At 37.6% G+C, this 72,089-nt stretch overlaps 4 protein-coding genes, 1 long non-coding RNA gene and 1 pseudogene across 5 annotated transcripts; 4 read left to right on the top strand and 2 right to left on the bottom strand.

The window, feature by feature from the left end:
- The first annotated feature begins 17,718 nt into the window (after positions 1–17,718).
- Positions 17,719–23,054, top strand: LOC104245897 (uncharacterized). Its single transcript, XM_009801600.2, has 4 exons — positions 17,719–18,128; positions 18,777–18,923; positions 20,066–20,143; positions 22,636–23,054. The coding sequence occupies exons 1-4, from the start codon at positions 17,748–17,750 to the stop codon at positions 22,849–22,851; spliced, it is 822 nt and encodes a 273-aa protein (XP_009799902.1). The 5' UTR covers positions 17,719–17,747; the 3' UTR covers positions 22,852–23,054.
- A 408-nt stretch (positions 23,055–23,462) lies between these two features.
- Positions 23,463–25,923, bottom strand: LOC104245899 (putative late blight resistance protein homolog R1C-3; annotated as a pseudogene).
- An 874-nt stretch (positions 25,924–26,797) lies between these two features.
- Positions 26,798–34,881, top strand: LOC104245900 (hydroxyproline O-galactosyltransferase GALT2). The gene is made up of 7 exons (XM_009801602.2): positions 26,798–28,278; positions 29,602–29,834; positions 30,302–30,592; positions 33,604–33,732; positions 33,829–34,002; positions 34,113–34,220; positions 34,315–34,881. The coding sequence occupies exons 1-7, from the start codon at positions 27,384–27,386 to the stop codon at positions 34,516–34,518; spliced, it is 2,034 nt and encodes a 677-aa protein (XP_009799904.1). The 5' UTR covers positions 26,798–27,383; the 3' UTR covers positions 34,519–34,881.
- Positions 34,882–38,376: 3,495 nt separating this feature from the next.
- On the top strand, positions 38,377–39,153 carry LOC104232412 (uncharacterized). Its single transcript, XM_009785604.2, has one exon. The coding sequence runs from the start codon at positions 38,377–38,379 to the stop codon at positions 39,151–39,153; it is 777 nt and encodes a 258-aa protein (XP_009783906.2).
- A 2,352-nt stretch (positions 39,154–41,505) lies between these two features.
- LOC138886325 (uncharacterized) lies at positions 41,506–42,279 on the top strand. Its single transcript, XR_011404995.1, has 3 exons — positions 41,506–41,556; positions 41,998–42,127; positions 42,234–42,279. It is a non-coding gene; the product is annotated as an uncharacterized lncRNA (long non-coding RNA).
- A 15,754-nt stretch (positions 42,280–58,033) lies between these two features.
- Positions 58,034–61,822, bottom strand: LOC104214185 (uncharacterized). Its single transcript, XM_070165796.1, has 4 exons — positions 61,767–61,822; positions 60,774–61,518; positions 60,512–60,690; positions 58,034–58,202 (listed from the first exon to the last, which is right to left on the bottom strand). Exons 1-4 carry the CDS (start codon positions 61,820–61,822, stop codon positions 58,034–58,036), a joined length of 1,149 nt encoding a protein of 382 aa, XP_070021897.1.
- Positions 61,823–72,089: the final 10,267 nt, after the last annotated feature.

Below are 72,089 nucleotides of genomic sequence, written 5' to 3' on the forward strand. Positions count from 1 at the left end.
TAATTATAATCTTCGAAAAACTATAAGTTTTTCTAGTATTAGCAGGATAGAAATGCTGAATATCTGCAGATCATGTTGTTGAGAGTATAATCTCATAATGCATTCTGTATTAGTATGCAGGAGTAGCGTATGGCGCTTTATCAAAGTATCGTGCCATAATTTGCCAAGGATTATCCTTCCATTTAAGGTCGGATTGTTCCAAAAGAATTATTAACTCTTTGGATTCTTTTTGACTATAAGTCTCAAAATTGTCATTAGCATCCTCTGATATAACTGAGGAGTATGTAGGTACATTAGATGATAACGTACCTTTATCTTTTTTGGATTTTATAAAATCCATAAATTCCTTGTATAAGGGATGTTCGGTATTACCTTCTGTAATATTAGCGGCTATAAGCCTTTGATTTCCCATTTGGGCAAGAATATTATTCTCTCTGCTATTAGTAGCTGCCCTTCCTCTTCCTCGTTGCCGAGGAGGCTTGTATGTAGGTCTCATAGTCTGTAGACAAAGTAGTAGAACTATTAGTTCAGGTATTCTCTAGTAAGAAAATCAGGAAAGGTATTATCTGACCCTTTTTTGTATATAATTTCAAAATCAAAAGGGGCTAATAAAGCTTGTCACCTTGCAAACATTTGTTTGGAAATATCATACTTGAAATCTTTATTAAAGATAAATTTAGCAGCCTGATGTCATGACCCGGATTTCCCACCATCGGTTGTCGTGATGGCGCCTACTATCGGAGCTAGGCAAGCTAAATATTTAAACCACCTTTCCTGCTTTCTTTCAAAACAATATAATAAACGAGACAAAATTTAAGCGGAAGACTTTAAATCTAAAGCAACTGGAAAAAAACCAAAAGTGCGGAAGTTTAATACACATCACTACCCAAGGTCTGGTGTCACTAGCTCACAGACTACTACAGAATACTACAAACAATGTCTGAAAGAAAATACATCATGTTTGTCTGGTACAAGATGAACAAATAAGAAACATGGAAAGGGACTTCGGCCTGCGAACGCCAGCTAGGCTACCTCGAGAGTCCCTGGACTGAAGATAAATCCCAGAAGTCCTACTGCTGCGGTCCATAAGCTGCTCCCTGATCTGTGCACAAAATGCACAGAGTGTAGCATCAGCACAACCGACCCCATGTGCTGGTAAGTGTCTGGCCTAACCCCGGCGAAGTAGTGATGAGCCTAGACAGGACCTACCATAATTAACCTGTACAAATATATATAACGAGTGCAAGAAAAAAATAACAAGATAATACAAAGTAAGGTTGGGAGGGGACATGCTATCGGGGAGTAACAGATAAAAATAAAATATCGGAAATAAACAGAAGAAACTCCGGTTTCCATGATATATATATATAGTGGACGGCGTGCCACACGATCCCATAATATAGTATGTAAGTGGATGGCGTGCCACACGATCACATAATATAGTATATAAGTGGACGGTGTGCCACACGATCCCATAATATAGTATATAAGTGGACGGCATGCCACACGATCCCATAATATAGTATATAAGTGGACGGCGTGCCACATGATCCCATAATATAGTATATAAGTGGACGGCGTGCCACACGATCCCTTTTAACAATATATAGGTGGACGGCATGCCACACGATCCCTTTTAACAATATATAGGTGGACGGCGTGCCACACGATCCCATAATATAGTTCATACTATCTGACTTCATATAGTAGACCCCTTCAGAGGAGAATAACATCTCAATACCTTTAACCCGGCAAGGGTACAGCTAACAGCCCAAAATATCCCGACAAGGGAGAGTATATATCAGTTTATACATCCCGGCAAGGGAGTACTCACAACACATTCTCTTTTTAAATCACCTCTTCCTCAACTAACACATTCATGTTCGAGCTAACGCTCCAAGAGTACAACAATCACAATTCTACCTCAACCGTTCACATCATATGAAAACTCATCAAATAAACAAAGAGCTTGTGTCACATTATTCGAATTAAAAGCAATCAAGACTCACGGTCATGCTAGACTCCGGTGCATAGATAACTGTCACCATGCCTATACACCGTACTCCACATTAGCATGTAGCAAATATCATCCTAATTCTATTCCCTCTAGCCAAAGTTAGAACAAACACTTACCTCGAATGCTCCAAACTCAACTCACGCTTCTACTATAGCTTTACCTCTTGATTCCACCACCAATCCGCTCGAATCTAGTCATAATTTACTCAATCACATTAATAATTACTAAATGGATCAATCCCAATGCATGAAAATAATTTTTACAAGGTTTTTCCCATAAAGGCCAAAAACACCCCCGGACCCACGTGGTCGAAACTCGAGGTTCGGACCAAAACCCGGTTACACATTCTCCCACGAATCCAAATATATGCTTTGTTTTGAAATCGGACCCCAAATTGAGGTCCAACTCCTCAATTTGTAGAAAACCTAGGTTCTACCCAAAACACCCAATTTCCCCCATGAAAATCTTTGTTTTGAAGTTGAAATCATGTTAAAAGATGTTAAGAAGTGAAGAAAATGAGTTAGAAATCACTTACCAATCGTTTTGAAGAAGAAAAGTTGTTTGGAAAATCGCCTCTTAGGTTTTGGGTTTTTGAAAAGTGGAAAAATGACTGAAAATCCCGAATTTATACATTTTGCTGGGGGCTGGCGCGGACCGCACAGAAAGGCACCGCGGCCGCGCCGAGGGAGGGGAGAAGTGGGCTTGCTCTGAACCCACCCAGCGCGGACCGCACTGATTTGGTGCGTGGTCGCGCTGGTCGACCTGGCTACCCCCTCTGAACCCCACCACGCGGACCACACAGAAAAGTGCCGCGGCCGCGTGGCTGCCAGCGCGGACTGTGCGGAAATGGCCGCGGACGCGCCGGACCTGCAACACCTGAACCTGCATTATTTTTAAGTTTAAGACCTCCCGGGCCCCACTCAAAACTCACCCGAGCCCTCGGGGCTCCAAACCAAACATTCCTATGATCTCGAAAACACCTTACGGACTTACTCGTGAGATCAAATCGCCAAAATAACATCATATACATATAATCAAGCCTCAAAACACATGATTTTCTCTCAACTTTCATAAAACTCAAATTCCCCATTTTAAGTCCGAAACACGTCATATGACGTCCATTTTTAGCCAAACTTTACAGATAGTGCTTAAAACATATTTAAGACTCGTACCGGGCATCGGAACCAAAATTCGAGCCTGATACCCCAGTTTTCTGATCAATTTTCTTCTTCATTTTCCTTAATTAATTTCAGAAAACAATTTCACACAAAAATTCATTTCTCGGGCTTGGGACCTCGGAATTTGATTCTGAATACACGCCCAAGTCCCATACTTTTCTACGGACCCTCCGGGACCGTCGAATCATAGGTTCGGGTCCGTTTACCCAAAATGTTGACCGAAGTCAATATTATGCATATTAATATCAAAATTCATCAAATTTCTTACAAAATTCGCATATTTCAACATAAAAGCTTTTCGGCTTCGTGCCCGGACTGGGCACGCAATATCGAGGCAACTAAAAGCGAGGTTTTCAAGTCCTCGGAAGCACGGGACAAGGAATAATTACGATGATGACCCTTTGGGTCGTCACATTCTCCACCTCTAAAATAACCGTTCGTCCTCGAACGGACAAAAGAAAGAAGTACCTAAGTCGGGAAATAAATGAGGATAACGGCTCCGCATATCGGACTCGGACTCCCAGGTCGATGCCTCAGGAGGCTGACCTCTCCACTGAACACGCACCGAAGGAAAACTCTTCGACCTCAACTGTCGAACCTGCCGGTCTAGAATAGCCACCGGCTCCTCCTCATATGACAGATCCTTGTCCAATTGGACAGTGCTGAAATCTAACACGTGCGATGGATCTCTGCGATACTTCCAGAGCATAGATACATGAAACACGGGATGCACAGCTGACAAGCTAGGTGGCAAGGCAAGTCTATAAGCCACATCTCCCACACGATCAAGAATCTCAAATGGACCGATGAACCTGGGGCTGAGCTTGCCCTTCTTCCCAAATCTCATCACGCCCTTCATAGGCGATACACTGAGCAATACCCGCTCCCCAACCATGAAAGCAACATCTCTGACCTTGCGGTCTGCATAACTCTTTTGTCTAGACTGAGCTGTATGAAGTCTATCCTGAATAATCCTGACCTTGTCCAAGGCCTCCTGAACCAGATCCGTACCCAATAATCGAGCCTCTCCCGGCTCAAACCATCCAACCAGAGACCGACATCGCCTACCATACAACGCCTCATACGGATCCATCTGAATGTTGGACTGGTAGCTGTTGTTGTAGGCGAACTCTGCTAAAGGCAAAAACTAGTCCCACGAGCCTCCAAAATCAATGACACAGGCTAGGAGCATGTCCTCAAGAATCTGAATAGTCCTCTCAGACTGACCGTCCGTCTGGGGATGAAATGTTGTACTGAACTCAACCTGGGTGCCCAACTCTCGCTGAACCGCTCTCTAGAAATGCGAGGTAAACTGCGTACCCCGATCCGAATTGATAGATAGCGGCACCCCATGAAGGCGAACAATCTCCCTGATATAAATCTCGGCTAACCTTTCAGACGAATAGGTGGCTGCAACAGGAACAAAATGCACTGACTTGGTCAGCCTATCAACAATGACCCAAACTGTATCAAACTTCTTCCGAGTCATCGGAAGCCCAGTAACGAAATCCATCGTAATCCTCTCCCACTTCCACTCGGGAAGTGCAATCCTCTGAAATAGACCACCAAGTCTTTGATGCTCATACTTAACCTACTGACAATTCAAACACTGAGCCACATGTGCAACGATGTCTTTCTTCATCTTGCGCCACCAATAGTGATGCCTCAAATCCTGATACATCTTCGCGGCACCTGGGTGAATATAATACTGAGAACTGTGGACCTCCGCTAAGATCAACTCTCGAATCCCATCAACATTGGGCACACAAACTCGCCCCTGCAATCTCAATACGCCATTACCATCTAAGGTTACTTTCTTGGCACCTCCACGCTGCACCGTGTCTCTCAAGACACACAAATGGGGATCATCGAATTGCCGATCACGGATACGCTCCAATAACGAAGAACGAGCGACCGTGCAAGCTAATACTCGACTAGGCTCAGAAATGTCCAACCTTACAAACTGATTGGCCAAAGCCTGAACGTCCAAAGCAAGCGGTCTCTCACCGACCGGAATATAAGCTAGACTACCCATGCTGGCTGACTTCCTACTCAAGGCATCGGCCACCACATTGGCCTTTCCCGGGTGATATAAGATAGTGATGTCATAATCTTTCAACAATTCCAACCACCTCCTCTGCCTCAAATTCAACTCCTTTTGCTTGAACAAATACTGAAGACTCTTATGATCCGTGAACACCTCACACGCCACACCATACAGATAGTGCCTCCAAATCTTTAATGCGTGAACAATGGCTGCCAACTCCAAATCATGCACTGGATAGTTCTTCTCATGAACCTTCAACTGCCTCGAAGCATAGGCAATGACTTTGCCATCCTGCATCAACACTGCACCAAGTCCAATACGAGATGCATCACAATAGACTGTATAGGGTCCTGAACCTGTGGGCAAAACCAACACCGGTGCCGTGGTCAGATCTGCTTTGAGCCTCTGAAAGCTCGCCTCACACTCATCTGACCATCTGAACTAGGCACCTTTCTAGGTCAATCTGGTCATAGGGGCTGCAATGGATGAAAAGCCCTCCACGAACCGACGGTAGTAAGCTGCTAACCCTAGGAAACTCCGAATCTCCGTAGCTGAAGCTGGTCGAGGCCAGTTCTTGACTACCTTTATCTTCTTCGGGTCTACCTGAATACCTACTGCTGATACGACAGGACCCAGGAATACGACCGAACTCAGCCAAAACTCGCACTTCGTGAACTTAACATACAACTGACTATCCTTCAGGGTCTGAAGAACCGCTCTGAGGTGCTGCTCATGCTCCTCCTGATTGCGGGAGTATATAAAAATATCGTTAATGAAGACTATCACGAACAAGTCCAAATAAGGTTTGAACACTCGGTTCATCAACTCCATGAACGCTGCTGGGGCATTAGTCAATCCAAATGACATGACCAAAAACTCATAGTGCCCATACCGAGTGTGAAATGCTGTCTTAGGGACATCAGACGCCCTAATCCTCAGCTGGTGGTAGCCAGATCTCAAATCCATCTTTGAAAACACCCTCGCACCCTAAAGCTGGTCGAATAAATCGTCGATCCTCGGCAGTGGGTACTTGTTCTTAATCGTCACCTTGTTCAATTGCCGGTAATCAATGCACATCCTCATCAAACCATCCTTTTTCTTCACAAATAGCACCGGTGCGCCCCAAGGCGAAACACTGGGTCTAATGAAACCCTTCTCAAGCAAATCCTGAAGCTGACCCTTTAACTCTTTCAATTTTGGCGGCGCCATACGATACGGCAGAATGGAAATGGGCTGAGTGCCCAGAGCCAGATCAATACAAAAATCAATATCACTGTCGGGCAGCATGCCCGGAAGGTCTGAAGGGAAGACCTTGGGAAACTCCCGAACAATAGGAACAGAATCAATAGACGGGACCTCAGCACTGGAGTCGTGAACATAGGCCAGATAAGCTAGGCACCCCTTCTCGACCATGCATCGAGCCTTCACATAAGAAATAACGCTGTGAGTAGAATGACCAGGAGTCCCACTCCACTCTAGTCGGGGCAAATCTGGCAACGCCAAGGTCACGGTATTGTCATGGCAATCCAAGATCGCATGATATGGGGACAACCAATCCATCCCTAATATGACGTTGAAATCCACCATATCCAAGAGCAACAAGTCAACACGGGTCTCAAGACCCCTGAATACCACAACACATGAACGATGAACCCGGTCCACCACGATAGAATCCCCCACTGGCATAGACACATAAACAGGAATACTCAACGAGTCACTAGGCATAACCAAATATGGTGCAAAATAGGACGACACATATGAATATGTAGATCTGGGATCAAATAGCACAGAAGCATCCCTATCATAGACTAGAATAGTACCTGTAATCACAGTATCTGATGACTCAGCCTCTGGCCTGGCTGGCAGGGCATAACAACGGGGCTGGGCACCACCTCCCTGAATCATATCCTTGGGACGATCTGCTATTGGCTGACCCCTACCTCTAGCGGTCTGAGCTCCACCTCTAAGGCCTCTACCTCCACTTATATGTCCTCTACCCCCGCCTCTAGCTGGCTGGGCAGGCTGTGGGGTAACTGGTGCCTGGATCATTGGGCGAGGACCCTGCTACTGCGAGCTGCTGGAAGCTCGAAGGCAATATCTGGCAATGTGACTCACATCGCCGCAAGTATAACAAGCCCTCAACTGCTGAGAATAACGAAGTGGTGGTGCACTGATAGGTGTTGATGGTGAACTGAAGAGTTGCTGGTCAGAATACTGTGGCTGAGAACCACGACCACCTAGTGTACCATGAGAAGCTTGGAGAGCTAACTGAAAGTGCCTCGAAGGATGGCCTCTACCATAGGAATCCCTACCTCCAGACGAGGTACCACTGAATCTACCAGAATGACGGGGCCTCTTATCAGACCCATGACCAACTCTCTAAGCAAGTGCCATCTTTATCCGGTGGGCACCATCTGCCGCCTCCTGAAATGAAATCTCACTACCAGCACTCATGGCCATCTGAACACGGATCGACTGAGCCAACTCATCAATAAACCTCCGCACCCTCTCTCTATCGGTGGAGAGTATCACAATGGCATGATGAGCAAGATAAATGAACCAGGTCTCATATTGGGTGACCGTCATAGGACACTACTGGAGACGCTCAAACTACCTGCGAAGAGCATCTCGCTAAATACTGGAAGAAACTTCCCCAAAAATAACTCTGAAAACTGATTTTAGGTCAATGATGGCGACCCTGCTAGCCTGGCTAAACAGAAATCCCTCCACCAAGTCTTGGCGGATCCTGCCAGGCGAAAAGTGGCGAAGTCGACCCCATTGGTCTCTACAATGCCCATAGTCCGTAGAACCTCATGACAGCTGAATATGAAATCCTGAGCATCCTCTGAGGGGGTGCCACTATATGTGGTTGTGAAGAGCTTAGTAAAACAATCAAGCCTCCACAAAGCATCCGCGGACATAGCCGCACCATCGCTTGGCTGAGCTGCAATACCTGGCTGGGCTGCCACAACTGGCTGAACTGCCACGGCCGGCTGAACTGCTGGAACCTGAGCCTGAGGAGATACCGGCTCTAAAGTACGAGTATCGGGAGTCTGAACTCCTCCCCCAGCCTGAGATATGGCTGGAGCTACGGGAAGCAAACCCGCTCTAGAAATGCTCTCCATAAAGCCTACCAGTCGGACCAAAGCGTCCTGAAGCACTAGAGTGGCTATGAAACCCTATGGGACCTGAGCTGGGCCCACTAGAACAGTTGGGGCCGGAACCTCCTCCTCAAAATTGACCTGAGGCTCTGTCGTTGGGACTGCTGCTCGGGGCTGAGCTCTTCCCCGGTCTCGCCCCCTGCCCCTGATAGGAGCTGCTGTTGGGGGCTCAGGCTGCTGCATGGTAGAAGAGGAAGAATGTGTCCTCGCCATCTGTGAAAGAACAGAGTGGAAAGACAATCAGTACTTGAGAAACAGAATCGCACGACAAGAATGAACAAGGTGAAGTTTTCCTAACTCAGTAGCCTCTGCGGGATAAATACAGACGTCTCCGTACCGATCCCTCAGACTCTACTGAGCTTGTCCGTGAGTTGTGAGACCTAAGTAACCTAGTGCTCTGATACCAACTTGTCACGACTCGGGTTTCCCACCATCGGGTGTCGTGATGGCGCCTACTATTGGAGTTAGGCAAGCCAAATATTTAAACCACCTTTCCTACTTTCTTTCAAAACAATATAATAAACGAGACAAAATTTAAGCGGAAGACTTTAAATCTAAAGCAACTAAAAAAAACCAAAAGTGCGGAAGTTTAATACACATCACTACTCAAGGTCTGGTGTCACTAGCTCACGTACTACTACAGGATACTACAAACAATGTCTGAAAGGAAATACATCATGTTTGTCTGGTACAAGATGAACAAACAAGAAACATGGAAAGGGACTCCGGCCTGCGAACACCAGCTAGGCTACCTCGAGAGTCCCTGGACTGAAAATAGCTCCCAGAAGTCCTACTGCTGCGGTCCATAAGCTGCTCCTTGATCTGTGCACAAAATGCACAGAGTGTAGCATCAGCACAACCGACCCTATGTGCTGGTAAGTGCCTGGCCTAACCCCGGCGAAGTAGTGACGAGGCTAGACAGAACCTACCACAATTAACCTGTACAGATATATAATGAGTGCAAGAAAACAATAACAAGATAATACAAACTAAGGCTGGGAGGGGACATGCTATCGGGGAGTAACAGATAAAAATAAAATATCGGAAATAAATAGAAGAAACTCTGGTTTCGATGATATATATATATATATATATAGTGGACAGCGTGCCACACGATCCCATATTATCATATATAAGTGGACAGCGTGCCACACAATCCCATAATATAGTATGTAAGTGTACGGCGTGCCACACGATCCCATACTATAGTATATAAGTGGACGGCATGCCACACGATCCCATAATATAGTATATAAGTGGACGACGTGCCACACGATCCTAAAATATAGTATATAAGGGGACGGCGTGCCACACGATTCCATAATATAGTATATAAGTGGATGGCGTGTCACATGATCCCATAATATAGTATATAAGTGGACGGCATGCCACACGATCCCTTTTAACAATATATAGGTGGACGGCGTGCCACACAATCCCTTTTAACAATATATAGGTGGACGGCGTGCCACACAATCCCTTTTAACAATATATAGGTGGACGGCGTGCCACACGATCCCATAATATAGTTCATACTATCTGACTTCATATAGTAGACCCCTTCAGGGGAGAATAACATCTCAATACCTTTAACCCATCAAGGGTACAGCTAACAGCCCAAAATATCCCGACAAGGGAGAGTATATATCAGTCTACACATCCCGGCAAGGGAGTACTCACAACACATTCTCTTTTTAAATCACCTCTTCCTCAACTAACACATTCATGTTCAAGCTAACGCTCCAAGAGTACACCAATCACAATTCTACCTCAACCGTTCACATCACATGAAAACTCATTAAAAACAAGGAGCTTGTGTCACATTATTCGAATTAAAAGCAATCAAGACTCACGGCCATGCTAGACTCCGGTGCATAGATAATCGTCACCATGCCTATACGCCGTACTCCACATTAGCAAGTAGCAAATATCATCCTAATCCTATTCCCTCGAGCCAAAGTTAGAACAAACACTTACCTCGAATGCTCCAAACTCAACTCACGCTTCTAGTATAACTTTACCTCTTGATTCCACCACCAATCCGCTCGAATCTAGTCATAATTTACTCAATCACATTAATAATTACTAAATAGATCAATCCCAATGCATGAAAATAATTTTTACAAGGTTTTTCCCATAAAGGCCAAAAACACCCCCGGACCCACGTGGTCGAAACTCGAGGTTCGGACCAAAACCCGGTTACCCATTCTCCCACGAATCCAAATATATGCTTTGTTTTGAAATCGGACCCCAAATTGAGGTCCAACTCCTCAATTTGTAGAAAACCTAGGTTCTACCCAAAACACCCAATTTCCCCCATGAAAATCTTTGTTTTGAAGTTGAAATCATGTTAAAAGATGTTAAGAAGTGAAGAAAATAAGTTAGAAATCACTTACCAATCGTTTTGAAGAAGAAAAGTTGTTTGGAAAATCGCCTCTTAGGTTTTGGGTTTTTGAAAAGTGGAAAAATGACTGAAAATCCCGAATTTATACATTTTGCTGGGGGCTGGCGCGGACCGCACAGAAAGGCACTGCGGCCGCGCCGAGGGAGGGGAGAAGTGGACTTCCTCTGAACCCACCCAGCGCGGACCGAACTGATTTGGTGCGCGGCCGCGCTGGTCGACCTGGCTACCCTCTCTGAACCCACCACGCGGATCGCACAGAAAAGTGTCGCGGCCGCATGGCTGCCAGCGCGGACTGCGCGGAAATGGCCGCGCCGGACCTGCAACTCCTGAACCTGCATTTATTTTAAGTTTAAGACCTCCCGGGCCCCACTCGAAACTCACCCGAGCCCTCGGGGCTCCAAACCAAACATTCATATGATCTCGAAAACACCTTACGGACTTATTCGTGCGATCAAATCGCCAAAATAACATCATATACACAGAATCAAGCCTCAAAACACATGATTTTCTCTCAACTTTCATAAAACTTAAATTCCCCATTTTAAGTCCGAAACACGTCATATGACGTCTGGTTTTAGTCAAACTTTACAGATAGTGCTTAAAACATATTTAAGACTCGTACAGGGCGTCGAAACCAAAATACGAGCCCGATACCCCAGTTTTCTGATCAATTTTCTTCTTCATTTTCCTTAATTAATTTCAGAAAACAATTTCACACAAAAATTCATTTCTCAGGCTTGGGACCTCGGAATTTGATTCCGAGTACACGCCCAAGTCCCATACTTTTCTACGGACCCTCCGGGACCGTCGAATCACAGGTCCGGGTCCGTTTATCCAAAATATTGACCGAAGTCAATATTATGCATATTAATATCAAATTTCTCACAAAATTCGCATATTTCAACATAAAAGCTTTCCGGCTTCGCGCCCGGACTGCGCACGCAATATCGAGGCAACTAAAAGCGAGGTTTTCAAGGCCTCGGAAGCACGGAACAAGGAATAATTACAGTGATGACCCTTTGGGTCGTCACACCTAACAATCAGTTTTAATAATAAATTTTTGATTATATAAGTCAGTCTGAAATTTCATCACACATTTAACAATAGCAAGGATTTCCTTAGCTACAGTCGCATAATTTTTCTGGGAGTTATTCCACTTAGCAGAATAAAATTGAACAAGGTATTCCTGTTTATCTATAGGGGAACATTGTTTCAGTATTCCGCCATAACCAACATCAGAGGCATCAGTTTCCACAACTTTTGCCCAAGTAGGATTGGTGAGAGTCAAAAAGGGGAGGTTATTAACCTTCTATTTAATTCTCTTGACTACTTCAGTATGAGTGTCAGTCCAAGCTTTAGGATTCTTCTTTAATCTTTCATAAAGAAGAGCAGTGTCTTGAGCAAGGTCCTTTATAAAAGGGGAAATATAATTTAAGCTTCCTAAAAATCTTTGGAGCTGAGTTTTATTAGTAATAATATCGGGGAATTTGGATGCAAATTCGATACTTCTATTAATAGGGATAATCCTACCCTTCTCAATGTTATGTCCCAAAAATCTAACAGAAGTTTGGAAAATCATCATTTCCGATTTTGATATAACTAAACCATTTTGTATAATAATCTTTTTAAATAAATCAAGATTTTTTAAATGAGATTCTATATTTTTTGAAAATACTAGAATATCATCAATATAAACAATTATGAAATCCGTATAACGAAGGAAAATATCATTCATAATTTTTTGAAATTCTAAAGGTGCATTTTTCAAACCAAAGGGCATAACATTCCATTCATACTGACCCATTGGTACATTAAAAGCAGGTTTGTATCTATCTGATTCAGATACCTGGATTTGCCAATAACCTGACTTTAAATCAAATTTTGAAAATATAATGGCATCATGAAGTCTATCCATTAAATCCTTTTTATTGGGGATAGGGTATCTGATCCATTTTAACACCTTATTAAGGGGTTTATAATTTATGACTAATCTAGGAACTCCTCGTTCCTGTTCTGCATGCTTATTAACATAAAAAGCAGTACAAGACCATTTGGACTTTGAGGGTCTAATTAAACCCTTCTGCTTTAAGGAATCAATTTCCTTCTTGCATAACTCCAAATAGTCGGAGTTCATTTGACAAGGTCGTGCCTTGGTAGGGATATTATCCTCAGAAAGGTTTTCTTCATAAGGAAGACTTATAATATGTTTCTTTCTACTCCAAAACTGATTCAGATGATCACCACATATAGAAGTAGCAAATTGATTTTTGAGAAAATTAATCTTTTCTACTAGTTTGGGATTTTTTAAATCCTGTTCTATAGTAATGGAACAAATCTCATTTTTCAAAAATTCAATCTGATTTATTTTTGAAGAAATATTATTAGAAATTACTTCGTTCAAAAATCTTTGGACTGGCTCGGTTATAAACTCAAAAGTGATACTCTTACCATTATAAGTACCAGTAAAACTCTTTGTGTCCCAATGTAAAAAAGGCATCAATTTTATAAAAAATGGGACTCCAAGTATCACTTCCTGGTGGATGTCTTTTATTAAAACAAAACTTTCAGGAATGCATGTATCCTGCTGACAAATATAAGCTTTAGGTAATTTATACGAAATACTCATTGTTCCACCGCTAGCATTCTTTAAACGGTGAGTGGTTTTATGAAAATATCTGGAGGGTATAACTCCTTCTTTTACACAATTCAGATCTGCTCCACTATCAAATAGAGCGACAAACTCTTTTTTGAAATTGTAATCAATTAAAAGAGTTATTTTTATTAAAAAAATTTGAGTGATAAAATATTGTAATTTTTCTAAAAATTCATCTTCAGGAAAATCCATTACTACTAATAAAGTACTAGCAGTCTTTTCTTCTGAAGGACTAGGAATATTATTTATCTCAGTAATCTTAACACCGAGATCTGTATTAATCCCCTCAGAATTTTCTAATTTGAAAATTCTTTCATCTAAAGCTATATTTGAAGCTTTTAATTCCGAGATTTCTTTCTTGAGATAACTTATCTCAGTACCTAAATCTTGGACAGTAGCAAGCCTTTCAGGCTGGGACTTATTTTTCACCATCTTTCTGATTTCAGACATGGTGTAAGGTCCTTTCTGAGATGGAATTTCTTCCAACTCTGTTCCTACCTCTGGATTTGTAGGAATTTTATCTATTAGTTGGGACCTTAATTCAGGGTCTTTAATAACCCTTAGCAAATCAATCAAATTATCATTAGACAAAACATTAATCTTTAAATCCCTAAATTGAGAGTATATATTAAAAAGTTCATCGTCGATATTACAACAATGATTTGAGCATTGTCCCTTATTCCAGGACTCTTGCTCTTCTTCAGAAGATGAAGTATAACTTTCTTCATGAAGGACCCTTAGGTCTTCACTTGTTGATGAAGTTCCTTCATCAGTATCAGATATTTCTGGAGAAGAATTCAGAAGAATCTTACATAAAGAACCTTTGATATGATCATCTAAATCCAGTTCTTTGATCTTATCGTTGATCTTGCAATCTTTTGCATAGTGGCCTACTCTACCGCATTTATAACAGGCCTGAGGGTTCTTTGATTTAACAAAACCCTTTCTGGCTTTATGAAAAGCCTTTCTTTTTTGGGTCTTTTCGCGCCGTTTATCCGGCTAACCCCTTTTCCTTTTGAAATACTTTTTATGGGATTTCTTTCTTCTGGATGGTATATCGACGGCAAATTGTTCACAGAATTTACCTGATTGTTGTCTCTCAGTGAGACGATGTTTCTTGATTTGTTGGTTTAGCTTGATCTCATTACATAAAGCTAAACCTTCCTGAGTGCATACACTAAAAAGTTTACCGTATGAGTAATTATTATAATCAATACTCATTCTTGTGCCTCTAAGGACCTTTCGAATCCTTTCAGCAAATAAAGGAGGGAGTCCATCTATGAATTTAGACTTCCAATGAGTACTATTACTCTATGGTAATTCCATCACTCTGGACAAGAAAACATCTTTATACCATCTAAAAGATGTGAGGGTTTTACACCTCAAATTCTGGAGCCTTGTTCTAATGGTCTCACTATTATCAGACCATCTTCCAGAAAAGTGCTCAATGATATTCATGACTAAAGAATAGACTGAGTTTTGAACAATCTTATCATCTTCAGTCTTTGTGGCATGCATTATTTGAAATCACTGGTCTTGGGTGAGATAATTATCCCACCAGCCTTTCAGTTGACCAGTAAATTCGGCAATAATCATTTCTGCAATTGCCCTATCTGTATTCTTATTAACTTTACAGATAGTACTGTACATAAGCATTCTATGTACTGTCGTATAGATTTGTCTTTCAGCATGACCATCTATATTCCATTCATAAATATCAGACCCATTATATTCCACTGATAAAAGTGGTTTGTCCGATTGTAATAATGTAGTTTTTCTTTTGGCCACGTTTTAATTATTTTGTCAGCCATTTTTACCTTTTTATTTTGTTTGTTTGTAGACAGATCCATTATATAAGGATCACTCTCTTTAGTTAGAGGCAGGCTTTAGCCAACATTAGCTCTACCTTCTCTCTAGTTTCTCTCTGTAAAAATCCCCCTTTGTAATATTTTCGTTCTGAAATAAAAAATTTAAAGGTCACTTGGCCACAACTTAGGGTCTCTATGCTGGTATTGTTCTGCTCCCTCCCTCTTCCATTTATACGATATTGTTAGCCTAAATGACAGGCTAAACAGGTAAGTGTTAGACTTGGTTCTCAATGGTTATCTGCTATTCATGTTTATGGTAGTTAAGAGTCTACTGTATCAAACCCAATGGGGTTTTGGGTTAAGGACTATATAGACTAGGCAGTTACTAGTCTCAACAGTAAATCTTGGTTAGTCTCAAGCTAACCGGTGGTGCTCGTTAACCCGTTTAGGCAGGTGGTCGTTGAAGGGTTGTGAAGAGCATCGTGGTTTAAGGTTTCCCTAGAGATTAGTGGCTAGGCTAGGACTGGTGTCCTTGTAATTCAATTCCTGAGCCCTATTTGGAAGCGATCCGGTTCTCCCCTTGGTATCGCTTCCAAATAGGGCTCAGGAATTGAATTACAAGGACACCAGTCCTGGCCTAGCCACTAATCTCTAGGGAAACCTTAAACCATGATGCTCTTCACAACCCTTCAACGACCACCTGCCTAAACGGGTTAACGAGCACCACCGGTTAGCTTGGGACTAACCAAGGTTTACTGTTGAGACTAGTAATTGCCTAGTCTATATAGTCCTTAACCCAAAACCCCATTGGGTTTGATACAATAGACTCTTAACTACCATAAACATGAATAGCAGATAACCATTGAGAACCAAGTCTAACACTTACCTATTTAGCCTGTCATTTAGGCTAACAATATCGTATAAATGGAAGAGGGAGGGAGCAGAACAATACCAGCACAGAGACCCTTAGATAAAAAAAATTTTAAAAAATAGCCTATATATATGTGTGTGTGTGTGTATGTATATATATATATATACACACACACATATATATAAGGCAATATATATATCTCTAATACATATAAACTATATATATATATACACACATACATATATATATAAGGCAATATATATTACATAAGGCAATATATAATTATATATACACATAATACACCCTTATATATACATACTATATATACTATATATATTTATATAGCTATATATAAGCAATTTATACTAGTATATACATATATAGTTTACAAGAAAGTGCCTTAGATAAAATAAAAATAAAAAAATAGCCCAAAACGAAAAAAGCCCGTTAGGCCCGCGGGCCCGGCCCAGTTAGCCCGGGACCATGTGGGCTTAGGACCGCCGTGGGCCGGTTCCACACATTGGGACCGTTTGGCCCGGGACCGCCTCAGCCCGGCCCGCCTCAAGCCCAGGCCCGTTTGGCCCGGGCCCGGACCACAAAGCACACATTCACTTGCTACAAGTATACCCCAAGTTGCCAACCAATCAACGGTAGTAAGTCTTTGGTGAAGTGTCGGCCAAAGAATGAAAGTATGCCTAGGTATTGCATTTGATCCCACCAGTATAGTTTTCCAATGAACCTTTGGGTACTGAGGACTTGTTAATTTTTTGTTGTTACGTTTGGCATCATCACATTTATTTGTTTCTTCTATTTTTTAGAATAGATATTGTCTGAATTTAATGAATAAAATCACTATTAAATTAAAGGGACTGATATAGTCACCGAATAACTTTTTTGTTCTGTATTTTTCTTTATATATTATCCAATTGTTTAGTATAATTACATTGTTAATAGAAATTATTAGCATATTACTTGCTTAATATTTTTGTCTACTAAAAAAAAAAATTAACTAACCTAAAGCAACCCTCACCCATATTTGAGTAGTTAATTTAGGTAGTTAATTTCTTTGTTAATTTCTAATAATTAATTATTAACTAAATAACTAATTATGTCATGTGACTTTTTTCTATTTTGCCACTTGAATTAATGTGGTGCCTTTTTCTTTGACTTTTAATAATATATAGATGTGATTTATTTCTTGTTAGTGTGGCTGGTCCAATTAACCTTAGCAGGAAGATCCCTTACAACAACATATATAGAGAGAATAATGTGTACGCAGATTTTACCCATACCTGGAGAGGTAAAGAGGCGGAAAGATCTCTTACCTTCCATTTAATTTTTACACTTCATGGCATTATTCATAAGGAAAGAGACGGGCCCATCTAAAAGATTGATCTCTTGAGACACAAGACGAACAAACATTCCTAAATGGTAATCACAACACTAAGGCATCCAAAAATTCCTTGGCAATCAAGTGAAGAACAAACATTTTCTCAAGACACCAAAGATGCTAAAGAAAAAGAATAATCCTAATTAATATGAACTCTATATATAAAACCGATCTCACAAATTAAAAGAAGTACTAGATTTCTTCGCTCAATATAAACTATGGAAAATATATTAAACTATTTGCAAATGAGTTTGGAATTCCAAATAGCACATTTCATTGAAGTAGTGAAAGCAAAGGCAATCCAAGTCGGAATTCAACACGATGGACTGCTAACAGTTTTAACGTTATGTTTTGTTTTTTATCTAATAGTGGTTTCTACAGGTCATCTATGGAAGAACAAAAAAAAGAAGAAAAGAGGGAAAATTCAACGAGTATTAACGAGGTCAATGTCCATTGGAGTTTTACATGGAGGTGAATTGGCTCTTGAAAGACTAGTTGACTACCATCAAGCCAAGGCAAACGTTCAGTTGTTGGATGTTACAGAGACGGAGCTGGATTCTCTACTCAAGGAGGGCCTACCTGATTTCAAGAAACTACAAGTAAGTCTAATTTGTTTATCTACTATTCGAAATTAAACAGCTCCTCTGCTTTGTCATTCCTGAGCTGAGGGTCTACCGGAAATAGCCTTTTGTCTTCCTAAAAGCAGGAGTATAGTCTGATACGCTCTACCCTCTCCAGACCCCACTTGTGTAACTATACTATATGTTGTTGTTGTTGTACTATTCGAAATTAAACAGCAAGAGCAATTTTTATATGGGGTCCAATATCGGAAACCGAGAATTGCATGAGTCATGCTCAAATACCATGTGAAAGAAATGAATATTGGGCTTAATTAACCCCTAAAGCTAGCTCTATAAGTAAGGAATACCTGAACTGGTGATGCAGATAATGCAGTATCTCTTAAAATCGGAGCAAATCCAGATGAAATTGACCAAGTCAAAGCAAGAGGTTGACGAAAACGATGTTCACTAAACAAGAATTTCTTCAATAATTGCTTGGTCGAAAGTCGTAAAGATGTGGTGACTCTTCAACATTTATTGGTGACCTTAAATGATCATAGCATGCTAGTACACTCACTTCTTAAATTACTTAAAAGGGATTACGATATATATAATTTTGTCATTTTTTGGATTACAAAAAAGAATTGAAATTGAAACGAGTCTGCAATTGTTTTTACTGTTAACTAGAGGTGTATTGCAAAGCTGGAAATGAGTGGAAAAGAAAGCAAGGCAGTGAAAATATTGGAGTCTGCAATAAAGGAAGCCCGGTTAAAGGGAAAGCCACATGAAGCTTATGAATTTGAGATGCTACTTGTGGAATCACTCATTTACCAGGTTTTTTCTTCTACTAATATTATTTTTTTTTAATATAACTTTTTTGAACACTAATAAAAAAATAGACTCACATAAAATGAAACAGATAGAGTAATATTTAGCAACAACTTAATGTAAAATTGATTACATTAGATCTTAATGTTATAAGATTTATATTAAATCATTAAACTCTTCATTTTTTTTTTCTTTCCTCTATCCTATCCTATGGCGGCCCCGGCCTTTCCCGTCCAAAAAATATTTTAAAAACAAAGGAGCTCTGGTCCGTGTGTTACAACTTCTTTACATAAAGCTAATGCAAATTGATCGAAGGAAAAGATACAAGACACAACATAAACTAGCGGGTAGAAATCGAAAAGGAAAATAGTCAAATCAAACCAATTAAAAGATTAGATTAGGTTTAATTTAATTTGGTATTGAGTAAAAAAACCGAGTTAAACCGATACATAAATATATAATTTTTATATATACTTTTAAGACTTTTTATTGAATTTCTTTAAAAATGTCCACAAATATTTGTGATTCTTTTATGGGATGTAATATTTAGATAAATATGAAGTGCTCCATATTTGTTAACTTTAAATAATGGGTTGTATGATCATTTTCAAGTGTTAGTAAAATGCGTCAATCTCTTTGTTCTTCCATAATCATACGTCGACATCTATTAAATTCTTATATTTTTTTGAATTTGAAATGGTATTTTGATAATTTAAAATTATATAGAACATATTACTATATAGGTTCATATTTATTTTTATGTTTAATTATTAAATTCGGCTAACCTTAAAAGTGTACATCATCATAAAAATTGTATCATGTGTTACTAAGAGAAATTTTCCATACGAATATTTCAATAGATCATATATTTATCAATTTTTAAAATTTTTACTAAATATATATTTACTTATAAAAAATTTAAGAAAGTAATATTGAAATAATATTCATATAACAAAAAAACCCGAAAAATTTCACAAAATCAAACCAATTCAAACCGATATAGTTGGTTTTGTTTGATTTTGATAAAAATCGAACTAACCCGGTCCATGTACATCCCCTTACAGAAACAAAACTGCCACTTGCATTTTTTCCTTTTACAAAATTTAAGTCTATGTTATAGTAACTTGTTTGTCCTATTATTTTTGTAGGGAGAATTCATTAAGGCGCTAAGTTATGAGTGCTTAAATGATGAATTTATTACCGATGCAAGGCGTCCACTTTATAAGGTACGTTAATGTTTACTTTATTGAACATCACAAGTCATTGTTTTCAATCCCATGACTAATTAACGTTTGTGGTCCACAATAAATAATCATTTTATATTTTTATTTTGTTCAAAATAAGTATTCATTTATATAATAAAGAAGAAATTAATTTTATTTTTCCAAAATTTGCTCTTATTTACATATTTTAATATGTCAAGATAACAATTAATTAAGGTTAATTTAGTAAATACGTCTTTTTCTTTAGGAGTTCGTATTTCCTTAATGGGTATGCCAAAGTAAAATGGTCACTTATTGTGGATCGGAGGGAGTAACGTTTATAATTGAAGTCTACCTATAATTACTTTATCATCATTTATATTTATACTATATTAAAAGCACGAAGGCCTATCAAAATATCGTTTGCCCTTTTTATCCTTCGTAAGTTATTAAATGTTTGATATAATCGTAATTGTAATAACTAATTTTTTGGGGAAAAAAAAAACAAATTGTCGTGTACTTGCTTAGAATTTACACTGTTTGGAATTCTTACCTTACCGGAAGTCTACGCTGTTTATTGTCTCTTTTGTATCAGTTTTGGATTCATCCATTGTCTCTTTGGTGTTGGTTTTGGATTCAATTTTATATTGTCCTTTCTTTGGATACAAATATTCCTTTATTTATATTTAGAATTAGACCAATTAGATTCATTATAGGTTTATGATTCTTTTTTGGTGCAACAGGTTTATGATTCAGCTGGCAATTAGGTTTTATTGATGTGTCCATTCTTTATTTAGATTTAGGTTATTTTCTATGTTTAAATATAGGTTGACCAATTTTTTTACGGGAAAACCATGAAACTGTCTTTTTAAGGTCTATGAACTCTGTGTTTCTCATTGCTTACGTTTAGGATTCTTTAGCTTTACCAAAACTATCGTAGCCTACGGAGGAAAATTAGGTCTAGGATTGAACAGTTAAAATCACTTTAGGTTTAGGATTCTTTTACTTGTCAATTTTACTTATGTTGATGTTTTAGACTTTTAAAACCAAAGCCATTTAGAATGACGAGGAGCTCAACAATTCTATAAAAGATTTTTTTATAGTGTCACTGTGAAGGTAAAATTACTTGTGATTAGAGGTAAATTTTCTAACATTTACTATGTTTTTGAAGTTATGTAATAATAGATGTTCCTGTATTTTTGAACTGTAATGTCTCGTAATTATCATTACAAAATTGACTTATTTACAAATTTTGTTGTATAGATTGTTTGGATTATTGCAATCTATGACAAAAAATTAATTAGACATTTTAATTCATATCAATTCAAAATTATTTTTACCTATATTTTATAATAATAATTACGCCAGCTTAAGTTACTCATATTTCATAATTCAAGTAAAAATGGTACAAGAAAGGTGACCAATATAAGCAAAAATGCTTCTTACTTTTGTTATTACTATTTTAGATAAATCAACTGCTTTCATGAACTTTAGTTGTGCTTCCTCTTTCTTAATTAAGCACAAGCACAACAATAGTACAATTAAGCTTCATCTTTCTATTTTTTATTTTACCAACCACTTTTTTTTGTTGTTGCATACGTGACAATCAAACCTCTCTATAACAACCTCGTTTGTTCCAAATATTTTTAGATGTTATAGTAAAGTACTGTTATAGAGAACATATATTATAACATAACTTAAAAATTAGTTCCGAAAAAGTTTGACTTTTATAATGAGATGTTGTTATATAGGGATGTTGTTATAGAAAGGTCTGATTGTATATGATATTTCCTTCATTAATCGTGTCTTCACATGACATATTCAATTCTATTTTGGTTTATTATTTTATTTAGTATTTTATTTCAATTTTAAATAGTATAACATTATAATTATCGTGCTTATTTCGTTAATTGTTTCGTCCATCATATATCTAGTAAAAGCTTTTTTGAAGGCGAAACACAATATTTAGAATTATGCAAAAAAACTATATTGAAGCTACTATTTAAAAAGCAAAGTTTAAACACATCAAATTGTTTCCTCAGAGAAGAGTAAAATTCATAAAAGGACTGAAATATTATTTTGAGCAATGTGCCTCTCTCTATAGGTTTCTTTAGCAAATCCATAGCCCTTGTAGCAAAATTAGGCATTTTGTGGTAGGCAAAATTTCAGTTTTTATTTGAGCTACGACAATGCATTTGGTGACTACAGTAGGGTATAATTCTTCTTTATTGAGCTAGCTAAATAGAATGGATTTATATTATTTTCAAGAGCCAATACTATTTCTTTTAGTTTATACTTATTAACTCATTTGCAATGTTTTAATAAAATTTGAATAATTTTAAAAGAAAATTATACTCAACGCGCAGTTAGCATATAAGTCGGTACATAAAACTTTTTTTTTTTTTAAACTTTTCTGTAAGTTTTGTTATCTCTCTTGGATTGCTTCCTACTCAGACCATGGTTTTCTTTCTTTGTTTTGATGGTTATTTTAAACATCTTAAGATAACTTTTTGCAGGCTATAATATACCTCTCACTTGGGTACACTGAAGAAGAAGCTAAAAAATTCTGGTGGGAGTTCAAAAGAATTAGAGGACATATGAAAAGATCACGCAATACACAAGATGTACAACTTTTTGAGATCACAACAGATTTCGACAAATTTATGTGCATTGTTAAGTCTCTCGAGGAAGATATCAAGCAGGTTAAAGCGAAAGCCAACAAAAATAAATAAATGATATTCCGAACCAGTTACACTTTGCTGATAAAGTATTTGTGTTCTCTTTTACCTTTCAGTTTGATTGTATAATAATGTTTATGTTCAATAACACTTAGCACTGCAGGTCATATTGTATTCTAAATTCTGTATTACATGTTTATCGTATTGTTAGATTGAGATGAATATATCAAACTAAAACCATCATTAAAATGTTAAAAGCTTCTTATCCAATCCAATTTCGTACCATTTTTGCCCTCCCTTTATTATATTTAGTGGTAGCATGCTTCTACCTAGTAGCACATGGTTAATCTTTGACCAAGAGACTATTTGGACGTGCTTATTTTAAGTGACTTTTAAGCATAAGCATACGTTAGGAATTCTAGTTTTTTACTTTTGACATATTTTTGCCAGTTTAGCTTAAAACAAGTGTTTAGAATCACTTTTATACTTTATCCAAATACTGCAAGATTACTTAAAAGCACTACGCGCTTTAAGTTGTATATATAGACTTGTGAAAGTAAAAGCACAAATCATTAGCATCTAAAATCATATCAAGCAAAAAGTAATCCAAGAATTCAAACACACATGACACCATTAAATCTGTAAGCAAAATAGCAAGTGAAAGGATAACACATAAAAAGATGAAAATAGAGAAGAAAATCACATCACCCTAATAATTTAAGTAGGTAATGAGTTTGAAGTCTGAATTTTTCATATCATCCCTCTGCATGTTCCTAATTTTCACGGCAGATTTTGTGGCGGAGGGGCAACAACAGTGCGCCTCAATCCTCTGCAGTGAAGGCATGCACCCAAAACTCGAAGGTATCTCCTCAAGTTTATCGCACCAACGCAACACCAATTGCTCGAGACAGGGAAATGAATCCACTGACATGTTCCAATGTTTGATCGAACTATGTTCGATCTTCAAGAACCTTAGATTAACGAAACCTCCAACACCAACTGTCCATTTTCTACCAGTGAAGGCAGAAAGAAGTAGGTTTAGCACCTCAAGGTTTGGTAATGAACCAATTCTTGAAATTTCATCCCAAGAGAAGCCACAACAAGATAAAGCTAACTCTTTTAGGCTTTGAGGGAAGATCAAGCTAATTCCACTCATTGGAAAATAACCACGGTGATAAATAGCTAGTGTTTCAAGATATATTAGACAGTTGAGAGAACTGAACAAAGAGCCCCAATGCTCCATAGTCATAAGTTGAAGTTGGACCAAGTTTGGTGCTCTGTTGCACATTTCACTTATATCATCCTCATTTACTAAAACTACTTTTGAAAAGCTCTCTAATTTCTCTAACTCGAAAACATCTTCTTTTTCTGCCCCAACAACGTCGAAATGAACTTCCCCTTCACTTATATCGACATGCTTTAAGTTTATCATGTCCCACATAGACCCTGGAAGAGTTAAGGTACCACTTTTTGGTCTCGCGGCTAAAGTTTCCAGGTTTGTAAGGTTCGATATGGCTGGTGGAATTTCGCTAAAATTTCCAGAAATTGATAAGTACCTTAAATGAATCAAGGATGTTATGTCCTCGAGAGCTGAAGCCTCGATCACAACGTTCTCCAAGTCCAGTACTGTAAGTGATGATTTGAACAAGTCTGAACTAAATGCTCCACTTGGTATGAATTTGTTCGTTTCATTAGTGTGGGGATATAACCTCAAACTATGGATGCGCTGAGTTGGACGAAGCCACTTGATGAAGTGATGCAGTTTAGAGCAAACTAGGAACCGTTGTATATCACTAGATGAATTAGTAGTAGAAGCAGCAGGATCAAAAGCATGAGATCTGAACAAATAATAAGATCTAACAATGAGAAAACAAACCTAATATAAAATCAAGTCCAAAAAAGTTAAGGGTACTCCTTACCTATCAATTTTTAACGAAAAGTTCTCTTCTTTAGCTTTACTCAAACAAAAATCTAGAACCAAATCATGAAGACGAACAGATTTTATGCCTCCAAGGGGAAATCTTTGAGCAACCATAACAATATTGCTTGCAATTAGATCAATCAAATAGCCCATCGCAATATGCTCTGCGATCTTCACCTCATTACTTTGTCCAAAACCTTCAGCAACCCACAACCGTATCAACTTCTTAACTGACACTTCCTTATCCTCAAGAAACAAACCAAAGTAAAGAAAGCATGGTTTTAAATAATGTGGTAAATGCTTGTAATTTAACTCTATTATGTCCATGTACCACTCTGCCTCACCAGCCACTTTTGCATTTGCACTTAACCTTTTAGCAACTTTAGTCCAATAGCCTCTTTTCTTGTCCAATCTTGCAAGAAGACTACCTATCAAAATAACTGCAAGAGGCAGTCCTGCACAACTTTTTGCTATCTTCTTCCCTATTTCCTCGAGTTCTTGAGGGCAGCTAATTTCTTCCTTAAATACTGTCTTCTGTAATAACAACCAACTTTTATCTTCCACGAGAAACGAAAGATGATGAGTATAGCAAAACATTTTTACAGAAGAAGGCAATTCATGATCAAGCCTAGTAGTTACAATAATTCTACTCTTTTTGTTGTTATCTGGGAAAAAACTGACTAAGTCATCCCATATAGCAGTGCTCCATACATCATCTATAACTATTAAATATCTCTTTTTCTCTAGACACCTTTGTACTTGTAGGATTAATTCATCTTCACTCCTCTCGATTTCAACATGGCGTTCAAATTCATAGCCCAACAATTCAAGCAATAATCTTTTTTTGACATGGATTTGAGAGACAACGCCATGAACGAACATCAAAGCGATTGACTACATTTTCATGGGTATATAACTTTTTGGCAAGAGTTGTCGTACCAAGTCCTGGTACGCCAAAAATGGCGACAACGCTCAGCTGATCTGTTCCGCCAAGAATTTTGTCCATCAGCACTTGTTCCTCTTCCTCAACGCCCGCCATTGACTGTGACGACAACTCAATTGTGGTAGGTAACATTTTGGAATCTAATTAATGGACAGGTTGAATGTTAATGGAGATGAAGCTCAATAGCTAGGAATGAGGGAAATCATACAAACACAAAAGAAATTTTCAGGTAGAAAATACGCAAATGTAATTAAAGGGGGAATTAAGATCAAAACACGGGGGTAGTTGGGGACAGAGAGGTAGCAAGTCAACTGTAGCTTAATTTCAAGATTTTAAATTAGAGCAAATGTAAAATATTCCAAGAAGTGTGAACACCAATACTGAATCGCCAGCTCATATTGTTTGGATTGTGCACATGGTTATTGCACTACACGATCGTCCAACTATATAAGTTCTAAGGAAACAGATTGAGTTTGTTTCAAGCTTCAAGACTTTGCTAAATTGTCAGATATTATGTGTTAGTAATTGAGTATGATGTTTGCATCTTGTTTGTGGATGTTGATTTGGGTGCTGGAAGTTAATTGCAGAAGAGTTGGGGTTGATTCACTGCAAAAAAAGAAAAAAATTTAAAAGTTGAACAGGTCACATATAAACTGTGGCGTATCATATCAATCGCGTGAAGATCATAAGTGGGTCATGTCATGGTATGTCCATATTTTAGGTGAGAAATTTGGAAGCTAACCAGGTCAACACAATTAGGCCTAATCGAGTGCCCAATGAGGTTTGGCTAGCTGTCTAAGCAAGCAAGCCACAGGCGTGATGCGGCACACCACAACGTGACTGATTTAGAGGTCTCACCAAAAAATTTCACGTCACTAATTTCAACTTCAACTGGTTTGAAAAATATTTTCTTTATTAAAGCTGAAAAAGACTATTTAAAAGTTATAAGTATATGGTTGGACATTATTTTAATTAAATTTTGAAATATGAGTATTTAAATTAAAATTAAAAATTTAACAATTATGTTTTGAGTCATGAAAGTTCTTTATAATGAGAAGAAAATTAATAGTTTCCTTGGACTCATGCTCTATCACGAACTACCCATAAATAGTACTAGTACTATTAATTTAAGGTCCAACAATCGATAATATAAGGTCCGTCGACCGTCGTGGATCGTCACTATGGAATTATTTGGGTAACTAGCCAAGGTTTTAAGGGACAAAGGTACCATCTCATTTTCCGCAAATATTTGGGGAAGTTTCCTTTTCTGATTCTTTTATTTTAAATTTCCTTTCCTGATTTATTCTTCACAATGACTTTCCGTTCTTCCTTCTGTCAACAACCAAATCAACTGCTGTTTCTCCTTGACCCAAAAGCTACGGTTTCTATTTTTGTTTCTTTGCTAAACTAGGGTTTCTCTCCCTATCCCTCTCCAAGATTGATCTCTTCCAGTTTCTTCACATTTTGCCCTCACATTTATAGGGCATTCTGCACCTTTGGCTTTGTGAACATAATTGTTGGGCCAACTTTTTCCAAAATTGCCCTGGATATGGTGTAATGCTGGGTAATTGAGGTCAAATAACGTGTTTTATTCTGTATTGCTGTAGTGAATTATTTGCAGATTGCGGCTCAGTATCGCATTTATGATTTGTTGCGTTTACCAATTGAGAGCTTGGTGTTTCTGACAGATTTTTAATAATGAAGTGGTGGAGTTTTTAGGGGATGTTGTGTGTGCTTATTAGGTTTATAATTAGAATGATGAAGAGGTTGAAAAATGAGGCTTCTAGTGTGAGGAGGTTCAAATTGTCATATATTTTGCTAGGTTTAGCTGCGTTTTACTTGATCCTCATCTGCGTGAAGTTCCCAGAGTTTCTCGAGAGCGCTACAGCTTTGAGTGGTGATGATGCTGCTGCGGATGTGGCTCTAGATGTCGAGGATGATGGTGGAGAATCATCGACTTCTGGATTTCATAATAATTTAAGCCAATATGCACTAGTGACACCGCGAGAAGAGGAAAATGAAAATGGAGCGTTGCCCCATAAAAAGCCTCGTAAGCTTCACTATGGTCGAATTACTGCAGCTATTATGAAACGAAATAATATGGAGCGAAATCTTTCTGTTTTGGATAGAATGGCTGATGAAGCTTGGACTTTAGGCTCGAAAGCCTGGGAAGAATTAGATAAATATGAGGAGAAGGGGATTGAGATGAATTCAATACTCGAGGGGAAGCCCGAGTCATGTCCTTCATGGGTTTCTACTAGTGGAGCACAACTTGCTAAAACAGATCAACTTATGTTCCTACCTTGTGGGCTTGCAGCAGGTTCTTCTATAACACTTATTGGTACTCCTCATTATGCGCATCATGAGTATGTACCACAGCTTGCCAAAACAAGGGCTGGCGATGCATTAGTCTTGGTTTCCCAATTTATGATTGAATTACAGGGTTTAAAGTCAGTTGTTGGTGAGGATCCACCAAAGATTTTGCATCTGAATCCTAGAATTAGAGGAGATTGGAGCCATAGACCAGTGATCGAGCACAATACTTGCTATAGAATGCAATGGGGAACGGCTCAAAGGTGTGATGGTTTACCTTCCAAGTATGATGATGACATGCTCGGTATGACACTTTCTAACTGTATGCTTGTTAGATTTTTATCTCTCTGTATCCTCAGCTATTCCTTTGTGGGGGGGGGGGGGAGGGAAATGGTATTTTTGAATAAAACCATTTCTAAAGGTTGTAGACTCAAACTTGAAAGTTCTTTGACAACAAAGTTCTTGTTTGAAATATGATGTAGACTGGAATTCAGGCTCAAATAATCCCAAACAACCAATTAGAACAAGATATAGCAGTTGTAGGCAAACCAGCCTCAAAACTGCACATTTGAAACTTAGTAACCCATGCAAGGGTGTGTGCATTCGTCACACGCAAGAGTAAATGTGGCAGGGAATTTCCAAAGGTGTTTGCAGTTGCGGTTGCGCACTAGGCTAAATCTTGACCCATTGAGCTCCCGAATTCAGACTCAGGTGCATGCAGCTGGTGACACATTGTGCGGTCCCACAACCTTGATAAATCTGCAGTCCAGAATTTTGGCCTGCGGTCACAGCCATGTCGTGCAATCACATATCCTCTTGAAATTGTGTCACCCTTCAATTCTTACTGCAGGGTGCAGGACACATCGTGCAATCGCATTTCCTCTTGAAATTGTGTCACCCTTCAATTCTTTCCAAAAACGGCCTTGATCTTCACTTGGGGTCTCCCGTAGCTTCCAATGCTCCTTAGGCACTATGTCTGGTGTGAACCCCCTAGACATGCTGCTATCACGCTCCTCTTCTTTTGAAAACTAGGTCATGAACTCTTCTTTATCAAGTGCTGCTTGCATATTGAAAGTGTGCTTCCCGTGGACTTTACAAATGTGACTGTTAAGGCAAAATTAAGCTTATTGTCAAGCACATTATATTGCAACATCCAATATTAAATCACACAAGATTGTGCAGATAATTGAAAATCTACCTTAAATTATAGAAATGTCGAGCTAGTTTGATTAGCAAGCTGATAATAGGGGTTAGGTTGCCGAGAACCACTTTCACATGCTGACCACTAACAACTGCACATAACATTTTGGTCCAGGAAACTACAATTGTATATCATTTTACCCGAACCCCTTCAGTATAGTTTAGTTGAATTAATTTAGGTTACTAAATGCTTAATTTTTGGTTTTAATTTAGTTTCCTGGACATCACTTCTGTTCCTTTTATTCATTTATATATTGGCCGTATTGTTTTCACCCTATGATATATATATTTCACTTGAGAATGCTGATAAACCTCTTTTGCTTCCTATTCCTACTTATGTCGAACAAGTTTTAGTTGTGTGACTCTTGATTTTATAGCTTTACATCAATCAAATACCATAAATTTTTGAATTTTATTTTCATGACAGTTGATGGATATTTGAGATGTGAGAAGTGGATGCGGAATGACATTGTTGATACTCGAGAGTCGAAAATATTCTCATGGTTTGATCGATTTATTGGACGTGCAAAGAAACCAGAGGTGACATGGCCTTTCCCATTTGTGGAGGGTAGGATGTTTATTCTTACTATTCGTGCTGGTATTGATGGCTACCATATCAATGTAGGCGGCCGGCACGTGACGTCATTTCCGTATCGAACTGTAAGCTACTAGCGCTCTTCCAAACAATTTTGCAGGTTTTCTTGGTAGACATGTAAGTGTTCTGCTTACTGAGCAAGTCTCTAGTGAAGGAGAGCATTTTTAAGACGTTGCACTTGAAATTGACTTGAGAGTTAGCACATTTTAGAGTCTTGGACTGCTGGGCCAGTCATGATCACCATTGAATATCCACTGCATACATTTTCCTTATACAAAAGGGCACATTGGATATCAAACTACTATTCAAATCTTTTACCCATACAAATATTACCGTACAAAAATGAACGGTAGACACAAATATGTCCTAGTATTTGATCCTTTTCCGAAACTCTAAATCAGTGTACCGAATTTGTAATCCTTGCAATTAATTTGATCACCAGATTTTCTGGAATTAATGTTTTAGTTTCCTCAGTCATGTTATTACCCTACTATACTTGTGAGCCTTAATTAAATGTTCCCTATTCTTTCAGGGCTTTACACTGGAAGATGCTACAGGGTTGGCAATCAGAGGTGATGTAGATATACATTCGGTTTATGCTACATCTCTACCAACCTCTCATCCAAGTTTTTCTCCCCAAAGGGTGTTGGACTTCTCAGAGAAGTGGAAATCTCTTCCTTTACCCCAGAATCGCATTCAAATTTTTATTGGGGTGCTTTCTGCCACCAATCACTTTGCTGAGCGTATGGCAATCAGGAAAACGTGGATGCAGGCTTCAGCAATTAAGTCCTCAGATATAGCAGTCCGCTTCTTTGTTGCATTGGTAAGTCGCTCACCTCCCCAAATAAAAGAAAGATGTGCATAACTGTTGATCCACCCAAATAAGTGTGGACCTCAAATGCAGTCAAGTATTCTTCGTAATTACAACATTTTAAACTCCAATAAACTTTAATTTCGATGAGGTAATTAATGGAGATTGTTAAATAATAGGTTAAGGAATAAGATGTTTCATTGAACTGATTTCTTGATAAGTTGATTATTGGAATTAGCAAAACCAGACAAGTATCTATGAGCTGAAAATCGTTAATTTTTGGATCATCTTTTTTCAGGCCAAATTTGTTAAACACATGTCTGGAATTCCGTTATTTTTCTCAACTCTTTTTACGTATTTGGCCCGAAAAAGAAGAAATGCACAGTTGGAACAAATAGCCATTGCACCTAAAGAAGAAATAGAAAAACAAAGTTGAAGTAAAGCATGCATGGTATATTAATATAAGAAGTACGAAGAAATACACAATTGGAACAAATAAATCACTATATATGACTATTTGCCAATTAACAGTTGAAAAATACCCCACTTGGAAGCTGCTTTTTCAAAATTTCTTCACTCCCGCGTGCTTAAAAGAGAGTGCACTTTGCCACGTCAGCGTCCTGGGGATGAAGGCCATCAAACTGCCAAGTTAAGGGGGGTAATTAGGACAAAAATTAGTGCAGGTGTGCACTAAATAAACAGTGCCAAGTTTAGGGAGTCCCGAGGCGATGATCTATGCTGACCTTTCTAGATGCTGAATCTTAGGTGAAAATCCTAAATGTGACTAAATATGCACAAAGCCCCAAACATTATTATATTAATGGTTAACAAGATGTGGCAGACTACCAGCAACAAATGCCGAAGTTATAGAGAGGGAAAATGTATAGAAAAGAAGAGAACAATGGGGAATCGTGGAGCCCAATTGGTTAACTACCTAAACTTCCACCTTGTTGGTCGGGTTCGATTTCCCATCTTGTAAACATCTCCCCTCAATGTAAAAAAAAGGGAAAATGCATAAGTCCCCCCCACCCCCCGACCTATATCCGGATTCCCTAACTACGCACTTTTTCTTTGCGGGAATCCTATTACCCCCTTAAACTTATTTTAAATGGAATTATTTGCACCCTTAACGCTGATGTGGCAGAGTGTGTGTATTTCACTCTCCCAGAGAAGCAAGAAAAAATGATTTTCTGATTATTTTTTATTCTTTTTTACCATTTTTTCTTACTTTTTTTTCCTTTTACTTTTCCTTTTTCTTTGTCTTTTTTCTTTTACTTTTTTTTTTCGTTTCTTCTCTAATTCCGGTATATTCATTCACCGGCGATTTTGTCTAACCGTTTTTCTTCCATTTTTTCTTTTCACACACAATTTAAACTCTCAAAAAGATCTATTCATAAGAAAAGCAAAATACACTCAGATTTGGGGGGAAAAATTCATCGTCGGAAAACCTTCCCACGCCAAAAAAAAAAATGATGTATTGAAATTTTAACTGAAAAAAAAATTCTCAGCTTATATTCATTTTTATTTCATTTGCTCTTCCTCCCACACATAAATTACACTTTCAAAAAAAATGTATATATAAAACAAAACACACTTAGATCGGGATAAAAATCTGTCACCGGAAAAAAAAAATCGCCGGAAAAATTGGTATTTATGAAATTCCAACGACCACTATTTTATGCCGCCGATGACCGAAACAAAAAGAAAGAGAATGAAATAGCCAAAAAAAAATGAGAATAATAAGAATAAGAAAAAAGGATAAGAAAAAGAAGAAAGAATAAAAAAAGTACTAAAAATACATGTGGGGGCGCGTGTAGCTCACCACTTGCCAAGAGTTTGGTTGTCTAGTTTTAGGGTGGTATTTATTCCATTTAAAATAAGTTTAGGGGGTATAGGATTCCCGCAAAGAAAAAGTGTGTAGTTGGGAATCTGGGTATAGGTCGGGGGTACTTATGCATTTTCCCTAAAAAAAAAAAAAGAAAAGAACATCTCAAAAATATACACTTTTGGTTAAACTTTACAAGTATTTCATATTTTACTAACATGTGTGACTGTAGTGGATTGATTACCCATTCTAGAACCAACTTTTTGAATGAAGAAAATAGAATCTGATGAGGGCAATTTCGCTCACCTGATCGGGAGGCACACCTCGTGGATGCATTTAGAACATTTGATTATATGAATGATTGGTCTGAGCGGCATGATTGTGTTTGTTTACATACAAAGCATGTTGAGTATTTTACCTGCGTAATTAATGGCTTTGTGTGTGACTAACATTGTGTAATGAGAAGAGCCTATAGGAAACTCAAGTGGAAGAAACTTACGCTGATGCTTAAGCATAAGGGAGGAGAGAGAATTTAGCATTAATTTCCAACAAACTCTGGGATATTACCCTTGTATAAGGACAAAGCACCAAACATATTCCAATAAAAATGATTACAAAATTTAATGAGTTCCTAGTTGCATTTAGGTGGATACGGTGGATTATTAGTATATGGCAATCAACTTCTCCCTTTTTCAGGTGGATCGTAGGACTGTTATCTCAAGTTGACTACTACTGTATTCTTAAGTAGCTGAATAATAGATATCATCTAAGATCAGCCCAACCTGCTAGAAAGATCCTCATGGCTATCCCTGGAGCATACTGCATGCTTGTTACATAGTTTTTCTCATCTTTTGGGAGGAATTGACTTGCCCTACATGGTGTTCTCTAGGAAGTAGTAATGCCATTTCTATTCTTGGACTTCTGAGGTGCTTTCATTGGGATATTCTTTATAGATAGGGATTATACTGGGTTTGCTGTTGTTGTTGTTGGTCAATTGAAAGTAGTGTTGCTTTTGAGTAAAGGAGAAAACATGAACAGGAAAAAGGTTGTGCTATTGTCTTCAGTACTACTTTTTGTTTAGGTTCCCTTTTACCAAGTTATTATTTATAGAACTTCTGCTATCATCGTTGCGAATAGCCAGTTTGGAGTTGAATCCCAGTGCATCTGCTTACTTATGTATTAATAATTAACTTTGTAGAATCCACGAAAGGAGTTGAATGCTATATTGAAGAAGGAAGCAGATTACTTTGGGGACATTGTGATTGTCCCCTTTATCGACAGATATGAGCTAGTGGTCCTAAAAACTATTGCCATCTGCGAGTATGGGGTGAGTTCTGCACTTCCGCTTCATCTTCCTCTTCTTTCCTGAACTGCTTAGTCACATCTTAATTTCTATTGACATGGCACACAATATCTCTTGCAGGTTCAGAATGTGACAGCTGCATATATCATGAAATGTGACGACGATAATTTCGTGAGGATAGATGCAGTCCTTAGAGAAATTCAGCGTGTTCCTCCTAGACGATCTCTTTACATGGGTAATCTTAATCTCTTGCATCGACCACTTCGAACAGGAAAATGGGCTGTATCATTTGAGGTACGGAGATTTAGACGATAATAGGAGTATAAATTCAAAATTCATGGCTATCGTTTGTTGATTTCTTAATAGACACTGATTTAATTTCAAAATATTGACTTGTGCAATAGGAGTGGCCAGAAGATGTATATCCCCCTTATGCTAATGGGCCAGGATATATAATATCAAGTGATATTGCTAAACATATCATTTCTCAATATCGGAACCGAAGCTTACGGGTTTGTCACAGCTGAATTCTTTCTTTTTTTCTTAAACCATAAACATGATAAAAGTGTCAATACTGAAATACGCATTTCCCCATCAAATTGACAGCTTTTCAAAATGGAGGATGTGAGCATGGGTATGTGGGTTGAGAAGTACAACAGTTCCGCTCCTGTACAGTACTCTCACAACTGGAAGTTTTGTCAATATGGATGTATGGAAGATTATTTCACGGCTCATTATCAGTCTCCACGACAGATGTTCTGTCTGTGGAACAATTTGCTCAAGGGTAAGGCTCATTGCTGCAATTTTTAGATTGATGAGAGCAATTGATGGGCGCCCTCCCCCAATTTGAATTGAAGCTTCTGACTCCTAACTGGAGATCTTCCGCCAAGAAGTGAAGTTGTGCAGTTTTATCTGTTCAGATTACTGTTTTAGTTCAACAACTGATTTAACACCAAGCTTTGGTCATGGCCATGGATTTGTACATCTTTTATTTACTGTGTACTACTAGTCTTTGTATAGGATTCGTGCCTCCTTGTACCATGAACAAAACATACAGAGATCTGATATTCCAAAATTTTCGGTTGGGGCCTTCAAACTAAATGTTTGCCCCTTAAGCTTGGTATGAAGCTTTTACTCTGGGAATTCTAAAAAGTAGTTTTTGCTCCTTGAAAATTTGTTTACTCTTCGTACCTTTGCAGCCTTTGGTTTTGATTTCTTTAACAACTATTTGCATTTTGCACCCATACACAGATTAAAGGTTATAAATGTTCACCGAAAAACTTAATATTTCTTTTGTGTAGACTGGGTTACAGAATGAGAGTTGAAAAGAAGAGATGGCCGTGTTGGTTTGGTTTGTATCTTCGTGTTCTAATTAGTGTTTATAATTAAGGTAAACCATGTCGCTTGCGATATTAGAGCGATCAATGCACGTGTAATAGTGCTCGCGTCAACTATAACACAATTTGTATTAAAAATAATTAAGTTTTTTAAAACTTAATTTTATATATATATAGAACGAAAGCCCTTAGCGAAATGTCGTTCGCCTTTTTTACCCTCAAAAATAGCTTTTATGTAGGACAAAATTGTAATTTAAATTTTCCCCTTATTTTTAGGAGTTCTAAATCAACTAAAATTTTAGTTTAAAATATATTCCTTATTTGAATATGTAGAAAGTTCTACATTTTGAAATTGATTAAAACTTTACATTATATAAACACTTCCCTAGGAAGGTAACAAAACCTTCCATGTTTATTTTTTCTAATATTAATTTTCAAAATAAGGAAATAAAGAAAAGCAAATGAAAGGGAAAGAAGTAAAGGATTTGCGTTTCTTTGCGTATACAAGCTATAGGAATAGAATTTTTAGTGGATAAAATTATATTACAGTTAAATATTTAAAATTGGAGATGAACAATATTTATAATTTAAATCAACAAGAAAACAAAATTATTTCCTTTAATGCTGACAATAAATTATTAAATCTTTGAATTAATTAGTTAGTTTTTAAATTATGAATGGTCTTAACAAAATGTTATTCGCCTTTTTTACTCTTTAAACATAGAGTTCACGCAAGACAAAGTAATCATTATTATATTTTTTAATATTTAGGACATTGAAAACAACTAAAAATATAATTACTAAATCTTTCCTTAATAGATAGAAAGTCTAAAATTTGTGGCTTTGAAATTAATTAATATTTTACGTTATAAAAATTCTTTTCTTATTATAGACAATAAATTGCGTCGATAAAAAAAATCAAGACCGAAAAATAGCGCAACAATCGTAGTATTTTATTTCGAATATTTGAGTGTACAATCTCTATAAATCCTCTGATTCTTCTTTTCAATAGTAAATAAATTCAAGGGCCTTTGAGCTTGAGCTTGATCTTGAATCTATGTTTGTTGCCACGAACGATGATCTTGAATTCAACTGGCGCGAACTTTGATTTGAACTTGCACTCCTTAAACCTTGATTTGTTCTTCGTTCTTAAGCTTGAACTTGATTTGTTCTTCGTTCTTGAGCTTGAACTTGATTTGTTCTTCGTTCTTGAGCTTGGACTTGATTTGTTGAACTTGAACTTGATTGCTTGAAGATTGAAACTTGTGGAGAAATTTGCGGTGTTTAATCTACGAGCTCTCTCTTGCTTCTTGTTATAACTTCTGGTGTCTTTTTTGAGTTATGAAGACCCCTATTTATAGTTGTGGAAGGGAGGAGTTGTGATAAAAACAAACTCTTTCCGACCAATCAAATTGAAGTGTGACATGGCCGCATTTGATTGGCCAGAACATGTCACTTGCACACGTGGCGCGATTTCATTGGCCTTTTAATGTGACTTGGCATGCCTTGTCATTTTGACATGTGGCATGATCCTATTGGCCCTTCCGTTTGATTGGCGTGCCATGTCATTTGACACTTGGCACCAAACTGGGCCTCTAGGAAGATGTCACCTTGAGCTTAATAAAATGGGCTCATCACTTTAGCCCAATTAAATGGGCTAGCCCAATGGTTTAAGACTTATTTATTTAATCCATATATATATTGGACTTATATAATTAATTCAATTATATTAGCCCATAATATTTATTTGGACCAATATACTTGAATTTAAAATATAGTCCAAATTATTTTATAGATTTAAATCTAATAATTTTTTGTATGTCTACAAATGCCCCTACTTCAAGGCTTGCTGAGGCGCAGGTTTGTCGGATTTCAAGGATAAGACTTGAAGTACTCATACTTAAATACTCGTACAAGAGCTTATACATTTGCAAAGTTGATTAAACCTCACAACACTGTTATACTTCAAGGGATAATATGCTTACGTGAAGTACCAAAGCACTTGTCATATAAAATATTTCTAAAGTTAAAGTGATTTGGATTTTTCCAATTCTTTCTACGTGAGTCCAGCAGTTTAAGCATCTTAAAATATGGTAAAAATGGCGTGTAGTAGCCACTAAATAAGGGTGTATTTAATTTTTATCCACTATTTAAAATGCTTATCAAAAATAGCCACTACTAAGGGGGAAAAGGACACAATTACCCTTTCTCTATTTCTTGTATAATCCCAAAATCGACGAAAACCCTTATTTTCATTCGTTCAGAGTTCAGACGAGAGCGGTTAACCCTTATTTTCTATTTCCGTGTTCTGCGCTTCTTCATCTTCCTCGCATGGAAACTGCAATCTCAGTTAAACTTCTGCTCCTTCATCTTCTCCGTCATCTTCTGTCAATCGCGACTGGTAATATGTTTTTTTTACGCATTTTCGTTTTTCTTTATGTGTAAATTGGTTCAATGCCGTGTGAAGTATGTGTGAAATTTCAAAAATTAGCATTATATGTTGATTCAGTGTAGTATATTTTGTGTGATTCTGTTTTTGATAAATTTTTAGTGTGTGAAATTTGAAATGTGTTTGTGGTTGATTCAATATATTTGATTATGTAGGTATATTTCATAAAAATAGTCGTAGAAATTCATAAGCTTACTGTGATTATGAATTTTCAGTTAACTGTGTTCATTAAATGTAAGGAAGAAACGACATTAAATTTTGTAGTTGGAATTCAAAGTTAAGGACTGATTGTCCTTAACTTTTGCACATGAAACTTGAAGTTAAGGACTAAGTGTCCTTAACTTTGGATGTTGAAAGTATAAGTTAAGGACTGTATTTCCTTAACCTTTGCACCTACAATTTAAAGTTAAGGACTGATTGTCCTTAACTTTTGCACATGAAACTTGAAGTTAAGGACTAAGTGTCCTTAACTTTGGATGTTGAAAGTATAAGTTAAGGACTGTATTTCCTTAACCTTTGCACCTACAATTTAAAGTTAAGGACTGATTGTCCTTAACTTTTGCACATGAAACTTGAAGTTAAGGACTAAGTGTCCTTAACTTTTGATGTTGAAAGTATAAGTTAAGGATTGTATTTCCTTAACCTTTGCACTTACAATTTAAAGTTAAGGACTTATTGTCCTTAACTTTTGCACATGAAACTTGAAGTTAAGGACTAAGTGTCCTTAACTTTGGAAGTTGAAAGTATAAGTTAAGGACTGTATTTCTTTAACGTTTGCACTTAAAATTTAAAGTTAAGGATTGTATTTGCTTAACTTTTAAACTTGAAATTTTAAGTTAAGTCCTAATCTTTGTTTGTTTTTCCTTCTTTTCTAGTGTTATAATGGAAGGCGATCATTTGTTTGATTTTGACGATTGGCGTAATTTTCTGGTATATTGGAAAGGAGATTTTCAATATAAGAAAACAATTAAAAGTTTTCTGTCGAATAGCCAATGGAAGAAATTGAGGGAAAGTATTTTTGGCAACTTCTTCAGATTACAAAGTGTGAAGTTCTCGGGTAAACTTATGCACTGTGTATTGCTTTCTGAAATTGTTAGTAATGAACCTGATTCGATGACCTTCAAGGTATTTGACCGCGATATTAAGTTTACTCGTGATGCATTCCATATTATTACTGGTTTGAAGTCTTATTCGTCGCTTGACATGAAAGGTTTAAATGAGAAAGAGAATAGGCTTTTAAGAGTCTATTTCCCTGGAAAGGACAAAATTGAGTTGGCTGATTTGTATAGTTTTATTTCTAGTCGCCCACATGGTACAACTTCATCATTTGCTGGCAGTGATGATGATGCTTTGAAGTTGGCAACACTCTATTTTGTTGAGTCGATTTTGATGGGCAAGAGGAAAAATAGGAATGTGTCGGAGCAAATAATGAAAATTGTTGACGATGATGCACTTTGCGCTTCCTTCAACTGGGGCTCTCTTGCTTATAAGACGCTATTAAAATCATTGAAGAGTTGCTTGAAATCAAATGAGAATGATGTTGAGAAGGAGAAAGAGAAAGAAAAAGATATTGATAGCTACACTTTAGTTGGCTTTCCTTTTGCGTTTTGTGTCTGGATTATGGAAGTACTTCCTATTTCCAAGAGAAACAATTTGTGAACTTCAAAGAAGCTGGTTATCCTCGAATGTTATGTTATTCTGAAATGAAGTCTCCACAATTTGATGCTCTTTGTAGAAAATATTTCCATAATGAAAAAGTAAGTTAATGTAATTACTATCTCTTTTTTTGTTTATTTGTTTTAGTTATGTATACTTATGTTTAGTTTTTTTTATATAATAGGTATTTAAGTTGATTGAGATGTCACCCTTTATTCCCGTGGAAGAAGAAGATACAGAGCCTCTTTGTGTGGAGGAGCCAGTTTCACAAGATCGAGGCTCAAGGTCTTCTTCCACACAATTTGACGAAGGAGTACTTAAGGAAATTGTTAGAGTATGTGTTTCTGCCTTTGAATAGTATTAGTTTTTTATTTGATTATTTCTTGCTTACGAACACCTTTTTTTTATATTATGTTTTTTGATTCAGAGATTATCAGAGAGTTTTAAGAAGGATTTGCAAGCAGAAGTTACCAGAGTTAATCAGAAAATTGATGTATCAGAAAAAATGATTGAGAATGAAATCAAGGTAATTTCAGTTAGTCCAACTTTAGGATTTTGTGTCCTTAAATTTTGAACTTGGAATTGAAAGATAAGGACTTCTTGTCCTTAACTTTTGAACTTTGAAATGAAACTTAAGGACATCATGTCCTTAAGTTTTGAACTTGGAATTCAAAGTTAAGGACTTCTTGTCCTTAACTTTTGAACTTGGAGTTCAAACTTAAGGATTGCATTTCCTTAAGTTTTGAACTTTAAGTTCAAACTTAAGGACTGCCTGTCCTTAAGTTTTAAACATGTCCTTCTCTTTGTAACTTAGTTGCTTTCTCAGGATTTAAAGAAAACTCTAGGATCAAAGCTTGATACTTTGATGAACATGTTTGGGAAAGCTGATCAGATGAACACAGATAGAGAATCTAGTGTTCCAATTAGAAAATATGGAGTTGATGATCATTGTCGTGCTACTGAGCGTACTGGCATATTCAACCAAGATGCAGGTGGTGTTGAACGTGATGATATGGATGTGCATGCAGAGGGTCAGTATGAAAGAGAATTTAGAGATGCACATTTAGATGATGAAACTGAAAATGTTACTGATATTGGGAAAGGTTAGATATAGATTTTGATTTTTTTTTCGTTGAAATGTATATTCAATAGATTAATACATATAAACTATGCATGTGCATGCAAAAGTTGAAGATTTAGGAGATTGTCAAGAGTAGGAGAATCAACAAGAGAAAGGAGTGCCAGAGAAAATTTGTAGAGTTCGTGGATTGCAATCACAGGAGGATTTAACAAGTCCATTGGGGACAAGTGTCAGCGAGATTGTATGCAAATGCTTAGAAGGAACGTATGATCTCTCTACACCGCTGTCATACAAAGAAAAATTTGGAGTTCAAACTTGTGTCAGTCAATGTTAGATAAAATTTTCATTATATATTGTATCTTTATTTTAGTGAATTATTAGAATGGGTATTAATTGCAAATGTTACAGTATCTTTTGAAGCAGCAAGTGAAGAAGCTGGAGTGCAGTATCAAGAGAAAACTGGACTACAATCTCAATACATAGGCAGAAGTGAGATTGGTTCCAAATCTATAGATGCAACATGTGATGATGATGATGTAACTGGAATGATCTTGGATATTGCAAATGGTTAGGCAGTGCTTTTTTAATTTTATATATGTTTGTTTTAATTAAAGATTATTAACATGTTAGCTCTTGTAAATATTTTTGCAGAATCATGTCAACAAGCATCTAAAGATCATGGTGAACAACTGCAAGATAAAGAAAATGTGGAATTGCAAGAAAAAGAAAATGTTGCATGCAATATCTTAGCTGAGTTGTCTCTTGAAAAAATACAAGAAGGTACTGCGGAGAAGACAGGTACTGATTATGCCCTAATTATTATATGTACAATTGAAATTTTGTCTCTTCATTTGACCTGTTGCAGAAAACTAATATGAATATGTATATATATATATAGTGTCGCCAGCAGAGGAAAACAAAGAGGACACCAATGATGACGATCTTAACCAATATACAAGGAAAAGAAAGAGAGACAGTATTGGTTATGATGGCCCGTCATTTTCTCTTTTTACTCCTACTCCTCCAAGTACACAAATGGACATTGATGCGACTTTGACTATGGAGGGTGAAGGAAATGTTGAAGAAGAACTTGGTCGAGGTAAAAGGAACAAGAAGTTAAGCTGGCAGTTGAAATCTCCTTTTGATAAGGAAGGAAAATCAGTAAGTTCCAAGGCAGACAATCAAAATACTCTGAAGAATTCAGGTTGGATAAAATCAACCTATACCCGTAGGTGTATTTTTCATTATGCCACAGAATATGAAAACTTAGTGAAGAAATTCATTGTGTGGTTGGGCAAGGAGAAAAGGAGAGGTCGCAAAAAAGAGTAAGTCTCTTAATGTGTTTCACCACATCCTTAACTTTTGTGATTGTAAGACTAATTTTAGGACTAACTGTCCTTAACTTATAGATTCAAGTTTAAAACTTAAAGACTTCTTGTCCTTAAGATTCGAACCTCGAATTCAAAGTTAAGGACAGAAAGTCCTTAAGTTCTAAACTTTAATCTATAAGTTAAGGACCAAGTGTCCTTAGCTTTTGAATTTTATACTCAAACTTAAGGACTGCATGTCCTTAGCTTATGAATTTTGAATTCAAACTTAAGGACAGACAGTCCTTAAGTTTTAAACTTGAATCTATAAGTTAAGGACCAATTTTCCTTAGCTTTTGAACTTCTAATTCAAATTTAAGGACTGCCTGTCATTAATTTTTCAGCATGAAAAGCTAAGTTCAGGATTAAATTCTAACTTGACATTTTCAAAATTTTCAGGGGACAAATTGATTTATATGCTGATGATAATAGTGTGAGGAAAAAACCATACAAATTGTATCATCAAAAAATCAGTAGCAAAATGTTTTTCCTTGAGCTTTCAGATAGCAAATTTGTTCTTGATGATAAGGTTAGATAATTCACAAGGCATTTATTTTTTCTATTATTAATTTATCATTTTTCATTATTTTATGACTGATTTTATTGTTTTGTTTTATTTTTTTCCTTTTATGAAGCATATTGACATTGCTCTCTATTATCTGAGAAAGAAGGAATGCTACCATCCTCGCGATCATCCTTTTCGATGCACAACTACTGATGTTCTTTTTGATAATTATATGGCACTTGTGTATAAAGATTTCAGTGAAGATGGTAGTGATGAGTTTTGGTGTGCTGGTGATAATCAGTTGTTTCTGACACCATATGTGTGGGGGGACAGTCGTAGATGTGGAATTGCATGGACTGAGGTTGACAAAATCTTTTTTCCATGTCGGCTTCCTTCAGAAGATGATAAAGCTGTGACACACTTTCTGTTGGGAGTATTGGACTTGAATCAGAAAAAGATTGATGTATACGATTCCATATACAGTGAGCCATATGAAAGCAGGAATGAACTACATGCAAATGTATGCACGCATGATCCCCCATTTGCTAAAGTTCTCACAGTTTGACAAAAATCACAAGTCTTTTGGGAATGTCTTCAACAAATTTGATATACAGTGGTAAAGATCACCACACCAAACTGGATCGTACGTGTTGTTATTTGTTATATTATTTATATGTACTTAAGATTTATTGTTTAATTCACTGCATATCTTATATTTCTCTTAGGACTGATTGTGGTGCATTACTGGTCAAATTTGCCGAGTTGCTGATGATGGGAAAGGACGTGCAGCAATTCCAACCCGAAGACATAAAAGACTTTCGAAAAGAACTTGCTGCAAATCTTTGGGCACGTGGTGAATGGAAAAGAAATTCTGGTTATGATACTCCACCAGAAAATGTTGGTGATGATTATGAGAGTGAAAATGAAACATTCTGTCCAAAGGAGTTGTAAAGAAATTGTGGTGTTATTTTGTATAAAATTGTTGTAAAGGTGACATCTGAATTCTGCCAGTTTAGAATAGTTCCGAAAACTCTTCGTGTTTCCGAACAAAGAGGGGCAGCTGTGAGCACGTGATTTTTGCTTTTACGCGACAATCACTCCAAAAGAAACAAAATAATAGCAATTGGTCTTGCTGTACATTTGCTGGATTTTTACGTGGCATTTTTTGCTGGTTATTTGTGATTTTGCCCATGTTTGTTTTATTCAAAAATATATAAATATATATGTGTATATGTCGTGTGAACCGTAGTCTGTTTATTAAAATAAAAATAAAATATGTGCGTCCTTCATTGTATTTTGTCATTAAGTGTTTAGTATAATTAATTGTGTGATAATTGTTGTCCAATGTTTACATGGTATTATTCGGCAAATTATTTTAAGGAATTAAAAAAAGAAAAAAAAAAGAAAAAAAAAAGAAAGAAAGAAGGAGTTCGGACTTGGGCCAGTCCGATTTCAAAACAAACAAGCCCAAACAAACTCAGCCCAAACCCCATGTTAAACCCGGTCCAGACCAGTTGGCCTCAGGGGGCATTCCAAACGACACCGTTTTACTGCAGTCCGATCTGGGCCGTTGATCTCAGAGTGATCAACGGCCAAGATCAATTCCCCACAACCCACGAACAAAACCCGACCCATTCCACCCGGACCAACCCAAACCCCCATTAGTTGAAACGACACCGTTTCCCCTAAGCCCTTAGATCCAAGCCATTGATCTCAGTTGATCCAACGGCTGAGATCAACTCACCTATTCCATATATAAACCCTTTGATCCTACCCTGCCCCCCCTATCCAAACCCCAGCCTTCGTCGTCCTCACCACAACCCCCAAACCCTAGAGCCGCCCTAGTATCCCCCACCATGAAAACCGGCGGCATGAACGCCGGTGATCTTCCCTTTAACACCATAGAACCCCCCTTGACGTCCTGAACCCAAATCTACCAACCACACGCCTCGAATCCGATCCCACCTTCTCGAATCTTCATTTGAAGATTCGAGTCGGAACCTAATCTACACCGATCTGCCTTGAAATCATACCAGACACTCCCCAGACCCCCCTCGTGACCAAACCATACTTGGTTTGGTCCGAATCTGACCAGGGAAGCGTGAATCCCGGATCTGGTTTTTGAACTTTAAAGGTTTTCGTCGATGGTCCGTGTTTTGTTCAAACCAAAGGATTAAGGTCTAATAGACTTTAATCGAAGTGTTTCTCATCTGAGAAACACTTCGATTAAAGTCCGTTCAGCCTTAAGAAAGGCCTGACCGAGTCCGAGTTAAGGTTTTGATTTTTCGGGATTTGAGGTGAGTTCTGTTCTCTTTTCTTTGTTCTTTAGTCCATGTTTGTTTGAAAGGCTGTTATTGTTGTTGTGTAATGGTTGTCCCCGAATTTTATCAACTATGCCCTGTCCACTTTGCCTGAACCTTTGTTGTTTTGATTGAGTATCTTCTTCTACTTGTTCTGATAAGCGTGTATGTATGTATTTGTTGTGCAATAATTGAGCTTCAAATGTTGACTGAGCAATTGGTTCCTCGAGTACCACTTTGCTCAGTCAGTATAATTAGAACCGTGTGTCGATACTGTTAAATGTCTGATTTTTGGTTACGACTATATGAGTTATAACTAATATAGTCGAGTCGACATGTGTCGTCAATTAGTTTCAACCGTCTGAGCAAAGTTAAATCGATTTGCTTCTATTAAACATTTGCCTGAATCAATTAAGAGCCAGTTTAGTTCACTTATAGCTGTTGGATTGTTTGTGTTTAGATTCTGAATTGGAAGGCATGTGCACTCGTGCACAGCATGTGCACTCGTGCACAGCATGTGCGCTGGTGCATCTCATGTGCTTTGTGCACAGCCTGTAGCCTGCATAAAGGTCCTTTGTTTGATTTTAAAATGGTTTGACAGCATATGCTGTCAACATATTCCGCTGCCCATATCTGCTTTTAGTTAATAAAATGGGAAAGTTAAGCCTGCCAAGGGAATGATGAGGTTTAATAATTAAATAGCTAAAAGTAGAACTGAAAAGAAGATGGGCACATGGGAGGGGTTTCTTTTGATCTATCAGACTGTAAAAGGAGTAAGATTGAGGCTTATAAAGGGGGGAGCTGAAATACAAAGAAAAAAAAAAGAGGAGGAGGAGAGGGAGAGAACACCATCTGATAATAGACATACAGAAAGAGGGAGGATAGAGAGAGCTGTAAAAGAAAATACACAGACTGTGAGGAATTTCTGAAAGAGAGAGCTGAAATACACACTGAGAAGTATACACACACAGACATACATAGAGAGACACAGGGGGAGCCTAAACTGAAATTTTGAGAATTGAAGTTCTGGGGGAAAACAGTAAGAAACTGGAGAAGGTCTCTTTCTGATAACTTAAGTATAAGTTCAAAACTGCAGACTGATATTGGATTCTTGAAAAGAAAGAAGATAGGGAAAGGGATAAACAGAAAATCAGCAATTACTTCTGTCTTGTTTGTCTGATTCCCAGTCTTGTTCAACCTGTTCAATCAACTCTGTTTTCTTCCAAGTATCAGCTGAGTTCATTAGTTGATTCATATTGTTCGTTTCCCCTGGATTGGTCTGTCTTGGAGTATTATTCCTACTGCATTGTTTGCTGCTACCTGTCTACCATTTCTTGTCGGTTCTAACTGTATCTTGCACTGGGAGTTGTCCTATTTGTTCCTGCTGTTACTGCTGTTGTTTGGTGTTGCTTCTGTTGTCCTGCTGACCCCTCGCTTTCTTCTGTTGTATCCGACATCCAGGTACATACTAAGATTTTGCATCTGATGTAACAATGAAAGCATGAAATCAAAGATGTGCAGGAGTTTAATCATTCGTTTGCTGCAGTTACAGTTTTACAAACGTTATTAAGATATGTGCAATTTGTTTAGCTTGTAATTCGATAAAGAAACACTTTAGATAGCTTTGTACTTAACCATAGTTTAGTTCGTCCTAAACTGTGATTTCATTTGTTTAAGGGGTTGTCTAATGAGGAATGCATGAGTTTTCTTTAACACATAGATAATTAGGTAACTTTTAGCTGACATTCCGCATGTATAGAAAAGATTGCTTTAAGTTTTGCCAAATATGATGTTTAGTTTTATTGAACCTTTGTAGATAGCTCACAGGTTCACATTCAAATTCTATTAGTAATAGGTTCCGAAAGGTTAATTCCGCTGATTTGTTTTAAATAGGCAAGTTTCAAACTTAGATCTGAAGAACGTTTATCATAAGCTTCCTTTTTAACAGTTATATTAATCTTGTATGGTGATTTCCTCTGACAATTTAACAACGTGCTCATCTATGAAATAAGGCACTGAATAATTCACGCCTCATAAAAATCGGATAATCAAGTAAGGATCCAAAGCGGGTCAAGCATGTAATCAACACGTAATCCTTTCTTTTATTTTTAGAAACAAGCGTAGTAGAAATGTAGTCACTGTAGGATACCCTTCTAAAAATGAGATGAGCCTCGACAAACAAAAATGCACAAGCTTCGGGGCCCTCTAAATGTATATATTAAAATATTTAGAATTCGGGACATGCCGTTTAGCGAATTCTACGGCCTTCCCAAAATAACAATACATTAGTTGCTTTAGGCGCACCTTTAATAATTTAACCTTCTTAAACACGGGTGCACATTGATGTGAACCAAATCCACCTCAACGGAGTCAAAATATGTCGACGACCACGGGTGCATTGATTGTGACGTGGTTCGAGATGCATTTTTTTACGACGTGGCGATTCTATAAAAATAAATGATAATAATAAAAGCGGTTTAAACTTAATAAAAGCACGTAAATCATAACATGTATTTAAATCAGATATTTAGCCATTATAACAATTTAAGCGACCGTGCTAAAACCACGGGATTCGAGGGTGCCTAACACCTTCCCTCGGGTCAACAGAATTCCTTACTTAGAATTTCTGGTTTGCAGACTTCATTTGGAAAAGTCGAAAATTTCCTCGATTTGGGATTCAAGATAAACCGGTGACTTGGGACACCAAAAACCAAACCTTTCTCAAGTGGCGACTCTGAATTAAATAATCCCATTTCGAATATTGTCACTTAAATTGGAAAAACTCCACCCGCGCATCTAACCCCTCGGGGCCGGGCACGCAAAAAGGAGGTGTGACAGCTCTGGCGACTCCGCTGGGGAATAACCCAGAACTACTGGTTCAGGGTTCAAGAATTCGAGCTTAGAATAATTGTTATATTTGGCTTTATTATCTGATCTTTATTACATGTTTTTGCATAACGTGCTAAATGTTGTCTTTTACCGCTTTGATATTATCTGAACTGTATATAAACTGTGCCGAAACCTTTCTCTTCTTACTTCCGGGGAGAAGCTCGCTGGTCGGGACTCCCTATTCTGTTAATGTCAATACCTAAAATAAGAAAGAGGACGGACAAGTTACAAAGCCGGACGATCTCGCGGGTCCCCGGTACGTAGCTCCCTCCTCGACTCGAGTTGTCCGCTCGGGTACATAGTCTAGAACAAATACCCAGGTTACGAACCTAGAATAACTTGACTTCATGCCGGATCCCTAGTAGGAACGCTTATTTGCATCATGTTGCATTTGACTTAGGGGGCTCAACACAGGGGTTGGGTCCGTCTAGGACTAGCAACCTGAAATGAAAAGACCATCTTGTTGCATCCTATTTGTTTCCGCGCATTTATTCGTCTCGGACATGCATGCTGCCTGACTTTGGAGTATTCGAAAAATAAAAAAAAATATAATAAAAAATAACAGTGTATAGGACTAATTTTCTACTTTGAAAAATAGCAATGCCCAATTACTGTCAAAACTCTGCCGAAATTTTGCGATAATAAAAAAAAAAGGGAAAATGTTTTTTCTTCAATAATTTGCTTTACTAAGAAAAAGAAAAAAAAAACAAAAGATGAAAAAAAAGAATAGTCTTGTATTTTTTTTTTTGGAGAATTGTTTGTTGAAAAGGAAAGAATTTTGTTCCAAAATAATTCGGTTAATTTGACCGAACTACGCGGGTCTGATTCTCACCGGATGTGAGATACGTAGGCAAACCTCATCGGTTCCGACCCCAATTTTCAAAAATCAAAAAAAATATATATTTCCCTTTAGTTCTTTCTTTATAAATTTTTCCTTAGAAAATAATAAAAAAGAAACAAAAAAAATAATATAGAAGTTTTCTTAAACTCCAAATAAAAATAGTCTCTTTCTTTCTAAAGTCTTTCATGTGAAATAATAAGAATTAAAAACCAGCAATGAAAATCCAAAAAAAAAAAGATACCCTTTGCTTTTAGTCTCTCTTTTGTAAAATGTTTTTTTTTAAAATAATAAAAAAAAAATATATTTGAAAATTTGAATTTCGAAATATTAGGATTTTTCTTTAGAAGAGATTTTGTAAATAAATAAAACTCAGAATTTCACATCATTTTCTTAAAAGTCCCTTTTTCAAAATTTAAGGGGCAACATCATATACATTCTTTCTTCCGTGGAAAAGGTAAAAAAAAAAAAAAAAAAAAACAACCAAACATATTTTCTTTTCTTAATTTCCAGAATTCAAGCCAAAAGCAAATAAATTGTAGAAGTCTTTCTTTAAAAAAAAATCAAAATAAACAAAATTTTCTTTATTCTTTTAAAGTATTTCTTTCAAAATTTCCAAGAAAAAAAAAAAAAAAGAATTTTGGATAAGTAAATAAACAAAGAATAATCAAACCTTTTTAGCCCTAGGCTAAATGAGCATTTGCTTCTTTATTTTTGTTAGTTTCGAACTACGTAATGATCTGATTCACGTAGGCATCGTGATACGTAGGCAATCCTCATCGGATCCGGTCGCGGTCGCATTTCTTTTACTGCAAAATAAAAAAAAATATAAAAAAAAAAATAATAATAATAATAATAAAAAGGGGGAAGAACTAATAAGAGGAAAAATGCCGGAATGACGCATGCTCTCGTAGCAAACATATAGTAGTCCATTTAACTGTATAGGTGCGTCATGCCCAACGTGAGATTAACTATCTGTTGTTTGCTGCGAATTAACCGTGCGCTTGTCGATGAGTATATCCAGGGTTTTTGGAAAGACGGTTGGTTTGGTGAAAGTCTGGCCTCGCACTCATACTTCACGAGGTCAAGGAGAGGTGTTCAACTACCTGTTGCTAGGACCAGAAGCAGTACTCACACTTACTTCACCAGGTCAAAAGGAAGTGTGGAAATGTCTTCGGAAATTCCATTGCAAACAATCCCCGTCTCTGAGGAGAGCTCAATCTCAGCCGTCCTCACACCTGAATCCGCAACTGCGGAAGAAAATAGAATCCTACGGCTCCGCATGTTGGAAATGCTGGACGACTGGAACAATGGGAAAGAGCCGCCAAGTGTCGTCCCCGGATTCCCTGAATTATTCTCCAGGTCAGGTGGGACTTCTAATGTCCCCATAAATTACCCTGCTACCCCATTCGGGTACCCAGCCAACTCCGCCTTCTCCGCAGGATCACCTTCTGAGCCTCATCCCCGAATGTCGGCCACTGATGCAAGCATGAACATCTTTACTGCATCGCCTTGCCCAGCTACGGCACAGCCTGCCACGTACAAGCCAAGCTTTGACTCATCCTCTTTTACATTCCAAGCACCATCATTCTCAATGGAACCAACTAGATTCGCTACCAGCACTAATCCTCTACCGCCTCAGTGCGAGCTTGCACCCAGGCAGGATCAGAGCCCCAGAATTGCAGAACAAAATGAGATTGCCAAGAGAATGAGAAGCCTCGAACAAAGTTTGAAAAATATGCAAGGATTGAGCGGACAGAAGAGCGTCTCTTACGCCGACCTATGCATGTTCCCTCACGTGCACCTGCCAGCAGGTTTCAAGACCCCAAAGTTCGAGAAATACGATGGGCACGGTGACCCCATTGCACACCTTAAAAAATACTGCAATCAATTGCGGGGAGCTGGCGGAAAAGAAGAACTGCTAATGGCATATTTTGGAGAAAGTTTGGTTGGAGTCGCTTCAGAATGGTATATGGACCAGGACATATCTCGCTGGCATATATGGGATGATCTTGCCAGAGACTTCGTAGGGCAGTTTCAATATAATATTGACATCGCACCAGACAGAAATGCTTTGTCAAACTTAAAGAAGAAACCCTCGGAAAGTTTCAGAGAATACGCCATCAAATGGCGTGAGCAAGCGTCAAGGGTAAAACCTTCCATGGACGAGATAGAGATGGTCACTACTTTTCTCCAGGCTCAAGAGTCCGACTATTTCCAAAACATGATGTCAGCAATGGGAAAGCCTTTCGCAGAAGCGATTAAGATTGGAGAGATGGTGGAGAACGGTCTGAAAACGGGAAGAATTTTGAGTCAGGCAGCCATAAGGGCAACCTCCCAAGCCGTCCAAAGCGGGTCTGGAGGAATGGCAAGAGGGAAGAAAAAAGAGGAAACATCCATGGCAGTGTCAGAGGTGGGAGAATATCATAATCTCGGGCTTTGTCCTTCGGAACGAACCTCGCCACATTATTTCCCCCAACAAAATGCGACCTACGCTCCTCAGCCCTACATGGTCATGAGCACCCAGCCTTATATCCAGCGGACACAACCAGTCAATCGGGGGCAGGCCCCACATCCTAGGAATCAGCCTCCTCACCGAAACCACTACAATCCTCGACCTCCTCAAAATAATTTCCGTCCTCGGGAACCACCCAGGAGACCCAACTACACACCAATCGGTGAACCCTATTCCACCCTATTCCCTAAGCTTGTCCAAATGAATTTGTTGCAGCCCATACCACCGAACGGGCAGAACCCGGGATCACCATCATATCGGCGGGGTGTCAGATGTGCATACCATTCAGGGGTAGAAGGGCACGACACCAACGACTGTTGGACATTGAAACAAGCTGTGGAGAATTTGTTAGACCAAGGGAAGATTGTGTTGAGAGATGAGGATATCCCAAATGTGACCAATAATCCGTTGCCCGCCCACCACAACGGGCCGATAGTTGGGATGATTGGTGAAGACGAGGAAGTTGATCCGGCACTTAAAGCCATAATCGCTATTGCTGATACAGGAAAAGGACCCAGGGTAACTCCGGAGCCAGAAAAAGGAATAAGTGATGTATTCAAGCAGGCCTCCATGGTATGGGGGACGATCAAACAACCTCGGCCGAACGAGCCAGTGTTTGTCGGACGCATACCACAGGAACCAAAATGCAACAAAGAAGGAGATGATAAGGTGTCCCCGCTTGGCGAGAGCGAGGAAATATGTGAGGCGACAAGGGAAGAGCTATGCGAAATACACATGGTCCAGCCAGGAGAGGGCACTAGCATGGTTGAAGTATCGTACATGGGACTAAGCACCTAGTTTCAAAACTAGAAGGCTACGCCATTCTTGATCAAACGGAAGTCCTAATGAACTTGTCTTGCCACTTTCTCTGCATCACGAGTAACCCCAGAGGGTGACTCAGATGTTTTCTTCATTTTTCGTGTTTTTAATTTCCTGAATGTCAACCTTTTCTTTATCTTCCCCAAAATGCCAAGAAATGAAATCATGCTTGATTACTCACTTTCTTCTTCTATGTTTTCTTTTGTGTTCTCTTCAATTCTGATGAATGCAGCTTTAAATAACATGACATGTTTGCGGACTTCATGGCCGGATCACGAGAACTCCGATCAGATTTCAAATAATGAGTCAAAATTTGAGATATAAAGAATTTGAAAAGTAGGAACAACTAAAGAAAAGTGGTTCATGGTTTGGAAAATGTCCGTCACTAAAGCAGAGTTTGAGAGCAGTAAATGGGTTTAGACCCGCACAGAATGATAACCTTAATAACTGTGGTTTGTCACGAGCAATTGCACCAAGAAATAAGGGTCCATACGTCATCGAAAAACGTTACCAAATGGAACATTTGTATCTGGGCGACGTCGGAAGAAACGACGTCAGCCTTGCTTGGAAAGCAAGTGCAGTGATATGTCTAAATCACTCTGGCGATATCTTTGCACAGTTTGAGATGACGAAGGCTTTCATTCTCGCTATCCAAACACTATCAACCCTTTGCAAAACCCATTTGAGCTGATTACTCTTCTTTGATTACCCTCTTTGGAACCTGAAAAATAATTGGAAAAAAAAAATTGAAAAAAAAAAAAACAAAAACAGAAACAAAAACAAAAAAAAAAAAAAAAAAAAAAAAAAAAAACAAAAACAAAAATCCAAAAAAAAAAAAAAAAAAGTAGGCCTGAACTACGTTTGACTTGATTCCGAAAGGATACGTAGGCAACCTCTCCTTGGGGTTCAGTCGCACCAACAATAAAATCCAGGAATTCCCCCGAAAGTAAAACTGGGGCAGAAGTTATACGATTCAGCAAATAATCCCACCCAAAAGGCTCCAAAGTTGTAGTTCAATCCAAATTCTTTTCACCCCAAACCTTTTTCAAGTCCTTCTGATCAATCAACGAAGCATTCCAAAATAGGAAGATGGAATTATTTGGGTCCGATACAACAAATGAGGGGAATAAAGATAAGAGAGTCTTGTCGGTGAAAACCTTTGGGCACCGTGAGGCGATGCGGAGAAGAGAAATTGAAATGAGAGAGCTTGTTTAGTAAAAACTCGCAAAGAGTACTAGCAGGCGACAGTAAGAAGAGAAATGAGAGAGGTCGACTAGCGAAAACCCGCAAAGGGCGTTGTCGGCCGAAAAGATGATTCCACCTCAGAAAGTCCTGGCAAGGTTCTCAGGTTTTGAAAAATATAGATCTGTTTTGATTCATGAGGAAATGCAAGTTCTCGGAGGTCGGGCATCCAGTCCAAAAGGCATGTCATGTCAGTTTGAAACTGGCATACACTCCAGATAAGTCCTTCTTTTCTCCCCGAAAGGGGCGTTTCTCTTTAAACTCATATGTTCTCCTTTACATAGTTTTCTTTGAGTTCTTTTGATCTAACTCTTAATTCCGTAATAATCGCAAAGAAAGGTGGCGGGACCGGTTTTACAGGGCTCCGTTTGGCAAGAGTCAAATAAAATGTACGACCTCAGTGGCGCGTCAGTCCCATCCCGACTGGCCATGGTAGTTGATTTGTTTCCAAAACCGACAAATCCCCACAGGGTATCCCTTATTACAAATCCCCCATGGAATCTCCCCTTGTACAATTCCCCAAGGAAGTCCCCCCAGCACATCCCCAACAAGTTTGCTAAAAAAAAAAAAAAAAAAAAAAAAAAAATCTCACAGAGTTTGCATTGGACAAATCCATACGGAGTTTCCCTTGTACAAATCCCCACAGAGTCTCCCTGATAAAATCCCCACCAAAATCCCCAAGCAGAACGGGACGGGAAAAAACCAAAGCCTTATAAGACAAATCATCACAAATCTGGGAACGTAAGTCTGAGTAGTCCAAAGGGTTTCACATCAATGGCAGAGTTGGTCAACAGGAATCAGGTTAAGACAAAACAATTGGAACGATCAAGGCCCCCAAAACCAACCGTCATTTCCAAACTGACAATGTTTTCTTTGTATAGGAAATTGAGACAGGTACGACCCAAAGCATCCATGCATGAAGCTGGTGTAGCCCAAAAGAAATGGAGCACACAAGCATGGAAACAGCCTTGCAGCGAAAAACGACCAATGGTAAGTTTCCCCTTAATTCTGTCGTGCATTTCTGATAAATAAAAATAGAGAAAGGGGAGAACCAAAGGAAAGAAAGAAGACAAGGAATAAACATCTCAAAAGAAAAACAAATCATGGTAGCATAGGACCTCGTTCCTCAACTATCCCGGCATAACCCGATGAATCCTCCCGGCATAACCCGATGAATCCTCCCGGCATAACCCGATGAATCCTCCCGGCATAACCCGATGAATCCTCCCGGCATAACCCGATGAATCCTTCCGGCATAACCCGATGAATCTTTTCGGCATAATCCGATAAATCTTCCCGGCATAACCCGATGAATTTTCCGGCATAACCCGATGAATCTTCCCGGCATAACCCGATGAATCTTTTCGGCATCACCCGATGAATCTTTTCGGCATAATCCGATAAATCTTCCCGGCATAACCCGATGAATTTTCCGGCATAACCCGATGAATCCTCCCAGCATGACTCGATGAATCTTTTCAGCATAACCCGAGAACTCTTTTCCACGTAATCAGCATTAGGGTTTTAAACCCTAAACTGGACTCTTTCCCTTCAGCCAGCATTAGAGTTTTAAACTCTAAACTGAGCTCTTCCATGCAATCAGCATTAGGGTTTTAAACCCTAAACTGAATTTTCCTTTTAGTCAGCATTAGGGTTTTAAACCCTAAACTGGACTTTTTCCCTTCAGCCAGCATTAGAGTTTTAAACTCTAAACTGAGCTCTTCCATGCAATCAGCATTAGGGTTTTAAACCCTAAACTGAATTTTCCTTTTAGTCAGCATTAGGGTTTTAAACCTTAAACTGAACTTTTTCCTTTCAGCCAGCATTAGAGTTTTAAACTCTAAACTGAGCTTTTCCATGCAATCAGCATTAGGGTTTTAAACCCTAAACTGAATTCTTCCTTTGTTCGGCGTTAGGGTTTTAAACCCCAAACCGAACCTCTCCCCAGCTAGCCGGTGTTAGGGCTCCAACCCTGAACTGAGCATGCATATCCTCTTTCATCAATTTTATGAACTTCCTGGTGAATAATTAACGAAATTTTCCTAGTGAAACTGGGGCAGAAAATTTCGTTCGTTTGTTTGTTTTTTCCCGCAGGTCTGACCTCGAGCCACACGGATCGAAATGACCCACGAGATGAGTCTCAACTCAGAATCAAAGAAGAAAAAGACAAAAGAAGACATCCCGAGATATCAGAGTGAATGGAGAGCAGATCGACTCCAACATTTGACTAAGTCCCTGAACCCTACCAATCGCGTCTCACTCAGTATCTCGGAGATTAAACAAGTCGCCGCAACTCGCAAGCATCAAGATTCAGATCGAAGTCTACAAGCAAAATCAGCTAAGACCCAAGATCAAGTTGTAAAAGAATTATAGATAGGAATCTTGTAACTAGCAGTTGACATGCATATAAGTAGTTAGTTCAGTTTCCAATTATCGTTTGGTTGTAATAAGGCGGTCAGTGACGCAGCAGTGACAACAACAGCAGCAGTAGCAGCAAGCATTGCAATCCCATGGTAGTCCCAGCTACCAAAATTTTCTCGAACTACATTGACCTGATTCCTGTTTAGCCCAGGATATGTAGGAAATCTTTGAAGCAAGATTCGGTCAGATCTTTCAAAAACATGTTTCATACGGAGTGGTCCATAGGTAAAAATCGCTCATGCACGCTCACTTTGTCTTTGCACGAAAACTCTTCGTGTTTCCGAACAAAGAGGGGCAGCTGTGAGCACGTGATTTTTGCTTTTACGCGACAATCACTCCAAAAGAAACAAAATAATAGCAATTGGTCTTGCTGTACATTTGCTGGATTTTTACGTGGCATTTTTTGCTGGTTATTTGTGATTTTGCCCATGTTTGTTTTATTCAAAAATATATAAATATATATGTGTATATGTCGTGTGAACCGTAGTCTGTTTATTAAAATAAAAATAAAATATGTGCGTCCTTCATTGTATTTTGTCATTAAGTGTTTAGTATAATTAATTGTGCGATAATTGTTGTCCAATGTTTACATGGTATTATTTGGCAAATTATTTTAAGGAATTAAAAAAAAGAAAAAAAAAGAAAAAAAAAGAAAGAAAGAAGGAGTTCGGACTTGGGCCAGTCCGATTTCAAAACAAACAAGCCCAAACAAACTCAGCCCAAACCCCATGTTAAACTCGGTCCAGACCAGTTGGCCTCAGGGGGCATTCCAAACGACACCGTTTTACTGCAGTCCGATCTGGGCCGTTGATCTCAGAGTGATCAACGGCCAAGATCAATTCCTCACAACCCACGAACAAAACCCGACCCATTCCACCCGGACCAACCCAAACCCCCATTAGTTGAAACGACACCGTTTCCCCTAAGCCCTTAGATCCAAGCCATTGATCTCAGTTGATCCAACGGCTGAGATCAACTCACCTATTCCATATATAAACCCTTTGATCCTACCCTGCCCCCCTATCCAAACCCCAGCCTTCGTCGTCCTCACCACAACCCCCAAACCCTAGAGCCGCCCTAGTATCCCCCACCATGAAAACCGGCGGCATGAACGCCGGTGATCTTCCCTTTAACACCATAGAACCCCCTTGACGTCCTGAACCCAAATCTACCAACCACACGCCTCGAATCCTATCCCACCTTCTCGAATCTTCATTTGAAGATTCGAGTCGGAACCTAATCTACACCGATCTGCCTTGAAATCATACCAGACACTCCCCAGACCCCCCTCGTGACCAAACCATACTTGGTTTGGTCCGAATCTGACCAGGGAAGCGTGAATCCCGGATCTGGTTTTTGAACTTTAAAGGTTTTCGTCGATGGTCCGTGTTTTGTTCAAACCAAAGGATTAAGGTCTAATAGACTTTAATCGAAGTGTTTCTCATCTGAGAAACACTTCGATTAAAGTCCGTTCAGCCTTAAGAAAGGCCTGACCGAGTCCGAGTTAAGGTTTTGATTTTTCGGGATTTGAGGTGAGTTCTGTTCTCTTTTCTTTGTTCTTTAGTCCATGTTTGTTTGAAAGGCTGTTATTGTTGTTGTGTAATGGTTGTCCCCGAATTTTATCAACTATGCCCTGTCCACTTTGCCTGAACCTTTGTTGTTTTGATTGAGTATCTTCTTCTACTTGTTCTGATAAGCGTGTATGTATGTATTTGTTGTGCAATAATTGAGCTTCAAATGTTGACTGAGCAATTGGTTCCTCGAGTACCACTTTGCTCAGTCAGTATAATTAGAACCGTGTGTCGATACTGTTAAATGTCTGATTTTTGGTTACGACTATATGAGTTATAACTAATATAGTCGAGTCGACATGTGTCGTCAATTAGTTTCAACCGTCTGAGCAAAGTTAAATCGATTTGCTTCTATTAAACATTTGCCTGAATCAATTAAGAGCCAGTTTAGTTCACTTATAGCTGTTGGATTGTTTGTGTTTAGATTCTGAATTGGAAGGCATGTGCACTCGTGCACAGCATGTGCACTCGTGCACAGCATGTGCACTGGTGCATCTCATGTGCTTTGTGCACAGCCTGTAGCCTGCATAAAGGTCCTTTGTTTGATTTTAAAATGGTTTGACAGCATATGCTGTCAACATATTCCGCTGCCCATATCTGCTTTTAGTTAATAAAATGGGAAAGTTAAGCCTGCCAAGGGAATGATGAGGTTTAATAATTAAATAGCTAAAAGTAGAACTGAAAAGAAGATGGGCACATGGGAGGGGTTTCTTTTGATCTATCAGACTGTAAAAGGAGTAAGATTGAGGCTTATAAAGGGGGGAGCTGAAATACAAAGAAAAAAAAAAGAGGAGGAGGAGAGGGAGAGAACACCATCTGATAATAGACATACAGAAAGAGGGAGGATAGAGAGAGCTGTAAAAGAAAATACACAGACTGTGAGGAATTTCTGAAAGAGAGAGCTGAAATACACACTGAGAAGTATACACACACAGACATACATAGAGAGACACAGGGGGAGCCTAAACTGAAATTTTGAGAATTGAAGTTCTGGGGGAAAACAGTAAGAAACTGGAGAAGGTCTCTTTCTGATAACTTAAGTATAAGTTCAAAACTGCAGACTGATATTGGATTCTTGAAAAGAAAGAAGATAGGGAAAGGGATAAACAGAAAATCAGCAATTACTTCTGTCTTGTTTGTCTGATTCCCAGTCTTGTTCAACCTGTTCAATCAACTCTGTTTTCTTCCAAGTATCAGCTGAGTTCATTAGTTGATTCATATTGTTCGTTTCCCCTGGATTGGTCTGTCTTGGAGTATTATTCCTACTGCATTGTTTGCTGCTACCTGTCTACCATTTCTTGTCGGTTCTAACTGTATCTTGCACTGGGAGTTGTCCTATTTGTTCCTGCTGTTACTGCTGTTGTTTGGTGTTGCTTCTGTTGTCCTGCTGACCCCTCGCTTTCTTCTGTTGTATCCGACATCCAGGTACATACTAAGATTTTGCATCTGATGTAACAATGAAAGCATGAAATCAAAGATGTGCAGGAGTTTAATCATTCGTTTGCTGCAGTTACAGTTTTACAAACGTTATTAAGATATGTGCAATTTGTTTAGCTTGTAATTCGATAAAGAAACACTTTAGATAGCTTTGTACTTAACCATAGTTTAGTTCGTCCTAAACTGTGATTTCATTTGTTTAAGGGGTTGTCTAATGAGGAATGCATGAGTTTTCTTTAACACATAGATAATTAGGTAACTTTTAGCTGACATTCCGCATGTATAGAAAAGATTGCTTTAAGTTTTGCCAAATATGATGTTTAGTTTTATTGAACCTTTGTAGATAGCTCACAGGTTCACATTCAAATTCTATTAGTAATAGGTTCCGAAAGGTTAATTCCGCTGATTTGTTTTAAATAGGCAAGTTTCAAACTTAGATCTGAAGAACGTTTATCATAAGCTTCCTTTTTAACAGTTATATTAATCTTGTATGGTGATTTCCTCTGACAATTTAACAACGTGCTCATCTATGAAATAAGGCACTGAATAATTCACGCCTCATAAAAATCGGATAATCAAGTAAGGATCCAAAGCGGGTCAAGCATGTAATCAACACGTAATCCTTTCTTTTATTTTTAGAAACAAGCGTAGTAGAAATGTAGTCACTGTAGGATACCCTTCTAAAAATGAGATGAGCCTCGACAAACAAAAATGCACAAGCTTCGGGGCCCTCTAAATGTATATATTAAAATATTTAGAATTCGGGACATGCCGTTTAGCGAATTCTACGGCCTTCCCAAAATAACAATACATTAGTTGCTTTAGGCGCACCTTTAATAATTTAACCTTCTTAAACACGGGTGCACATTGATGTGAACCAAATCCACCTCAACGGAGTCAAAATATGTCGACGACCACGGGTGCATTGATTGTGACGTGGTTCGAGATGCATTTTTTTACGACGTGGCGATTCTATAAAAATAAATGATAATAATAAAAGCGGTTTAAACTTAATAAAAGCACGTAAATCATAACATGTATTTAAATCAGATATTTAGCCATTATAACAATTTAAGCGACCGTGCTAAAACCACGGGATTCGAGGGTGCCTAACACCTTCCCTCGGGTCAACAGAATTCCTTACTTAGAATTTCTGGTTTGCAGACTTCATTTGGAAAAGTCGAAAATTTCCTCGATTTGGGATTCAAGATAAACCGGTGACTTGGGACACCAAAAACCAAACCTTTCTCAAGTGGCGACTCTGAATTAAATAATCCCATTTCGAATATTGTCACTTAAATTGGAAAAACTCCACCCGCGCATCTAAATTTGTGAAAAGGCACTTATATTTTGTTTTGTTGGCATAGCGTAATTTTTTGTAACAGCTATGCAAAATTACAATTTCAAAAGTTATGTCAAGGCATTTTGTTATTTATTTCGTTGTTTCTCTCAACTGTTGATTTGTCCATTGAGTTTGTTAGTATTTGTTCATGACTAAGTGTAAGTGAACTTCAAATTCAAAGTTAAGGACCGACAGTCCTTAAGTTTTGAACATGGGACTATAACTTAAGGACCTCATGTCCTTAACTTTTGAACTTGTATTTCAAACTTAAGGACTCATGTAGTTAAGGACAAACAGTCCTCAAGTTTTTAACATGGGACTATAACTTAAGGACCTCATGTCCTTAACTTTTGAACTTGAAATTCAAAGTTAAGGATAGACAGTCCTTAAGTTTTTAACATGGGACTATAACTTAAGGACCTCATGTCCTTAACTTTTGAACATGAAATTCAAAGTTAAGGACAGACAGTCCTTACGTTTTTAACATGGGACTATAACTTAAGGACCTCATGTCCTTAACATTTGAACTTAAAATTCAAAGTTAAGGACAGACAATCCTTAAGTTTTCAAAATTGCAAGTTGAACTTACTGACTCCTGTTAATAACTTTTAATTATTGAACTCAAAAGAAATTAAAAGAACGTAACAAGATATAAATATTGAAAATCTAGGCATCCGCTCAAATTAGAATAATAATGAATACAATCTATAGCAAAAACTTAAAAGAGTCGATAAACATAAGTGTATATTTCTACTCTTCTCTATGCTTTCTTGAAAATGGATGGAGTGCCGGAGAATATATACAAGTTGTTCTATTATGACCAATTCTTCTGCAACGACCACATTTGAATGTTATTTTTGATGGCTCGGTAACAGGAATATGCCTTTTCTTTTGCCTTCTACCTGGTGGCACTTTGAAATCTGGAGGTTTAACAATTTGTGACTTAACACTCTCTGGTACAAATCCAAGAATCAATATGTCCTACAAGATGTATTTGTCTTTCGTATGTTTTCAGCCAAGATTCCTTTAAGTACCAGTGCGAACAAAAGTCGGACTTCTTGATGTTTCTCTTCTTGATAGCTGCAATTGCATGTATGCATGGTAATTCATCAAGTTGAAATTGAAAACAATCACATGTTCTTTTGTTTAAGTCCACCAAGAAAATTATTCCTTCTTCTTCAACTCTAGAACGCCATGAATCAACAGGGAAGACCTTCAATGTTAAAAAATTATAAGTGAGTACATTATGTTAAAAAATGTTAAAATCATAATATAAACAGAAAACATAATACTTACGTTCAAAGTAAATGCTAAATCTATTCTTTTCTTCAATTCCTCCTCTACCCAACAAGAAACATCATAAAATATTCCTTCTGCTTTATTTCTTCTTTCATAAAACCAATCTTGTAGCTTCACTTGAATGAAATCCATCATTCTTAGTATAGGCAGCTCCCTTGCTTCTAATAGCACTGAATTCATCGACTCAACTATGTTTGTTGTGAGCATGTCATATCTTCGTCGTGGACTACAAGAACGTGCCCATCTTTCTGATGGTTCTTCCATCAAGTAGTCATAAGTTTTCTTATCTACATTTGCAATATCTGACATGTATATGTCAAATTCTTTACGCCTGTATACTCTTGCAGCACTTTGGAAAAGTTTTATGACCTCACTTTTCACCTTTCTTCGCTTTAGGTTCTGCTCCAAATGATAGATGCAAATCCCATGATGGCTTTCAGGATATACCTTTACAATGCCATTTGCAATAGCTTGATGCCTGTCTGATAAAAAAATCAAATTCTCACGGCTCCCAATTGCATTACGAAGCTGACTAAAGTACCACTCATAGGAATTGTTGTTTTCAGATTCTGCTATTCCAAAGGCTAATGGGAAAATTTGATTATTTGCATCTTTTGAAACTGAAATCATTAAAACACCACGATATTTTGACTTCAAAAAGGTTGCATCAACAGCAATCACTGGTCTACAATGATTCCAACCAGCTATCGATGATCCATATGCATAAAACATATAAAGAAACCTGAAAATACAATATAAAACAAGGTTAAAATACCTGAAGTTTAGGACAGTCAGTCCTTAAGTAACATTTACAAGTTATAAAGTTAAGGACATGTTGTCCTTAACTTTTATTTCAAAGTTCAAAACTCAAGGACTGGAAGTCCTTAACTTTTAATTACAAGTTCAAAACTTAAGGATAGGCAGTCCTCAACTTCTGGTTACAACTAAAAAGTTAACAAGGCTAAAGACAGCATGTCCTAAATTGTTTACCTGTTGTTATCGTCTATCTTTATGTTAGTATAAGTTCCCGGGTTCTTACTTGTCATCATATACAAGTATGAACACAATAATTCATAATTTTCTTCGGGACTTCCTCTTATTAAAGCCTTTGATCTGCTTTCCTAGTGTTAACAGAGCAGTAATGCTTTTTCTCAAGCTTTACTATCTTGAATAATGTTGAGTCTTTAATTCTGAAAGCACGCATACACCAACGACATCTATCATCATTGCATGTCAACAAATATCTTGTTGAGCTTGATCTAACAACTTTGAATTCAAAATGTTCTTTGATTGCTATATTGGAAAAACAGTTAATTATGCTCTTCTTCTTGTTAAATACTGATCCGACTTTTATTTTATCCAAAGAAGCATTTTCTCTTAATATCGTAGTTGGGGATTCTTTTTGTTTCAAATTTGATCTTCGTCTAGTTATTTGAGTGCAGGTTTTGTCAGCAACTACTTCGATTACCGGTGCACTCTCTAAGACTTGAATATCCAAAGCTTGTTCGTTGTCAATCTCTATAATGCTTTGTCCTTCTACTTGAATATAATCAAATGTTTGATGCACCTCTTCATTTAATGGTTGAGCTTCAACCATATCTACTTCACCTATCTGTTGGCATAGCTCTTGATTGTCATGTTGAGTTTTTGTGTTGGCATGTTCATTGCTTGTTGATGCAAAAACTCTTTCCGAAATATCAACTATGAAACGACAGCTCTTGAAGAGTGAATGAGTTTTTAGCAACTCTATACATGTGTGAAGATCTAAATCTTTGGATACAAGCATTCCTTTGCTTGTTCCAAGGTTGATATCAAACCATATCACTATTTCAAACTTTTCTCTATCCAATTCAATAAGCTCAAAAATCTGTTTAACGAAATCTTCAAACTGAATTGACTCAGGTGCTAGGAAAAGCTTTGTTTGATGATCAAGATATTTATAGTCTTCAGTCCATCTACCATTAAAAGCAACTATTATGCATATTGTTTCCATCCTACAAGTCAAGAGAATGGGAAACAAAGGACATACGTTATAAATCAATCCTTGTAGAATTAAGAACAAGTGTACTGTAAGTGCAAGACCAAGATAAGGATTGTCTGTCCTTAATATTTAAACATGGAATTAAAAGTTAAGGACTTCCAGTCCTTAACTTTTGAACAAGAAATTAAAACTTAAGGACTGTTTGTCCTTAACTTTTGAACCAGAAATTAAAACTTAAGGACTGCATGTCCTTAACTTTTGAACCAGAAATTTAAAGCTAAGGACTGCATGTCCTTTAACATTTAAACATATAATTAAAGTTAAGGACTGTCAGTCCTTAAGTTTTAAACATGGAATTAAAAGTTAAGGACTGTCAGTCCTTAACTTTTGAACCAGAAATTAAAAGCTAAGGACTGACTGTCCTTTAACATTTAAACATGTAATTAAAGTTAAGGACTGTCAGTCCTTAACATTTAAACATGGAATTAAAAATTAAGGACTGCCAGTCCTTAACATTTAAACATGGAATTAAAAGTTAAGGACTGTCAGTCCTTAACTTTTGAACCAGAAATTAAAAGCTAAGGAATGCATGTCCTTTAACATTTAAACATGGAATTAAAAGTTAAGGACTGCTAGTCCTTAATATTTAAACATGTATTTAAAAGTTAAGGACTGTCAGTCCTTAACATTTGAACCAGAAATTAAAACATACAATTTGAAACTCAAGCTACAGGACTTTGTATACAGAAGAACAGCAACAAAGTGAAGGACATTTTGTCCTTAAGTTTTTTTATTCAATTTGCAAAATGAGGCCAATAGAATCAAAGTTAAGGACATAGTGTTCTTATTTTTTTGAATTCAGTTTCCAAAATGAAGACACTATGTCCGGAATACAGAATTATCATAGGAGGCAATGTCTATAAATTTATCAATCCAGAAATTCAAAAAAAATCAAATTCTTATCTAATATATAATCAAATCAATACAGATCTAAAAAGGTATAACTATAGCGAAATAAAAATCGATAGAAATACATGAAATTACAACTTACTGTTTATCTATGTCGTTTTTTTGGATTAGAATGCTGAATTTTTGAAATCGGGAAGAGAAATGGTGGTTCGTCCTCAGTTGATCGCCGCTGTGGTAATTGCTGATGTTGCTGGCTTCTTCTCTTTGTGTAACTGCTGCTTGTGTTGATAGCGTAGGTATAAATTATACCAGAAGGGTATTTTCGTCCAGTCAGGTATAAACTTTTTAAAGGAGTGGCTAAAATCTAAATATATTGAAAACAGTGACTTTAAAATAAATATCACTGCTTTTAGTGGCTATTTTTGTCGTTCGCCCTAAAATATGCACAGCATAAAATTGTGAAGATAAAAAGCAATTTATTGCATATCTCATATGCCGATAGTGGGTACACCTAAGTCCATTGGGACTTTGGACAAAAAGACCAAATAAAAGTCCCGCGAAACATGACAGCGTTCCCAATTGTAGTTGGATACGAAATTTGACAAACGACCGCCTTTGCTAGTCCAATTTTACCGGGAATGGCAATGTACTTTGACTCAATTTAGGAGATAATTGTACATACCCACATCGAGGAACACCTCTTTTGTATACTCTTTGGCATCTCTATAAATAGAGACATGCTATTCAACTTGTAAGCACAAACAAATTTGGTGTGCCCTGTCACGCCTCCTTTTTCCGCCTCCGCGTGGGGACAATGGAGTTTTTCCAATTAAAGGACAATCGAAACGGGATTTGTTTATTTATTTCAGAGTCGCCACTTGGGAGATTTAGGGTGTCCCAAGTCACCAATTTAATTCCGAATCGAGGAAAAGAATGACTCTGTATTTCAGTCCGCGAACCAGAAATCCGGATAAGGAATTCTGTTAACCCGGGAGAAAGTGTTAGGCATTCCCGAGTTCCGTGGTTCTAGCACGGTCGCTCAACTGTCATATTCGGCTTGTTTATCTGATTTTATACAATTATGAGCTAATGTGCAAGTTTTAACTTTTAACCGCTTTCGTCATTATTATTATATATTTTTTCAAGAATTGCAACATCATGGAAATACATCTCCAACCACGTCACATCAATGCACCCGTGGTTGTTGGCACATTTCAACTCTGTTGAGATTTGGATTTGGGTCACATAAATGTGCACCCGAGTTTTAAGAAAATTAAATTATTAAAAGGCGTGCCTAAAGCGACTAGCGTATCATTTACTTTGGGTAGGGCCGTGAAATTTTGCTAAACGGTCCATCCCGAAGTCTAAGCAATTTTAAAGCAAATATTTACCGAGGGCCCCACAATTTTGTATTTTTATTCGGTGAGGCTCATCTCATTCTTATTTTTTAAAGGAATTTGCAACGTCATGGACATGCATCTCGGATCACGTCACAATCAATGTACCCGTGATTAGAGACACATTTCGACTCCGTTGAGATTTGGATTTGGTCACATAAATGTGCACCCGAGTTTAAGAATGTAATTTAATTAAATCGCGTCTAAAGAGTCTAACGCGTTATTATCTTTGGGGAAGGCAATGAAATTCACTAAACAGTCCATCCCAAATTCTAAGTATTTATTATGACCAATTATTGAGGGCCCCGCAATTTGCATTTTTATTTGGCGAGGCTCGTCTCATTATTTATTTATTTTTTAAAAAAAGATAATCTTAGAATGACTACATTTTTTATTTTTCGTTTTTCTCTAAAATAAATGAAGAAAAATGTCCTACTTTATTTACATACTTTCGGGTTATTATAGTTAAGTTTCGAAAGTGAGTCGTTTAAAGAGTTTACATGGCAGCGCATAGAATGTTCTACATACAGACAGTAAAAGAAAGAAAAGACTACATTAAACTACAACTTCAAATCTTTCTCATTTTTTGCATTCATGTTTCGAGTAGCTTACAAGATGAACCAGTGTATCGTTTGTGTACCTGGTATTGTCAATACAAGAAGAAGAAGGTCAGCAAAGTAGTATGTAACACAGCAACATACAGCAGCAGAAAGCCCAACACAGTAGCTTCAACACCTCAATCCAGAAATCCCAGCAACACGGAGAAAACTAGTAAAAATGGAGAAGAAAAATAGTGCGGAAATCTCTCTTTGTTTTTTCTTTCTAGATTTGAACTCTCTATGGTGTTCTTCCGCTCTCAATATTTCAGAAAATTTGGTTATATCTTTTTTACTCTCTCCAAAATGAATTCTGTCCCTGTATATTCAGTGTATCCAGAATGTATATCGGGTGTATACTTCTCACTCCGCCCCCTCTTTTTTTCTTCTCTCTATCTAGTTTTTCCTCTCTTTTTTTCCACCCTTCTTCCTAAATTTTCTCTTCTATTTATAGCAAAATTTTCGAAATTTTCAGATTTGTTTTTTATTATTTTATTATTTTTTTAATTAAAAGAAATCCCACTTACAAATTGCTTTTATTTTTTTAGAAAAAGAAATCCCACCTTTATTTACTTTTATTTTTAAAATTCCAACTTTAATTACTTTATCTTATTTAAAATCCCACTTTTTATTTTTTTAAAAGAGAATCTCACTTTATTTAACTTTTCTTTAAAAAACAAACCACTATCTTTACTTTTTCTTTTAAAAAATGCTACTTTCAATTAATTTAAATTTTTTAAATTTTCAGATACCTTTATATTTATTTTTTAATTCCAACCTTCTTTTACTTTTAAATTTTTTAAAACTTTTTATTTTTTTTAAATTTTCTACATTCTTTTACTTTTTTAAAAAAAAAACAAAAAAAAAAAGATTTTCACCTATTTTTACTTTTATTTTTTTTATTCAATACTTCCCTTTTTCTTATTTTTTTTAAATCATTCCCGAAATTATTATATATTTTTTTAAAAAATAAAATAAAAAATAAAAAAATAAAAAATAAAATAAAATAAAATATTTTCGGATTTTTTATATATAAAAAAAAACAAAAAATAAAACTATTAATAGTGATAATTCACCTTTTATTTTTTTATTTTTTTTTTGTTTTGTTTTGTGTTGGACAAAAATGAAGAAGGGGTGTTGGGTTAATGGAGCGGACCGGGTCGACCCGGTTTGAAGTGGACGGGTCATGGGGAAAGTTGGGCAATTATTTGGGCCTGTGGTTTGAAATTGAAGAAGTGGCCCAATCCGATTTTTCTTTGTATTTTTGTTCTCTTTTCTTCTTTTATTTTTCTAAAACTAAATTATAAAAGTACTTAAATTATTATTAAGAACTAAATTAAGTTATAAAAGCGCAAATTAACTTCCAATAACAATTAACGCACAATTAAGTAATAATTAAGCATAAAATTGTTCATTTGGACATTAAATGCTAAAAATGCAAACGATGCCTATTTTTGTAAATTTTTATTTTTTTGTAAACAAACTTAATTACTAACAAATTGTAGAATTAAATCCTACATGCAAAATGCGACATATTTTTGTATTTTTTATTAATTTAGCAAATAAACATGCACAGACAAATACAAATAATTATTCAAAATATCACAAAATTGCACACCAAGGAAAATTATTTTATTTTTTGAATTTTTTGGGAGTAATTCTCATATAGGGCAAAAATCACGTGCTTACAGCTGCCCCTCTTTGCCCGAAGACACGAAGGGTTTTCGTGCAAAGATAAAGCGAGCGATTTTTGCCCATCCGAGTACTCCGTGTGAAGCATTTTTTTGAAAAAGATTTGACCGAACCTTTGCTTCAAAGGTTTCCTACATATCCTGGGCTAAACAGGAATCAGGTCAATGTAGTTCGGGAAGTTTTGGTAGCTGGGACTACCGTGGGACTGCAATGTTACTGTTGTTGCATGCTATTACCACTGCTTACCGATCTCCTTGTTACACCATGCTTAAAAGAAAACAAGAAGCTAGGCTAGAGTACAATTTGTTTTTGTTGCCTTGCTTCCTTGTCTGCTTGCATTTCTTCCGGTGCTTTTCTTCTTTTGACACATGTACTTGAGTTTGTATTGTGACCTCTTGTTGCAACCTTCTGTTTCCCGGTGCCGGGGAATTTTATTGTTTCCTGCTGGGGATTCCTATTGTAACCCTCTGTTTTATTGTCCTCTGACTCGATCTTGAAATGTATGCCTCTGTTCTATGGGCGGGTTCCCAACTTCAACACTTGAAATGAAAATACTGAAATGTATTCCTCTGTTATATGGGCGGGCTCCCAACTTCAACACTTGAAATGAAAATACTGAATGTATGCCTCTGTTATCTGGGCGGGCTCCCAATTTCAACGCTTGAAATGTAAAGACTGAAATGTATGCCTCTGTTATCTGGGCGGGCTCCCAAGTTCAACACTTGAAAAATGTATGCCTCTGTTCTATGGGCGGGCTCCCAACTTCAACACTTGAAAAATGTAAAGACTGAAATGTATGTCTCTGTTATCTGGGCAGGCTCCCAACTTCAACTCTTGAAATGTAAAGACTGAAATGTATGCCTCTGTTATCTGGGCAGGCTCCCAACTTCAATGCTTGAAATGTAAAGACTGAAATGTATGCCTCTGTTATCTGGGCGGGCTCCCAACTTCAATGCTTGAAATGTAAAGACTAAAATGTATGCCTCTATTCTATGGGCGGGCTCCCAACTTCAACAACAACTTTAAAAATAAATGTCATTCCTCTCTTCAGGCGGGCTCCTGACTTCAACAACAACTTTGAAAATAAACTACCTTTCCTCTCTTCAGGCGAGCTCCTAACGTCAAACTTGAAAAGTATGTCTCTGTTCTCCAGGCGGACTCCTGATTTCAACAACAACTTAGGAGGAAATGTCTCTCCTATGGGTAAAATAAACTTAGGAGGAAATGCCTCTCTTATGGGTAAGACTAAACTTAGGAGGAAATGCATCTCCTATGGGGTGAAACTAAAAGAAACTTAGGAGGAAATGCATCTCCTATGGGTAAAACTAAACGTAGGAGGAAATGCGTCTCCTATGGGTAAAAACAAACTTAGGAGGAAATGCCTCTCCTATGGGTGAAACTAAACTTAGGAGGAAATGCCTCTCCTATGGGTGAAAACAAACTTAGGAGGAAATGCATCTCCTGTGGGTGAAACTAAAACAAACTTAGGAGGAAATGCATCTCCTATGGGTAAAACTAAACTTAGGAGGAAATGTGTCTCCTATGGGTAAAAGTAAACTTAGGAGGAAATGCATCTCCTATGGGTGAAACTAAACTTAGGAGGAAATGCCTCTCCTATGGGTAAAAATTAAACTTAGGAGGAAATGTCTCTCCTATGGGTGAAACTAAACTTAGGAGGAAATTCCTCTCCTATTGGTTCAACAACAACTTAGGAGGAAATGTCTCTCCGATGGGTAAAAACAAACTTAGGAGGAAATGCATCTCCTATGGGTGAAACTAAAACAAACTTAGGAGGAAATGCATCTCCTATGGGTAAAACTAAACTTAGGAGGAAATGCGTCTCCTATGGGTAAAAGTAAACTTAGGAGGAAATGCATCTCCTATGGGTGAAACTAAACTTAGGAGGAAATGCCTCTCCTATGGGTAAAAATTAAACTTAGGAGGAAATGTCTCTCCTATGGGTGAAACTAAACTTAGGAGGAAATGCCTCTCCTATTGGTTCAACAACAACTTAGGAGGAAATGTCTCTCCTATGGGTAAAAACAAACTTAGGAGGAAATGCATCTCCTATGGGTGAAACTAAAACAAACTTAGGAGGAAATGCATCTCCTATGGGTAAAAACAAACTTAGGAGGAAATGCATCTCCTATGGGTAAAAACAAACTTAGGAGGAAATGCATCTCTTATGGGTAAAAACTAAACTTAGGAGGAAATGTGTCTCCTATGGGTGAACCATTTCCTTCTTCTTGAATTATTTACTTACCTGTGTTGTCTTCCCTCGAAACTGCTGGAGATTATTTTGATGGGGATGACTTTTCCTTTTCTTCCTTACCCACTCAGGGTTGCCCAAAACTTTGTCGAGGATGCTTCTACATCTCGATGAGCCACTGGGGATAACACTGCGAACTGCTGAGTAACCCTGCTAAGGATAACACTGCTGAGGATAAATCTGCTGAGTAAATATGTTATCTTACTCCTTCCAAAATTACTTCCTTTTAAGTAGGATGTTTCATCCTCTGCAAACTGCTTCCTTTTTTTCTCTTTTTTTTCTTTTTTTTTATTCTTTTTTATTCTTTTTTTTTTGTTTTATGCATAGCTTCTTCCTTCGAAGATTAACTCCCTTGAGACTCGTTTTGCCTTTCCCCGAAAGGAACCACTGAGGATACCGATTTTCACCAAACTTGTGTTGGACTCCTCGAAACTGCTGGGGATAACACTGTTGGGGAATTATTTACTTACCTGTTGGGGGATAGAATGTTATCAGCTGGGGATAACGCTGTCGAGGATAACACTGCTGGGGGATTCTGATTCTTTCAGAACTAGTGCTTCACTCTTCGAAAGGCTGTTGGGAATGATACTGGCCTTTTGCTTTTCTGAGCACAAGCTTCATCCCTTTGTTCTGTCTGCTGAGGAACAACTTCCTCCATTGAAACTTATTACGTTGGGGGCAACACTGGTTCAGAGATCACTTCCCTTGTTATCTTTATTTTTCCCCAAATGGGTACCTGACTTCCAGAAAATTTTCTAAATGGAAGGAAAATTTTCTGCCCCAGTTTGATGATACCCCTTGTGGCATGCATTTCTGGCATCAATGCCATTTCCTTTACCTGTTTCAAATCAAACAAAATTTGTTAGTTTTAAAACGTGGTGGTTGGTTGTGATACTCCTACTGGGATGGTTTTCCCTTTCTCCTTCCTTGATGTGTGTTCCACAACTTGTTGGGGATGATATTATTTCCTGGGGATAATCCCTTTCTGTTGAGGATATCCCTCTTCTTTTGTGGCATAGTTCGGAAACTGGCATTTTCCCGACCTTTTAGTCTAGTATGAATTTCCCCAAATCATGCTCACTGTTTTACTTGCTTTGTTCATGGGCCTTGGCCTTGAGGTTTATAACCTTGGTTTTGGCAAGGATATCCCTCTTGACACTCGTCAATCCTTTTGTCAATTCCCTTTTGATGGGATATCTTTTTTTAACACTGGCCTCGCGCTTGTTCCTTGCTGACTATACCATTTGGATGTACTAGTCAGATCTCATCTTGCATGATTGGATAGATGATGGCCTATTTTGAAATCATTTCCCGCTGGTTCTAACCAAACAGACTCTACTGGGGAATTTTCTGTGAAAGGAAAAGATAAAAGGGAACAGAATAAAAGACAAATGAAAAAGATGACTCTGTAACAAAAGAAACTATAAATAAAAACCTATCAAACGCAGACACTGACTCTAATGGTCATGACATGCATATGTGGCCTATCCTCCGTCGTTAATCGTCTTTCAAGACCTTCAATTGGCAATTCCCCATCTGATTCTCAATCTTATTCGACTTGTAATGCCCGAAGGGTTTTCACTATCAAGTCTCTCTCATTTTGGTTTTTCTCTCAGCTTTCATCGCCTTATGGTGTCCGTAAAGATTTTCACCGATAAGACTCTCTCATTTGTATCACTTTCCAGCTGGGGATTTGGAGTGTTGCCGGTATGACTCTCTCTGCTGGAGATTAGAGTCCTTTCTGCTGTGGAACAGAATGTTATGTTCGCCGGTAAGACTCTCATTTGTCTGACTTGACATCTTTTGCAGACTGGTCAGAAGGTCTTTCTTTGGACCGTAATGTGGGTTTTTGGACAGGTTAGAAAAAAGGGTATTAAAGGCTCAAAAACAAAATAAATTTGGGGTTTTAAAATTACAACCTTCGGAACCAATTTTGCTTACCACAAGCTCAACCCTTGACCCAGTTTCTTGCTTAGGGGTTATTTACTTATTTTTTATTATTTTTATTACACCATGTACACTATGACCATTGTGGCCATTATGCACCCTATGACCGAGCCGTGAAGCGCCTACGTATCCTCTTTGAGGAATCAGGTCAAACGTAGTTCCCAATTCCTCTTTTTTCATTTGACTTTCCTTTGTTTTTTTGTTATCAGTTTTATTTTCTTTTCCTTTTTTTCGTTTTTTTTTTATTTTTTTTCTTTACCTTCCAGGCTCGTATTTCCTAGTCGTTGTTATTGATTCCGAATGAGGGGTATGAAAGAAAATAAATAAGGCTCAAAAGGGGTGACGAAGGATAAAGTGTTTAGCTAGCAGAACAAAATGTCTTCGTCATTCCAGTCCTCAAAACATGCCAAGTGCAAACAACACAATTGAACATAGATTTATAGTCTCTTCCGATGGTGCTGGACTTGACAATTATGTTAAACACTTGCTTTTTCATTTGTCATTTCTAAAGCACTACTGGGC

This window comes from Nicotiana sylvestris, chromosome 2 (assembly GCF_000393655.2).
Source record: "Nicotiana sylvestris chromosome 2, ASM39365v2, whole genome shotgun sequence".
NCBI classification, from domain to species: Eukaryota; Viridiplantae; Streptophyta; class Magnoliopsida; order Solanales; family Solanaceae; genus Nicotiana; species Nicotiana sylvestris.

Coding starts and splice junctions, on each gene's coding strand:
- LOC104245897 (XM_009801600.2), top strand. CDS start 17,748: ATGGAAAATATATTAAACTATTTGCAAATGAGTTTGGAATTCCAAATA. Junction 18,129..18,776: donor CTGATTTCAAGAAACTACAA/GTAAGTCTAATT, acceptor ACTGTTAACTAG/AGGTGTATTGCAAAGCTGGA. Junction 20,144..22,635: donor CAAGGCGTCCACTTTATAAG/GTACGTTAATGT, acceptor AACTTTTTGCAG/GCTATAATATACCTCTCACT.
- LOC104245900 (XM_009801602.2), top strand. CDS start 27,384: ATGTTGTGTGTGCTTATTAGGTTTATAATTAGAATGATGAAGAGGTTG. Junction 34,003..34,112: donor AATGGGCTGTATCATTTGAG/GTACGGAGATTT, acceptor CTTGTGCAATAG/GAGTGGCCAGAAGATGTATA. Junction 34,221..34,314: donor ATCGGAACCGAAGCTTACGG/GTTTGTCACAGC, acceptor TCAAATTGACAG/CTTTTCAAAATGGAGGATGT.
- LOC104232412 (XM_009785604.2), top strand. CDS start 38,377: ATGGAAGGCGATCATTTGTTTGATTTTGACGATTGGCGTAATTTTCTG.
- LOC104214185 (XM_070165796.1), bottom strand. CDS start 61,822: ATGACAAGTAAGAACCCGGGAACTTATACTAACATAAAGATAGACGAT. Junction 60,691..60,773: donor ATTTAGCATTTACTTTGAAC/GTAAGTATTATG, acceptor TTAACATTGAAG/GTCTTCCCTGTTGATTCATG. Junction 58,203..60,511: donor TCCGACTTTTGTTCGCACTG/GTACTTAAAGGA, acceptor CTGTAACTGCAG/CAAACGAATGATTAAACTCC.